Source organism: Sorghum bicolor, chromosome 5 (genome assembly GCF_000003195.3).
Source record: "Sorghum bicolor cultivar BTx623 chromosome 5, Sorghum_bicolor_NCBIv3, whole genome shotgun sequence".
In the NCBI taxonomy this organism is placed as follows: Eukaryota; Viridiplantae; Streptophyta; class Magnoliopsida; order Poales; family Poaceae; genus Sorghum; species Sorghum bicolor.
The window spans coordinates 66,281,221-66,353,309 of record NC_012874.2 but is presented as its reverse complement, the minus strand read 5'-3'; the positions used below and the strand labels follow the sequence as shown (position 1 = coordinate 66,353,309).

General features: G+C 42.5%; 3 protein-coding genes, 1 long non-coding RNA gene and 1 pseudogene across 4 annotated transcripts in view; 2 read left to right on the top strand and 3 right to left on the bottom strand.

The window, feature by feature from the left end:
* Nucleotides 1–394, bottom strand: part of LOC8074376 (basic blue protein) — a 1,147-nt gene extending 753 nt beyond the window's left edge. The window contains exon 1 of the mRNA XM_002449775.2: nucleotides 49–394. Within this exon, the coding sequence (XP_002449820.1) occupies nucleotides 49–223 (175 nt within the window). The 5' untranslated portion in view covers nucleotides 224–394. The remainder of the gene's footprint in view (nucleotides 1–48) is intronic.
* On the top strand, nucleotides 6,609–8,451 carry LOC110435832. The gene is made up of 2 exons (XR_002453685.1): nucleotides 6,609–6,981; nucleotides 8,134–8,451. It is a non-coding gene; the product is annotated as an uncharacterized LOC110435832 (long non-coding RNA).
* LOC8066699 lies at nucleotides 40,545–45,278 on the top strand (annotated as a pseudogene).
* Nucleotides 59,877–60,862, bottom strand: LOC8066698 (agamous-like MADS-box protein AGL80). Its single transcript, XM_021462148.1, has one exon. It carries the CDS (start codon nucleotides 60,860–60,862, stop codon nucleotides 60,044–60,046), a length of 819 nt encoding a protein of 272 aa, XP_021317823.1. The 3' UTR covers nucleotides 59,877–60,043.
* LOC8074374 (agamous-like MADS-box protein AGL80) lies at nucleotides 65,732–66,737 on the bottom strand. The gene has a single exon (XM_021462219.1). It carries the CDS (start codon nucleotides 66,735–66,737, stop codon nucleotides 65,970–65,972), a length of 768 nt encoding a protein of 255 aa, XP_021317894.1. The 3' UTR covers nucleotides 65,732–65,969.

Sequence of the window (72,089 nt, the reverse complement as noted above, 5' to 3'; positions counted from 1 at the left end):
CATATATTATGCAGATAAGTACTTAGAGATAGAGACAGAGAGTAGTACCAAGCGTGTCACCAGCTGCGAAAGTCTTTCCACCAGACCAGCTGTCGTATGACACGGAGAAACCCCAGCCCTTGGAATCTCCAACAACATGGGTTTCAGCAGACACAAGCGCTGAGCAGACAAGAAGACTGAAGCCAAGAGCCACAAGGACAGCACTGCACATGCCTCTTCCCATGGCTTAGTTATGTGATTAGGACCTTAAACACTTGTTGCAACTACAGGGTATAGAGAAGTGTTCTAGCTGTCTAGTTTGGTTTGCTGTGTGCTTCCCAAGCTTAGCACACTATCCCTATTTATACAGGTTTCTTGCAAGCTGTTACATCTCCCTTTTGTCTTTTTTAAATAGGGACTACACTCTCCCTCCTATTGAAACTAGTTATCACATTTCACTTTGTATGGACCTGTCTCCTAAAATATTCTTTATTGTAGTAGCACTAATCTCTTGGCCTTCAAATTTATTATATTTAGCAACTATTTTTTTATAGAAATCAACAAATAAGACTTCCATATTTTCAAACTAATTAATTTAATTTTTATTGTTATTTGTAGCTTTTAAGGTCTGACAACGCATTTGTCCTAAAAACAACATTTGTTAATGACCGGGCAGAGTATATAGTGAGAATGTACACACTTAACACTTTTCAGTTCCTTAACTAGTAGATTGTACGTTAAATATCATGTTCCACTAAACTTGTGGTGGTGTATGAGTAAGGCAGCATGAACAGGCTTATAAAAAGCTTAATACACCATATCGTGTTGTTGTTTAATACCCCAATTGCACTTACTTTAGTCCTAGCTTAATACACCATATCGTGTTGTTGTTTAATACTCCATCCGTCCCTGAAAGCTTCAATTCCTAGAATCCGTGCTAGTCAAACTTGTTTAATTTTGACTAACTTTATAGAAAAGAGCATCAATATGTATAACATAAAATGAGTATCTTATGAAAATATATTCAATGATAAATCTAATGATATTAATTTGGTACTATAAATCTTAGTGTTTTTTTCTATAAATTTGGTCAAAGTTTTAAAAATTTGACTTAAGACAACTCTAGAAATTGCAGCTTTCAGGGACGGAGGGAGTACCCCAATTGCATTTACTTTAGTCCTAGAGAATTAAATTCTGCCACGTTTTCCCAGTCTCCCCACTAAAACTTCACAATGTAGAAGTATTCAATTCAACAAATTTTATATGCCGGCAATACACAAAACTACTAAGAAAGTACATAGTAGTCTGCCATTTTGCTGAAAATAAATCTGCACCAAGGACGCTTCACCTATGAATATTATCGGCACTTCAGAGCCTGTTCATACTCAGTTGTGCATTAGTTAGGTACATAGGTATAGTACTTTATTAGTGGAGTGCATGCTTTATATATCGATACCACTATAGCAGTATATACTAATCGGTGATGAATGATGACACTACAGTCGCATACAAAAGTATACAAGGATAAGACCAAACCATATATATACAGATACACGTTATCGAGCTCTAAAAGCGCACTAGGGAATTTAACCTTCTTATGTTTTACCAAATCCGAAATTTATTGGCCTTATCAACATTTAATTTCCATAGGGGCCAATTTGGAAGGAAGGGGGAGGCACACTAAGAGATGGAAGACCCTCCATGAAGAACTAAATGGTTATTCAAATTATTTCTCCATGGATTTCCTACCCTGGAAAAAGTCAAGGATCCAAGAGGATTTGAGTTTCCAAATTAGCCCAAGAAGTAGTTGTGCCATACCATCAAAGTCAGGTTGTTAGAGCATCTCCAATAATTTCTAAAAAAACAATTGGTACAATCAATGAGTTTTTCAAGTTGGCTAAAATAAGTAGAAAGCATATTTGTTGGGTTCCTCCTACCAATGTTTGCACCAATGTTTAAGAAAAATTCTCGCTTTGTTGTAGCTAGTAGATGATGAGAAAGTTAAATCTTCATGCTCCCACACAAGCAACCACATGGGTAGTCTTGAGATGTGTGCTATTTTTTACTCCACCTTATAATATGAAATAGTAAATCTCATGTGGCGTGAGGCCCACGTACCAAGCATATGTGATGAGAATAGCATGGCCTTATTCTATCACCATCCAAGGCTTTATTCAGTTTTTGAAGGGTCTGGTTTATGTTGAGTTCCTGTACACACCATATTTTAAATATCTCATCTACTACTTTCTGTGCTGTAGTTAGTTTTGTGTTTCTCATCTACTAGTTCTGAGGGAAATGTACACAATTTCTGTAAATATACACTGGTTTACCCATTATCTCATCATTAAGGCACACAGTTGGGTTCTTGGCTCCCTCTGCCTCTGTGGTCTAACATTTGAGCTAGGATTTTCATCATTAAGGCACGATTTTATAATGCATCAGCTTAGCAGCGACAGGTAGGAGCCTCCAACAGCACTGGGTCTGTCCTTTAATAAAGCAAAGAAATGCAGCAAGACCTGAATTGCTAGTTTAAATAACATATTCAAGACAAAGTAGAGATAAAGTTTTGAAAGTTTAGGTGTTATGAATTAAAATATCTATTCAATTTTTTTTGTGAAAAATAGACCAATGGATATTTCTATTCATAGATTCGTTCTCGCTTTCTTTTCATACATTCACTGGAGGACACACATCAGTGTAGGTGGAGGGGTGGTGTAGCGAGGTGGAGGGGGCACGCAATGTGGTGGAGTTACTACATATGTGGTGCGCCGGGGAGTAGATGGACGATGGCGCTATTGTGTGGCTTGGGAGAAAGAGAAGTGAAGCAAAAAGTGGTAGATGAGTGAGTGGCACGAGATGTTGCGATAAAAAGCGGTTAATTTCATGAAATACGAGATATATACAAAGGCCTATAAAGGTTTGGCATACATTCTGAAACAACATCCAATGGCCTTATAAGTAGGAGCATCAACCCTTATTAATGGCAGAATTTTCGTGTCTCAGAAGATGATGGGCAACGCCGAACATGTCAAGGCCATTTGCACCGCATCACCCCATAACTGCCACCAACCACTAGGCACCGTACTCCCCCACAACACATGACGTTACTAGATGTTCTCTTGGGTGTCCTAGCACTCCATGGCCCTATTTGGTTCCCTAGCTCCCCCTTATTCAGGCTCCATAGAGCCAACTTGGGCCTGTTTGGTTGGATAAACAGACAGGTCCTAGTTAGCTACCCATGGGCACTTAGCCAGGCTTGCTAGAAATGGAGGGGGTGTGCATTTCTGCCTTGCCAGGCTTGAGCCAGCGCACCCCTCACCTCCGTGCTCGCATCTCCCTCCACCACCACCAAGCTCATGTGCTGCTTGCACTACCATGGAATCCGTGCGTCGTTCGCTGGTCCACTGTCACGCCGCACCTCTTCCTTGTATTGCAAGCAGACGCTGGATCAGGAGCACACAGATGAATACTCTATCAAGAAATGCATTAGTGTCATCAACACCATGGAAGAACTCATCGGCAAAGAAAAAGGTGAAACTTTTGATGTTTTCAAAGATGCATATAACATGTAAATTTCTGTGAATGCAGAACCAGCAGCACATCTAATATGGATAAGAAAAAAAGGTTAGTTTTGTGTTTTGAGTTTAGTCTTTGAATTTGGTGACTTGGTGATATGGTAGCATCTAAATTCCATGCTTCTGTCCACAGATATGGTGTGTCATTAGTGTTCATGTGCACCAAGACTATCACATTACTTGGTGAGTTATTTCTCGATACTATATGTATGCGGCTTTCTAGGATCAATATGGTAGAATGTATACGGTAGTTTGTGTGCATATATGTGTACGTGTTGATAGGAGCAGTAGTTTAGTGGCACCTATTGTCAGTATTTTTCAGAGAGTTTAGAGTATTTTGTTTATAGATAAAGAGTTGTGCCAGGTCATTGAATCTCGGCTATTATAGTTCTGAACACATAGCAGAACAGAATCTCCCATGGATATGCAAGGGTAATGATATCATATTCTCTGAAATTTGCCGGATTCATCTCTAGTTACTGTATAGAGTCTCATGAAGAAAATTCAGCACTTACAGGATATGATCTAGCAGTTGATATAGAAAATTGGCTTGTTATCCACTTACAATTCGTGTCAATAGAATGAAAGAAGAAGGTTATCCAACATGGTCCTGCATGATAAGTTGTTTTATATCCAGACTTGTAATTTGTATTTTTTCTGATCTTTTTGGATGATTTTTTTGTTGTTGTTGTTGTTTGGAGATGATTTTTTGGTCCATTTTTCATTTTTTCTAATGTTTTTTTATTTTAGAGATAAATTTTAGATTGGTCATGATCTTTTTATATCAGATTTTAATTCGAATGTTAGAGATGAATGAATCATGGATAGCAAGTCTATTGTCAATCTATGTGCTTCTGTATGTATATAAATTTTGCTTGACGCTCGGCAACCCACCATGTATATTCATCCAAATTAGCTCAATCGGGGTTCAAACGTTGGCATGGAGTGAATCGGGTTACCACTTTGGTAAACATGGCCTTAGTTAAGCATCCCGGCGCCACCATGGCCGTCCACACGGCGGTGGCTGTGTCGGGTGCATATACACCTAAAGAGTTTGCAGTAGCCATTGGAGAAGCTGCAATTCATTTGCAAGCAGATGGTCACACACATCTTGTCGGACCAGCACCTGATCTCTGTCTGAAATTCGCAGTCTCCTGTTGCGCCTGCAATAACCACAAGAGATCGAGTGATTTATTTGGAGAGTTCGAAGCATTTGTTCATCACCCCTAGCTCACTTTGTTCATTTCCCAATTCAATATATAGTGTACTAATATCTACGGTTGTGCTAAACTCATCAGTTGTACATACAGCTGGGAACTCACGGTATGACGCCATGATCAAGGCCAAGGTGACGAAGGCAGCGACCAGATGTTTCTTGTTCGTGGACATGGTGGTTATATGCAGAGTGCCAGCGTATACACCAAGGGAGATAATGTGTCAGCTAGGTATTTATAGCCATTCATGTCCCAAAAATGCCATTAGTAGATAGCTAGAGAGATACCCCTAGTCTAGAGATAGAGAAGTAGGGATAGAGATATGGAGAAAGACATGGTTTTAGGAGTTACTCCTAGTAATGATTTGCCCTCTAATTAATGGTGGTAAATCACTGTAGCAGAAATCTATGCCCCTTTATATTAAACTAATTTGGTGAGAAGTCATTGTAGGAGCTATACACCCCTTTAAATATGGGGAAGAAAATCATTGAAGGGCGTATCTCTATATGTAATCCATGGGTTGTAACATTTTTTTAGCTATCTGGTTATATTGCATCCTTTGCGATTTTGACATTTAATTTGTTATAGAGTTATGCTTATAAACTGGCTATTTGGCCATCCATTCACTAGTACACGGACCGTGCATGTAAGCATGACTCATTATGCAACATCTTAATTTGGTGAGCCAATGGAGCAAGAAAAATACTCCATCTATTCCAAACTATGAGATGTTATAGCTAGCTTTTCTACATACATAATTTTTATTATTTAGATAGACATAACCTCTAGATGTATAGTAAACACAATAGATCTAGAAAAACCAGCAGGATCGACTTATTATTATTTTGCAATGAAGAGAGTATTTTTTTTGTTTGTCTCGCACAGTTCATTTCAAAAAGCTGTCAGAATTATTACTCCATTGTATTTACTCAATTATAAGTATGAGAGATTGTAATAGTTCATATTTATACCATTATATTAAATAGAAAAAAGTTAACAATTTATGCTTTTATACATTTTTTTACCATATGCAGTAAAATATTTTTAGACAGCAATTTGATTCTCTTTATGTATATCACTTTTACATCAATGTTTTTGGTTTTCTGCAACTTTTGGCATTAGTCTCCTATCACTACATATATAAAAATTGAATTCCTGTGAAGTTTACCACTAGCATAGAAACAGTTCCTAATGGTGGTATATTTCGATCTTCACTAGTGGCAATTTCAACCGCCACTGTGAAAATCTAGTACGAATAGTGAATTTTACTAGAACCAGCTTGAGAAACATCAGTACCATATATCTTCATTGGCAGCAACCTTAATCAACTGCTAGTATAAATCAATTTATACTATTCACACCGCCAAGAAGACTACTACACGTTCCTTTGTGGTTCTGTTTATGATCCTCAAGTTAATTTAACTTTGTGTAGTGTATTGAAGTGAATAATTGGAGAAGTGATTTCAATCTTTACTCTTATCTCTATCTCTATCTCTATCTCTATCTCTATATTCTTTTTTCTTATCTTCTCTATTTCTAATACTTCATTAATCAACTTTAGAGAGCATAATGGTCCCCATTCTACTTCACAAGGAAGAGGTGAGCGAATTGAAGTTAAGCAAGCAACCAAACATGATATAGACAAGCTAGGCTTCACTAGTACAGGTAAACCAAATACCAACATCTTGCATTGTGGGAGCCCGGCTAGAGATATCCTGGCCTAGTTGGCTAGCTAGGCCAGGTCTTAAACATGAACCAAACACAACCATATGTGTCCCTGGGAGAGAGAGAGAGAGAATGGCGACGTGTCCAACTTTCTCAACACAACGGCATGATCAACTTCTCGATGGCTGTTAGTCGCCATGATGGGCATGTGTCCCTCGCCAACGAGGCTACAATCTTCTAGCTTAGGCTGTTCTCCAATGACCTCAAGATGCTGAACTTTTTTGCTGCCAAGGACATCAACACCGATGACATGACCACTCTCTCTAGAGCACACACCATCAGCCAAGCCTGCTGAGAGTTCATCTCAAACTGCTCGGACATGAACTACAGCCTCAGCAAAGATCTCAAGGACAAATACAAGTGTGGTATAACAACACAAAGTTAGTGCAGGACTACAAAACCCTGACATCTTGGAGAACTCTATATGTCTCGTCCCTCTCCAGCTCCATCTCTTGAACAACTACGAGGTCCCACCATCCACCGTCGTGGTGAGTCTCCATGTATGTTCAACTTCTTTGGCTGTCTGTTCTCTTTAGGTCTCTATCTATTTTCGCAGAAACAAGGCAACAATATTTATGTGCTGCTCCAATGTTTCTATGTCTGATACTTAATTTATTAGTTTAAATCCTTGTATGATCTGAAGCTACTAGCATGCGTGTTCAGATAGCTTTTTGTTTTGTCTAGCCTGTTCAGATACCTTTCAACTTGACAATTTTCACGGAATTGATTGATCAGAATGATCCCGGAACTTGGTAATTAGTATTGCTGCAATAGAGCCAAGCTAACCAACCCTAGTTAAAATTTTAACTAATAAATCTCTGATTCGCTAGCTTGCATAATGCAGACACTGAGTCATTAGTGCCTAATCATTGGCTGGAGAATGCATAAGGGGTCCTTTTCCCCTCTTTTTATTTTGGAAATTGGGTTTAAGTCTGAGAATTTGGGTTCCATAGTGTTGTGTTCTCATCATTCCAGGTTCATTTTTAGATGTCTGAATGCTGTGAGAATGAATTTCAGATCTGATGGATGCTACTACTAGTACTATAGGTTGCATGCTGTCTTTTTTTGAATTTATCTTGCGAAAAAATTCTACCTGTGATGTATATTGGTCCCCATTTACTGCTCTGAAATTGTTGTTGTTCTCTGAAATTGCACTCTTTTAATTATTTGATAAGGTTAAATGCCATTTTATGGTCCTCATATGGGTACTCAAATGGTCTTCTTTCTATTTGTATGCTGTATATTCCTGATTGGAACTGAGATGGTCTTGTTTCTAGTGAACAGAATACTTACGGCTGATTAGTGAGTCATGGTCTATTCCCACTAATTTTCATCTATGACTGTGACTATGTGCAGATTTCTGTTAGAGAATCTTCACGGACTTGCACTGTGTTTCTACTTAACAAGAAAGTCCGTTCTTTATGCAACATACTCTTTCAGAAAACTGTTTTTTCTTTACAGATTATATTTGATTTTTTCTATGCCTATTAGTACAATATCAGTATGTTCTTTAACTGGCATTAGCATGATAATTTGAACCTCTTCTGTTTCAAGATAACTTTCACCATCATTGTAATTTAAATTACCTTAGCCATGTTCTTAGCCTATTCTGTAACTTCATTCATTTTGTGGTAATGTAGGAATATAAGTTTGGCCCTGAGAAGGCTAGCACTTTGAACACATAAGCTGTAATGAAGTTTGGATCCAAATGGGATACAACAGATATTTGAGAGGCTGTGAAGATGACAGCATAAATTGCAGCCATGAAGAGGATGACAACATAAGCATCTATATATGTGCTATATATGTTGAATGGCTAGGATTGTGAGCCAATACTGTCTTTTAGTGTAATGGTTGGACACCTGGATGAAGTTGGAATATATTGGGATTGGAATCAGAAGCATATATCCATGTATTGGAATTTATTGTATTTGTGTAATGGATAGACATTTGGACCATATGTGTGCATTTTGAATTTGAATTGAGATGCTCACATTGGGTAATTTTCATGGTGGTTTATACTCTCACGAAATAACTTGTTTTCATGGTGGTGTTCTCTCACGAAATACTATATTCTTTGTGTTTGTGATACTCTCATGAAATCAATGTCATGAGGGTGACTCACGAAATCCATTTCATGATGGTGACTCTCACGAAATTAGTTCATGAAGGTGACCTCTCACGAAATACCACAAAAAGCCGTCATGAAAACACCGATGCAAACCTAGCAACAATGTTACTCTCATGAGGGTGGCCGTCATGAAAATAATCCGTGGCAGTGAACTCTCATGAAAATTTGATTTTTCTGTGTCTATTATTGTGAGAGTTCATGCGTGATGGTGTACCCTCACACATTATTTTCATGAGAGTAAAACAATATTTTGTGACATGTTTTGCACTCTCACAAAATTTCTGGATTCTGGGAGTGCTTGATGCCACAGAGTGTGATGAGTTCACCAGCCTTTTTAGTCAAAGGCCTGGTAGCGTCTCTTTTATGTTGCACGCCGAGTAGCATTGTTGGAGATCCACCGGAGACTCAAATTTTTGTGCGCCATAGCTCCTAGCAATTATCGAGCTTGCTAGCTACTAAAATCTGCAAACAAAGTGGAAATGGCTGCTCTTGTGTTGATACGAAATGAGGAGACGAGTGGTGTTTGTATATATAGATCAAGGAGGAGCTTAGAGCAACTTATAGCGGTGCTTAGTCTTACCACCATATTATGATTAGCATTTACTCACTATAGTAATGTGGTGTATGTAACTAAGCATATTTTGCTTCATAAATACCTAGAACACAAGAGAAACATTTCATGCATACATCATGAGCATTGTGATAGGCTAGGTGACGATAAATTTCCTAATCATTCCAATATATTTTAGCTAGCATTAATTATTGCATAAATATAGCAATGATTTATTTTAGTGGTGATAAATTTCATAATCATACCATTTTATTTTAGCTAGCATTAGCTGTAACATAAATATAGCAATTATTCTTGAATAGATAGCTTAGCACATTTTGGACTAAATAAATGCATCACTCACAAGGAAAACATTCCATGCATACATCATGAGAATCGTGTGATAGGGTATATGGTGCTCAAATATTGGTTAATTACTACTATATAAATAACTTTGCATGACATTGTAAGGCTCACTCCTTGGAGGAGGAGGCTTGACTTCAAAACAACTATAGGATGGTACGGTATGAAATGTATCAATTCGATCAAAGATCGGATCATTATTTCAAAGCTCTATAGTTCGTGTGTTTCAAGCTGTAGGAGGAAAGTAGTTCAAGATATATTGTTTAAATTTGTTGGTAGTGAGTGCTTGTTATATAGCAGCTCCATTTGTTTTCCATGGTTAGAAATATACGATGTCAGCACAACAAGCCATAAAATTAGACTGATAGAAACTGACTTATTGTAGATAGTTTATTATGGTCGTAAGTGATTGTATAACAACTAAAAAACCATTGTTAAAACTTTTTGACACATAACTTTTAGACTTAAACTTGCTATCACTTCAGTCTAGCCTACCTTGCTCAAGAAGTTCCATATGATGAAAAACTTAGTGACAAAGTGATGTACTATTAGTTTCCTATCACTATAAATTAGTGAAAAAAATTATTGTCATAAGTTCTATGAGGAAAAATTCAGAACATAAAGAAGGATGATTTAAGTAAAAAGATAGGTGATGAAGCAATTTTTGTCACCGAAGCATCTCAAATCCTATATCATGACAAACATTATATGATCTATTGAAAATACACGTAGTCATAGAATGTCAAATTTGTTGTAGTCTAACTCTTTCATCTAGAGTCCAATTGAGGTGTATGTGTATCATATGATAGAAACATTATTCAATATTCTTTTAAACAAGGGTAGATACACCCATCGGCAAGCTAGGGCGGCCACATCAAGTTAGCAAGGTCTCGAGAACACCCTCCGTCTCCATGATCGGTGAAGTACTTGTGCAAGCACAGATCACAACTAGAGGAACAACTAGGTGGTGACTTAAGAGGTTTGGGAGGATGGAAGAAACGACATTGCATCTTGTTGTTTGCATGGTCACAACCATCACTCCAAGCCAGGCCAAAGCCCACACTCATAGGCCAAGCCACAACCGATCCTTTCCTCATCTCAATCAATAGCACTTCAATCATCTACCACTCATCTACCTCTGTCCATCTCTCATATTCTCATTGTGTGAAATCAAAACCCTAACAAAGGTGAAGCTAGTTGATGGTGGCCCTATGATCACTTCTGACTCCTCTTCTCATCTGAGGTTGGATCGACAACTGGCCGATAAGTAGAGTTCCGCATGGTGCAGCCATGCCTATATCCTCATGGACCAAAGTTTTTGGCATGTGGCCCAAATGCTAGTTATAGGGAGAGGCAACCCAACAACTAGTAGGAAAAGGCAAGAGCAGCGCCTTCTTGCTACATGATTAACACTATACTAGTGGTATGTCTATTCTTGTTATATTCATAAATGCTCGCTGTATGATAACTTCACTGTAGACCATTAATTAATCTTTAGAAAATTCTAACACCAAAAGTGGCAAACAAATAAAACTGCAAATACACAACTGTTAATGTAGCTTTTACTCGCGAGTATTACAAGGTATACATTTCCATGGGGAACATAAAGTCAACTAACAAAGAGTCAGGTTCATCCCAGAATGACTCAAGGGTATATGTGATAGGTTGGGTAGAGATGATTTCTATGGTTATGATAACTAGAAAAAAGTTAGGTAGATAAAAAAGGTTGTTCACGCCGGGATGACTAGATGAAGCTTAGCACCAGAAAGAGGTGAGTAGGGCACCTAACATCCTAATGGTGATCCTATGATTTTTAAAACTTGCTCGAGAATGGTGGAATATAGAGATCAGATAAGGTTGTCACCACCTACTAGCTACCACAAACAATCCTTGGGGAAAGTCACGCACATAGTTAAGCGCCTAGACACCACGTCTACACTAGAACTTACCACTCTAACCTTACGCAATGAAGTTCCCATAGCTAGGCTAGACAATATAATAAAAAGGAGCACTGAACCAATGAACAACTTAAGTCTCCTAAAGTTACCGAAACTAGAGATCAACTACCATAGATATCCTAGATGCTTAATTAGAGACAATCCCACATCTACCTAGGTATAGCTTGGAGAAGGTGCTGACAAGCCCTAGCACTGCTCCACACTCCCCTCATTCTCTCTCTCTATTTCTATACTACAACTAATGTAGGGCTTTGCCTAAGTGTAGAATGTGCAACTTTTCCTTGGTGTCTTGAGATTGAGGGGGTACCAATGAATCTAGGTGCTTAAATCTTGGCTCCCTTGGATCAAACCAATCTTGAATGGATGTTGGACATGTGCGGATGTTTGCTTCTTTGCATGGATGTGAAAGTGTGATATAGTGGATGTACCTAGGAGGTCAATCGACACCCTTTCACACCCCACTTCCCCCTAGGCCGTTTCCTTCCTCTAGAAGCTAGGCCCACTCATCATGTTGGGGTTTTGGGTGATGTGGAGATATTGTCACATTAAGTTTTTCACTATGGTGGGTCTATCAATCATTGTGTGTTGAATATCTCTTGTATAGGGAAAGCACAAGCTCCATCCAAGGCCTAGAAATGATTAGGGGGTGTGTTTCCAATCTTCTCACTAGAGGTGGACCCCTGTGGCCCCACATTGGAGGTTGGTTGACCCCCTATGTGGGCTGACCAGCCTATGTTTTCTCTCACATTTCCCATATGGTCAAATAGAGTGCATGTACATATGGAACCAAGTTATTTGTATAAAATATGTTCATGCTTTGCTTGGTTCCTATCATTTGTGAGACATTGACATGTCCCCCACACGTAGCTCCTTACTTGTCCTTGAGTGAAGGTTAGAAACAAAGTAAACATGGACATAGTTATTTAAGATATGAAGCTAGCATAAGGTTCATTCCAATACATTTGATATACCTGCAGGATATGTGGATTGGGTAATATATATCCTTCAGTAGTTGAGAAGTGAAATGGCTCTGAAACAAAGTCACCTTTCCAAGTAACTTGGAACATTTTTTTTGAAAATTAAAGCATAGCTCACATATACTCCTCAAATGCTACTGTGCAAACATTTAATGGTGTATATTCCTTACCACGACATATCATTGTATTGTGTTCTTTTTCTCCCTTTTGTATATGTGGAGCTCAGATAAGAAAGATGTGATTGCACACTTGAATTACATATATTGTAGAGTGAAAGCTTAGATCCGAGCATGAATAAGTTCGTCTGCATGGAACATGATGATAAACTTTATTATACTCCTTAACAAGCATGATCTCTCTCTCTCTCTCTCTCTACTTATGTGTACTTTGAGACATTTTTACTTTTCTTGTCAATAAATGAGCCTTCTGTTGATGCAAAACAGATCTGCAAACACAAAGGGCTAATACCCGATTCAAACGTTAAGGCGTGCCAGCCGATTTGACCTTGCTATCGGCAAAGGTGATAACTCGAATACTTTAGTCCTGACAACAGCGATGCGCCCGGATGTCACGGCTAAGAGGTACTCACGCGGAACTTGAGAACACGCCGAGCTTAAGTCGACGAATTCCTAAGAACTCGTAACAAAAGGAAAAAAGTATGATGAAGTCGTCGAAAAGTAGATGCTGGAATATGAGTAAAAACGTGTGTTTGATTGATTGATTGATTTCTCATTACAAGGCCCTAGGGTCTATATTTATACCCTGCTCAAAGAGCTACAACCAGACACGATTAGAATTCGAATTCCAAATTACACGGAATCCGTATACAAAACGATGTAAATAATTAAGGAAATAACAAAACTATCCCTCGTGACAAACCGAAACTCCTCCACATAACGACCGGCAGCTTCCGGACTCCCTCTTTGCATCATCGGCAGACCCTTTGCCATAGTCATCGGCAGACTTTCTTATCTAGCCATCGGCACAATATTACTGCCTGTGGACTTAGTCACGTTCAACTTCTCCCTCATCGGCAACCATCCTCATCGGCAACCCACTTTGTAAACATCGTACTGCCACCTTATCCTGCCATCCTAGACACGTGCCCAAAAATGGTGTCAACACATGCCCCCCAGTTTCGGAGTATAAAACTATTAATGCTCCGAAATTCTCTGCAGTAATGATGCCTTTTCCCGCAATTAATGCTCCTAATCTGGTAACCGACAACCTCAATCTGAACAACTCTGATCCTATTCCTCCGCAGATTCCTCGAAATCCCCAACTTCCTAAACGGGCATTTTTCTCAGCCGTACATCGGCAACAATACCGTTACAAAGATCTGCCGATGTTCTGACTAGGATATTCGCACAAACGGTTACTTCCCCTCTATCCGCCCATCGGCAATATGACCGTTATAGAATATTGCCGATGGACCGACCAGGAGATCTCGCACAGTAAAATATCTTCAGATAATGACCGCTTCCCGTCAAATCACCTGCACAATTCCTGGATTACCGTGCGAACAGTTACCATATCCACCTGAGTACCCTCGGATTTCTCGGATGCGGCAAAGAGATAAGTCGGATTTGCCCTTGCCCATTTTGTCCTATAAATAGTTCCTTCTTGGGTACTCCTTCCCCATCACACCATTCTACTACCCAACTTTACTTTGCCAGCGGCGGCGCCACCAAAAACTCCCAAGGTCTCCGACAAGTACCCCTCTTCATCAACTCCGGCGCCTTCAAACGCTTCCTTCGCAGCAAGATGGCCGTCGGTTTCGTCGTCCCTGAGGTCAAATCTCCACCCCGTCTTCTGTATTTTTCTTCATATCCCTGTTCACTCGCAATTCATTTTACTGAATATCTTCCTTTTCTTTCCTCTTTGTATTTCTTTTTACGCCCAAAATCACTAGGAATTGTCCAACAAAATTGTCATCCCCACCGATCAACCACACCTTCAATGCCTCAGCCCTCTAGGGGACCCAGATCCAACTGACCTTATCAACACAGAAACCAACAGGATCCCCTTCAGAGCCGAAAATTTTTCCTTAGATCTGTGGAAAGACACCTTCCGCTCTTGGCCCAGCCCAACTGTAGGGTGGAAAGACTGGTTCTTGAGGGTCAGCAACTCTAATGAAGTTCAGTGGGGTGAAAGGAAGCTAGCCCAATGCATTAGATTGTCCATTGCCGATATGCATAGGAACGAGTCACTGCTGATAGTTGCATCCTACTTTTGGTCAGACACCCTCAATGCTTTTGCCTTTGGCCACGGCCCTGCTTCTCCTACTCTTGCCGATGTAGCCATGCTTACTGGTCTAGATATATCTTCTGCCGATAGCACCCACATTTTTGATACTGCCCCTAGTGCCAAAGTGGAGACTCGCGCTATCGGCGGTTGGTCGGGGTACATTCAGAAGTACCGTGGGAAAGGATCTGTCACCATAAAGGAACAAACCACCTTTCTGAATATGTGGCTGGACAAGTTTGTATTCTGTGGTTGATCGGCAGGACCGACTTCTGTCTACCTATCGGCAGCAGAAAGACTGGCTAACGGTGGTCGATTCCCTCTCGGCCGATACTTGCTTGGCGCTGCTTACCACCTTCTCCATCAAGTAGCCCAGAAACTTCTGCTCGGCCAATCCATTGGCAACTTGGGAGGCCCCTGGTGGTTTGTCAACATGTGGCTCAATCTGCATCTGCACAAGCGTCTCAACTTCAACCTGTTCACACAGCGTTTCCCAAGAGATATAGCTGAAAACCATGTATTGGGTGAAGAGGAATCGGCAACACGCGCCCCCTTGAACTTTGGCGAAGCTGTCATAGTTCTGCCTGGTTCAGGGGGTAATCCAGATCAGATCGGCCGATTCTTCCAGACTCTGTATGAGGGTTTGGCCAGAGACGAACGACCATGGTTGGCTTATGATGACCCAGATAGCATGCTCCCTCTGACCTTCAATCCATTTGATGAAGCTCTCGACAGGGACAATGAGGCGATGATGGCAATTGTGACTCCCAGAATCATTCCAGTGAATTTCTTTGGTAGCACAAAAACCTCCCCTCAGACTTACGAATTTTACAATCCATCGGCATTAGCTCGCCAGTTAGCTTTCGGCCAGTTGCCGATTGCACTTCCTTATGCCGATGTGATAAAACCCAGAGAAACTATCAACAACCTTCTTGAGTGGACTCGAGTAGCCCAACTACCACCAAACGCCGATACAGATGTAGATCTGTCAGAATGGGTTCCGGCTGCTTTTATCACTCAGGCATACAAGTTATGGTGGGCAGAATGGAAAGAGCATCTATTCTGCAGATCGGCACTTTCATACCGCGGCATGATTGACTCCGAATACGAAGTTCCCGATGACACTGTAAGTAACTCAAACCAATGTTTCATTTTCTCAATATTACTTCCATCGGCAGCTTACCCTTGTATTCCTTTTGCAGGTTGACAATATCCCTCCATTGGTTAGCAGGAGTGGCAGGCCGATCGACTTGTTTCCATCAGGCCCGATTTCCTCAATCGGCCACAATGCTCCCACTCTAGCTTCCATCGTGCATCGGGGTGTACGCCTCAGGAAAGTCACCACCAGAAGAACCCAGACATCACCAACGGTAGCTGCTCCCACTCTGGCGCGGGCTTTCAAGGCAATTTGTCAAATCTTTTCCTTTATGCTGACTATCTTTATATCGGCTATATTTATGCTTATAAATTCTTGTTCATTATTGCAGCAAACCGGCGTATCGGCGAAAGCCAGGCGTGAGAGTGCCGATGCCCCCCAGTCTAGCCAACCAAAGAGAAAGGGCACCACGGGTGCTAAGACTGGAACAAAGCGCCAGAAGGTAGCAACTCCCCCTCCTCCTCCGGTATCTCCAATTTCGGTGGAGTCTTCTCCTTCTTCTCCCGAAGCCCAGCCACAGCAAGCACCATCTCTCCCACCTATGCAGGAAGCACCACAGATAGAAGAACCCCAGCAGGAAGGATCTCAAACAGAAGATACATCAGCTGACATGGGTGAACAAACAACTGGCCCGGTGGGTCCAGTTATACCATCGGCAGTTCTCCCGATTCAGACAACCGTTGTTCCTCCTCCAGGTAACATACTTTAACAATATTGCTACCGATGAACTTATTCTCATTTAGTCTCGTAACTCCTTTTGTCTTCTTTCAGTTGATATCGTTCCATCGGCAATCTCAGCCGATCAACCTGTAGTTCCATCGGCATCTTTGGCCGATCAGCCTGCAGCTCCGTCAGCACTTCTCAGTCAAAGACAAGAGATCGCCTTGAAGCAAGTAAGTCACCGTTTACCGTTAGCACTATTTGCCGATTCTCTGAATATGAGCTAATTTTGCTTTCCCTCCCAGGAACAAGATTCTCCCGATAGCCTGTTCTCCTTCGCCATCGATCTCTCTGAAGAAGAAGGTGAAGAAGCAAGCTCTTCTCAGACAGTCGGCATCACATCGGCAGAGATCAGGGTCAGGCTGGAAGAATTGGCAGCTCTCCTTCACCAGGACACAGCGCAATTGGTTGATGATTCCGACCCTACCAAGACCCTGTTCAGAACTCTCAGAGGCCAAATCCCAGCCGATGTTGAAGAAATCCTGTTCCAAGCCGCTCATCTGGAGAGTCGCCAGCTGCAGTACCAGAGAGCTTCTCGGCGTCTTGCCGATAGAGCCGCTCAGACTCAACTCTCCGATGAAATGAGGAAAGAGAAGCTTTTGATCGATGAGAAGCACAAGAACATCGGTATCCTGAGATCTTCTGGAGACGCGCTGAAGCAGAAGATATCCGATCTATCGGCAAGAAAAGAATCCCTGTTGGCGGAGCTCAAGGAAGTAGAGAACGCTCTGTCCCAAGCCCAACAGGAAGAGAGCCAATTGCCAGAGACCATCAGGCTTCTTGAGCACGAGCGAAATGCTCATGGTCGCAAGGCACTTCAACTGAAGAAGAAGCTGAAGCCGATAGAAGGTTCTGCCGATGATGACATCAAGGAGATAGAAGCAGCCAACCAAATTCGGCTACGCGCTATATCGGCAATCCAGACGCTGCTTAACACATAGAGTTTCCATCGGCATTATATCTGCGCTTTCCTGCTTCCTCAGCTTTTAGTCTAGCCGATAGGACTGTTATCGGCACCTAAACTTTTGAAACACCAAGTCTTGTCCCCAAACATTTGGATCCAGCCGATAGGAGTGTTATCGGCACCTAAAATTCTATGCATCGACCCATATACTGGGGTAGTACTTCTTTAAATATTTGCTGTTTAATGCTCTGGGAAATTCAATTCCTTCGAGGGTTTCTAGAATGTAGGCATTACCAGGATCCGATCGACTTATCCGATAAGGACCCTCCCAATTAGGAGACCACTTTCCAAACTTCGAACTTTTGGTCCCAATTGGTAAAATTAATTTCCATACCAAATCCCCATCGGCAAACTCTTTAGCCTTCACTTTCTTATCATACCATATAGCAACTCTCTTCTTATTTTCTTCTATACTCATTAAAGCTTTTAACCGATGCCCTGCTAGATCGTCCAATTCATCGGTCATCAAAGTGGCATAACCATCGGCAGTTAATTGATCTTGAAAAGATAATCGCCTAGATCCAGCCTTAATTTCCCAAGGCAACACCGCATCATGTCCATACACCAATTGATAGGGTGATACTTTGGTCGATCCATGACAAGCCATCCGATAAGACCACAATGCTTCATTTAATAATGTATGCCACCGCTTAGGATTTTCTTCAATCTTTCGTTTAATAAGCTTGATAATTCCTTTGTTAGACGCTTCGGCCTGCCCATTGGCTTGAGCATAATAAGGAGAAGAATTCAACACTTTAATTCCCATACCGATTGCGAATTCATCGAACTCCCCCGATGTGAACATGGTGCCCTGATCGGTAGTAATCGTTTGGGGAATCCCAAATCGGTAAATAATATGCTCCTTCACAAAATCAATCATATTGGCCGATGTGACTTTCTTCAAAGGAATAGCTTCAACCCACTTAGTGAAATAATCAGTGGCAACTAGAATGAACTTATGCCCTTTGCTAGATGGTGGATAAATCTGGCCGATCAGATCGATGGCCCATCCCCGGAACGGCCAAGGCTTTATTATAGGATTCATAGCCGATGCGGGTGCTCTCTGGATATTACCAAACTTTTGACAACCTTGACATCCCTTGAAATATTTAAAACAATCCTCAAGTATGGTTGGCCAAAAATATCCATTCCTTCGAATCATCCACTTCATCTTAAAAGCTGACTGATGCGCTCCACACACTCCTTCATGGATTTCCCCCATCAAACTTCTAGCTTCATCATCACCCAAGCATCGGAGAAGAATTCCGTCGATAGTTCGATAATACAATTCATTTTCAAGGAGCACATACTTGGTTGCTTGAAATCGAACCCGTCTTTCAACTTTTTTGGATGGATCTTTTAGATAATCAATAATTTCTTTCCTCCAATCACCGGCACCGACTGCCGATATTGCATTAATCATTGGCTGATATCCCGAGGCATGCTGAGCTAACCGATTAGCGTCTTCATTATGCAATCGGGGAACATGCTCCAATCGGAAATCCTTGAATTCCTTTAACAGTTGCATACTTCTCTCGAAATAAGTTATGAGAACTTCACTTCGGCATTCATAGCTTCCGGCCAATTGATTTATAACCAACATAGAATCCCCGAATATTTCAACAGCATCAGCACGAACTTCTCTTAACAACTCCAATCCCTTGATCAGAGCCTGATACTCAGCCTGATTATTTGTTGATGTGGCAACAATCGGCAAGGAAAACTCATACTTCCTCCCCTTAGAGGAAACTAATACAATGCCGATTCCTGCCCCCCGGTCACAGGTAGATCCATCAAAGAAGAGCGTCCAGGGTACAATTTCCAAGGTTTCCACTATACCGCAATGCTGAGTCACAAAATCGGCCATAATCTGCCCTTTGACTGCCTTAGCCGATTCGTAACGCAAATCGAACTCCGACAGCGCTAAAATCCATTTACCGATCCTACCACTCATAATCGGCATAGATAGCATGTATCGGACCACGTCATCTTTGCAAACAACAGTGCATTCGGCCGATAACAGGTAATGTCTCAGCTTGATACATGAAAAATATAAGCATAAGCATAGTTTCTCAATGGCCGAATACCTGGTTTCAGCATCAATCAACCTCCTACTCAAATAATAAATTACCCTTTCTTTCCCTTCAAATTCTTGAACTAAAGCTGAACCGATAACCGATCCATCGGTAGATAAATACAATCTGAAGGGCTTCCCTTGTTGAGGTGGAACTAGAACTGGAGGATTTACTAGATACTTCTTGATTTCATCCTGAGCCAACTGCTGTTCTTCTCCCCAAATAAACTCTTGATCGGCTTTCAATTTAAGAAGAGGACTGAAAGCACGAATCTTACCAGACAAATTCGATATAAATCTCCTGATAAAATTTACCTTGCCGATCAAGGATTGGAGCTCGGTTTTGTTGGTAGGGGCCACTATTTTATTGATGGCATCAATGGATCTTCGACTAATTTCAATACCCCTCTGATGTACCATGAAACCAAGAAACTGCCCTGCCGATACACCAAATGCACACTTGTTGGGATTCATCTTCAATCCATGCTTCCTCGTGCACTCTAACACTTTTTGTAAATCGGCAAGATGCTTTGAGAAATCTCCAGACTTAACCACCACATCATCAATATAAATCTCCACGAGCTTGCCGATGAACTCATGAAATATAAAATTCATAGCCCTTTGATAAGTAGCACCAGCATTCTTCAACCCAAAAGTCATGACTATCCATTCAAATAGCTCAACATGACCAGGACACCTGAATGCGGTTTTTGGAATATCCTCCTCCGCCATGAATATTTGATTGTAACCTGCATTACCATCCATGAAGCTGATGACCTGATGACCAGCCGCAGCATCAACCAGTAGATCGGCGACAGGCATTGGGTATCCATCCATCGGCGTAGCTTTATTGAGATTCCCGAAATCAATGCACACCCGAAGCTTCCCGTTCTTCTTGTAAACCGGAACAACATTGGAAATCCACTCGGCATACCGACACTGCCGAATAAACTTAGCTTCAATAAGTTTGGTGATTTCGGCCTTAATATCAGGTAGAATGTTAGGATTACATCGGCGGGCTGGTTGCTGATGTGGCCGAAATCCAGACTTGATGGGTAACCGATGTTCAACAATTGATCGGTCTAAACCAGGCATCTCGGTATAATCCCAAGCAAAGCAATCTTTATATTCCTTTAACAAACTAGTCAATTGTTGCTTACACTCAGGATCTAATTTAGCACTAATAAAAGTAGGCCTAGGCTTATCACCACTACCTATATCTACTTCTACCAAATCATCGGCCGATGTGAATCCCTGGCCTAATTTTCCATCATCGGCGAATCTATCCATTAAAAACCGTCGTCAGAACCGACTGCTTGGATCGGTGGAATCTCATAATCGGCAACTTTGAGAAAATCTTTCTCCCAAACTTCTCCTGAAATGCACCTGGTCCTTTCGTAAGTATCCGCTTCTGCCGATGCGATAACATAAGAAGAATCTCCTGGGACAATCTCAATCTTGTCACCTACCCACTGAACCAAGCATTGATGCATTGTAGATGGGATACAACAATTGGCATGAATCCAATCTCTTCCCAATAATAAGTTGTAAGCACCTTTTCCGCTGATCACGAAAAAAGTTGTCGGCAAGGTTTTGCTGCCGATGGTCAACTCTACACATATCGCCCCCTTGACTGGAGACACGTTTTCCTTCAAAGTCTTTGAGCATCATATCGGTCTTGGTCAAATCTTGATCCCCTTTCCCAAGCTTCCGATATACTGCATACGGCATAATATTAATAGCAGCTCCACCATCAACTAGGATCTTGGTCATTGGCTGCCCATCAACCCTTCCTTTGAGGAACAGAGCTTTAAGATGCTGCCTCTCGTCATCGGCAGGTTTCTCAAAGATAGCCGTCATCGGATCCAGAGCCAACTGAGCTATCTGATCAGAAAATTCCAACTCATCATCACTGGCTGGTGCAAGAAACTCCATCGGCAACATGAAGACCATGTTGACGCCTGCCGATGGACCTTCCCTCTTAGTGTCTGACGGCTGCCGACTTCCAGAGTTCTCTCCCTTGTTTAGCTCCTCTTGCCTTTCACGTTGCAATCTCCTTTTCTATGTCTTGGTTAATCCTCCAGGGCACCATGGAGGAAGTGGCCTTTGCCTTGCCGTCGGGCGTCGGTTCTCCCTTGACTCCATACGATGAGTGTTAGCATCCCTGCAAAATATGAATTCATCAGGAACCCGCGCATCAGCCATTTCCTCGAGCTCTTCTTGGTTCCTGGGAAAATACTGGACACGGTCACTAAGTCTGTCGTGCCCACTAAATCTGCCCCCCAGCCGGTCATGAACTGACACCCTTCCTCTGATTGGCCCATTAAATCGCCGTTCATCATCATGATAATGCCGATCGGTCCTATCGTACCGATCATAACCGTTGCACTCAGGGCAGTCTCTGACAGTAGGAAGCTTGATATTTTCCTCCCAACAATGGATGAAGAATGGACAATTCCAATGATCCCTGTGCCGATTCCACTCCTATCAGCGTCTTTCTTCTTCCCGTCGATAATCTTCCTGCTGGCGCCGATACCGATCTTCCCGTTGTTGCCAATTTTCTCGAGGCCTTCTATGAGTTATGACGATACCAGATCGAGGAGGCCTTCCTGAGCTAGTTCCTTCCTGGACCAAGCCCTTACTTCTTGCATCGGCAGTAGTAACTTGATGCTGAGGATCTACCGATGCACTCTTTTCAGCTGTCTCCGATGTTAAGACCTTAGCCTTCCCCTTAGTATCCAACATGTTTGTCGGGAAAGGATGTTGGTCTATCTTCATCGGCTTCTGGGCTTTGGAACTGTCAAACTTGATTCTCCCTGACTCTATAGCCGATTGCAGCTGCTGTCTGAATACTTTGCACTCGTTGGTGTCATGGGAAGTTGCATTATGCCACTTGCAATATCTCATCCTCTTCAACTCTTCTGCCGATGGGATCACATGGTTAGGTGACAGTTTGATCTGACCTTCCTGAAGTAGAAAGTCAAATATCCTATCAGCCTTAGCGGTGTCAAAAGCAAACTTCTCTGGTTCCTTCTGCCCAAAAGGACAAGACATCGGCTTCTTGTTTTTTACCCACTCTGCCAAGCCGATTACTGGTTCTTCATCAGAATCTGAGCTTGTTGCTTCATCGACAAATGACACTTTCTTATTCCATGCTCTTTTAGGCTCGAAAGGCTTGATGTCTTGATCAGAAATCCTCTGCACCAAATGACTTAAACTTTCGAACTCCTGAGAGGCATACTTATCCCTGATATGTGGCAACAAACCCTGGAAAGCCAAATCAGCTAGCTGCCGATCATCCAGAACCAAGCTATAGCATTTATTCTTGACCTCTCGTATCCTCTGCACAAAACCCTCAACCGACTCATCATTACGTTGCCTCAACTTGACCAAGTCGGTGATCTTCTTCTCATGAACCCCCGAAAAGAAGTATTTGTGGAATTGTTTCTCTAGATCGGCCCAAGTAATTACTGAGTTGGGAGGTAATGATATGAACCAAGTAAAGGCCGATCCAGACAATGATGATGAAAATAGACGAACCCTCAATTCGTCCCTGTTACCAGCCTCTCCACATTGAATGATGAACCTGTTGACATGCTCCATGGTTGACGTGTCGTCCTGCCCGGAAAACTTTGTAAAATCCGGTACCTTGTACCGATGTGGAAGCGGGATCAAATCATACGCGGGAGGATACGGTGTCCGATAAGAGTAAGTGTTGACTTTGGGTTTTATCCCAAATTGTTCCCTCATTACTTCAGCAATCTTATCGGCCCAATATGCATCGGCATCTTGCCGATGAGGCGGCTGCGGATCTGGCACTTGGTGGCGAACCTCCACGTGTCTGTTCGGGACGTGATCTGCACGGAACATTGGATTGATCACCTGTCCTCCAATCTGCGGACCACCAAACTGCTGTCCACCGAGTTGCTGTCCCCCGAGTTGCTGTCCAAAATTCATTGGCTGGTTGGGAATCCCCTGACCTTGGAACCCGGGATAGACCTGCCCTTGCTGGAACCCTATAGTCTGGTAACTCTGCTGGGGCGATTGTGGAAAGGCTTGCTGTCCAAGCCATCCATTATTAGCGTTCATCGGCATAGGTGCTGCCGATGATTGGTAATTGGGTACCGTCATTGAATTGACATACCCCGACTGGGCCATAGACCTCTGTTGCATCAGCATTGACTCTGCCGATGCGTTGGGCATCTGTAACATTGAATCTTGAGGATTTCCAGTGTGAGGCCTTGCAGTAGTAGTTGTGGTATACCGAGGACTCTGGTTCACCGGCGCATTGGGAGGTGCCGATGTCATAGGAGTTTTGCCCCTCATGTCAGTTATTTGTGATGTTCCCGGTGTCAACTCTGGAGGCATACCGTAACCCCACCAGTTGGGAGGAAGAGTCAACCCTGACATTGCCGATGCCAACATATCTGTTGTCAGTTTATGCTGCCCAACTGAAATTTGTGGGTTGGTTGTCATCGGCATAGATAGTGCACCAGTAGTCCCCGATGTACTTGGAGGGACGGCAGATTGTGCACTTGCAGTCGTCAAAGCAGCCGATGGAGCCGTAACCTCTGGTGCCGTTGGCTGATGATGGGAGGGGCCCACATAATCTGGTGGGATTTGTCCTTCCTTGAAAGTTCTTGCCACGGCATTGAAAACCGTATTAGACAGTACACCAGCTTGGTTAATCAACGCTCGATTGATGGCATTGTCAACCATATCTTGAAGGTTGCCAGGATTGGCGTCAAAGGTAACCTGCCGTGGTGCCGGCAGTGCATCTTTCTGGACCACTTCGCCGCTCCTGTTTATGCTGAAAGACCTCAGGCATTGCTGCTTGAACTCTTCCATGGCTTGGGCAATAGCTTGCTTCTGCTCATCCTTGAGGTTGGCCTCCGTCACGGGGATGACGTTCTCTTGATCGAGGTCAGAGATCGACATGTTGATCTTGATCTTGAATCTGGTCCCACTGGGCGTGCCAAAAGATGTGTTGATGCAAAACTGATCTGCAAACACAAAGGGCTAATACCCGATTCAAACGTTAAGGCTTGCCAGCCGATTTGACCTTGCTATCGGCAAAGGTGATAACTCGAATACTTTAGTCCTGACAACAGCGATGCGCCCGGATGTCACGGCTAAGAGGTACTCACGCGGAACTTGAGAACACGCCGAGCTTAAGTCGACGAATTCCTAAGAACTCGTAACAAAAGGAAAAAAGTATGACGAAGTCGTCGAAAAGTAGATGCTGGAATATGAGTAAAAACGTGTGTTTGATTGATTGATTGATTTCTCATTACAAGGCCCTAGGGTCTATATTTATACCCTGCTCAAAGAGCTACAACCAGACATGATTAGAATTCGAATTCCAAATTACACGGAATCCGTATACAAAATGATGTAAATAATTAAGGAAATAACAAAACTATCCCTCGTGACAAACCGAAACTCCTCCACATAACGACCGGCAGCTTCCGGACTCCCTCTTTGCATCATCGGCAGACCCTTTGCCATAGTCATCGGCAGACTTTCTTATCTAGCCATCGACACAATATTACTGCCTGTGGACTTAGTCACGTTCAACTTCTCCCTCATCGGCAACCATCCTCATCGGCAACCCACTTTGTAAACATCGTACTGCCACCTTATCCTGCCATCCTAGACACGTGCCCAAAAACGGTGTCAACACCTTCATGTTCTCATAATTTTCATTTTTCTATACTTGGACCTTCATGTATCCATTTTTCTTTTTATTTTTTCAATACCTTTGCATAGCCCATATTTCTTTTGCAAGAACATTAGAGAGAGATCACATCTTAGAAACATTGTAGTATTTATTTGGTGGACATGAAAGGCATGTTTTTGCTTACTTCTACTGTAGGAGCATAACATATTTTTGGTGGTGTGTATGTGATCTTTGATCTTGGGAGCATGATAAATTTCTCAATGAGGGTCAAAAATACTTGACCAAACTCAAAGCAATAACAAGCAGTGTATGTGTAGAAGCTTTTAGCATGTATGATTACATATATGGCTTTGGTAAGAATTTTTCTCACTATTGAGGAGTATGTGAAGCTATTGGTTTTGACATTTTTCAAACAAAAAAAGAAAATCTCCAATTATGTTAAATAGAAAAGGTTGGATTTCCATGAGGAATATATACTAGCCTTCTATAACAAAAGGTTATATACATGTCACTTCTCAAAATTTTACTTCCAGTTTAGACTTGATTCCTATTAATTTTGCTGGTTTAAATACATCAAAGCAGAACACATGTACATAGTAGTGAAGGGGAAGAGAAAACCGAGGTCCAGAATCAAAGTGCAGCCAAACAACCGGCAAAGGGGGGTCACCCAGGCACGAAGCCAGCGGTGGGGCTAGGGGGGCTCCAGCCCCCCCTACCGCTGCTGGCCTAGTAAAATTTCTAGTGTTTTTCTTCTAATTTTAGACATAAATTTATAAAGTAGGGTGGGCTGAGAACTTTATTTTTTAGATATATTTTGTGAATTTCATTATTGGTCTATATTTTTAATCTAAGACTACTTTAAACTAATATATTTTTTTATTACGAGGGATAATAGTAGAGCTAAGTCGATGTAGAATTTTTGTTCAGCCCCCCCTAAATTTTTTTCTGGCTTCGTCCCTGGGGTCACCCAACTATATGGTGGGGTCGGTTGACCCAACCTGGAATCTTCTGTCTCTTAGATGTTGTGTGCTGGCGTCTTTTTCTATGTACAACACCTTTAGTGGTACCTCCTTGCGTTTGTGCAGTTTGAGGGGTCACTGACTCCCACAGTTCATCAAAATCATCTCTAGATTTTATTCATAAACAACATAGGTGAAAACACAGACACCCTACTGGTGGGAGATACCAGTGAGTCCAACATTATTGAATTTGAAACTAAATTAGGCACATTACAACTTAGGATTGGGAAATAAAAGCAACAAACTGACCTAAGTGCCTAATTTATTGTGATGCCCATGAGGAATTCATGGTGATGGTGGAAAAAAAGAATGTCCTTCCACATGGCATTTGCGAGATGCCTAACCTTTGTGTTGGTGCTATCTTCTAAATATAAGCACACTATCCTCCCTTCTGCTACCCTCTCCTCTAGTCACCTATTGTTTTCCCTTAGTTTTGGCAACTAAAACTTTTCAATCATAATATTGGAGAATCGTCATCATCATTGCTACTCTCAAATTGTACTAGCAGTTCATTGATGGAAGGTGGCTTGTTGTGCCGTTGGAGCCACCTGAACCTGTAGACTTGATGGACCACTACTACAAAAACATCATCCAACTAGTTCGAAACCCCCCTTCACCGGTTGTTTTGGCCCTCAGTTCGTATTACCAATGAAGATGATGAAGATTTCCAAAAATCCTAAAATTGGGCCAAAGCAAAGAAAAAAAAATCTTTTAAGCCTAAAAAGGTCCCCCACTAGCCCATGGCATGGTCACAAGTCACATGATATTTCACATGAAAATATGGTATGCAAGTGATTCAAACCTACAAATGACACAATTTTTTGCACAAAAATATGTCATGCAAGTGGGATCGATCCAAAGATGACATTGGGCCTCACATGTAACTTCTCTAACTACTGCACCTGAAAGTCACTCGCATAGAGTATATCCATTCCCCCCATATTCACTTTTTACGATTTCCAAATGAATATTTGACCCTAAACAAATTCAGATGAAGAATTCTTCATGTATAAAGTATTGCAGCACACGATCTTGTGTATTGGCTGGATTGGTGGTTGTTTTGTAATGCCTAAGAGTCCAAATGGCTAAGATCCACTCTGCACGCTGAGTGAACCACACCTACCACCATCCTACTTATGCTTTCGTCCTCACTTTTCATAAAAGTATTATCTCAGGGTTAGTCGGATGGACTCTAGAAGCCTTATATGTTGATGTAACCCACCTTAAACAACCAAGGTGAGATTAAACCCTCCACAACATCTCATTAACATGCAAATAGGCCACTATGGGACAAATTCAAAATGGGTCCAATGTCACATGTTTCTAGTGTGTAGTCCGACAAACTAGTGTATTACGCACTAGAGATGTTGCCAGGTATAATGACCACAACTTCTACGAACTTTCGATGATACTTGTTTAAAGGCAAGTAATTGGGGATTTTGACGCTACCAAAGAGATGATATTAGGTGCTTTCTTCAGAAGGAGTTGGCTGATGGCGAGTCTCTTCAATGCAAGGGGCACCCTCAAATATAAAGATTGCAATGTCGAGTGGGAGCACGAGGGGAACAACCCATGGGTTGGGCAACCCCTAGGGTGGTAGCTCGACCCCCACTCCTCGGCCCTCTAGGCATCCTCTCCGATGGTATTATAGCAAGAGCTGTTGCATCGAGGATGTCCACCATAGTGGCCACTTGGTTGATGCTTTTGGTGAGTTGGAGGGCTTGTTTGTTGGTGGAAGGACCTCCTTTGAGGAAGTTCTAGGTCATTGAGTTGGGGCCACGGTGGTGGTGTTGGGATGTGGACTTCCGTAGCTAGGACTACAGTGGTGGAGGGAGGAGGAAGAAGGGGAGAAGTATTAAATAGATGAGAGGGGTTTCCCATTGTGCAATGTTTACAAGCCTATTCTACCTCAGGGGATGGATGAGGAAGAGGAGAGGAGCATGCTGGAAGAAAATCGCAATGTTTAGGAGAAATGGCTTGGCCACCCTATGGCATATAAATGCACAAAATACCTTGATTGGTACTTGCGTGCACTTTCTATGAACATAAGTGTGATGAGTGCAAAATTCTTGAGAACACATTGTGAGGCCCTCTGGGAACAATTGCCTTCAACCTAGACGATGTGTGGACCATGTTTTAGCTAGGTGAGCTCGAAACCGATCTCATTTGTGAGTGGTGCCTGTAAATGCCTCTACATTTGGCAGAATTGTAATCTTTACTTGTTTATATATTGACCCTCGCTGTTATTTGTAGAATGCGACATTAGGAAGAAAACTTGGCTAGAAAATTCATCATAGATACCTAGAACCTCAAAGAATTGCACAAATAAACTTTAGTTACCCCCCAAAAAGTGGAAACTGAATGACAGAGAAAGTTTTAGGGAAAACCATGGAAGAGAAAGAGAGAATCCGTAGCAAAATAGTTGGATATATTGAAGGTTGTCATGTACATTATATGAGCTTGGAAGGGTATGGAAGACAGAGGTCTCATAGTTTGCCCCTTCAACTTTGATAAGTTCGATTCTATCATATGTTCCTTACCATATTTTCTAAATATTCTTTTTGATACACTACATATAACTTATGCATTTGTATGCTTCAACTAATGCAGTAATCACTAGATTTGGATATTTTGTTGATATCAAGGAAGGCATGGTTTAGGTATTGGACCCACTAGACAAGGAGGTGGACTCATATTTGCCAATTTTGCAAAATTTGGACAAATTTTATGTCAAAATTCAGACAAACACAATATCAGACAACTTGCATGTAATCGATAATCCATTTGGGATAACCTAGAGAATCTATCCAAATGTGTCTGGCAGTGCACTAGCTGTTGTTGGTCTTCCACAAGCTGAATAACTAAGAACTACTTACTCCAAATAAATACTAAGAAAAATTTGAGCTTATGGTATACTACAAATATGACGACACAATTAAGTTCACTGCCCAACTACACAGTGTATGCATGCAATCACGTTGGGAAACTGGGACGACACTAGAGAACCAGAGATTGGTTGCTGTAGTGGCGAATCTAGCCGAAAACATTGTTGTGGTCATCGGGGTCAACTTCACTATGTGATATAAATTTTTGTAAGTCCAAACAGTAATTTATAAAGGATTTTACAAATTTCGTCAGGTTCAGCGGAGCTCGATGAACCTCCCTAGATTCGCCGCTGGGTTGCTGCGTACATGGATTAAGCTGTCTACATGTATTCGCATGACACATAGATATGGAGCGGGGAAAAAAGACAGGGATGCAGTAGTGATTAAGGCACATACCATTGGTGTGATGCTGGTCAGGCCGAGGACGTCATGTGCCCAGACATCAGATCAGGGACGATTGACAACACACACACCAACTCAAGGGCCAGGAAGGGCCGGGGATGCCTGATCGGCCACATGGCCACACTGTGCGCCCAGCTACGTACCAGGGTAGGGACACCATGCACACTGGCCGAAGGGGTGCTGCCCACCGAGCCGCCGAGGTAGGGATGCCACACACACCAGCCCAGCCACGCCGCGCACACCGGCCTGGCCATCAGGCAGTGATGCCACGCACACCAGCCAAAGGGGCGTGTCCACTGTCTTGGCCATGCTGCACGCCTAACCTTCACACTACAGGATTCAGGCGCTTTGTTGGGAGCCGAAAACACCCGGCAAAGGCTACTTTGCACTCGGCAAAGCCTTTGCCAGGTGTAGCACTCGGCAAAGAGCCGTCAACAAAGATTTCTTTGCTGGAAGCTTTTTATCGGGCACCCGACAAAGACTTTGCCAAGAGCAAACCCGGGCCCCGACAAAACAAGTGGTCGTCATGGCACCGGCTTCGTCAGCCCTTGCTTTGCCGGGCGCCATGTCAGAGGCACCCAACAAAGTTTTTTTAATTTTTTTTCCAAATTTTCTTTTGCTGAGTGCTTGACGGGGAGGCTCCCAACAAAGATTTTTTTATTTTTTTAATAGTCTCTTTGTCGGGTGCCCTGGCCCTGGCACCTGCCAAAGCTGGGAATTTTGAAGATGAGGAATTCCTAGCTTTGCCAAGTGCCAGGCCAGGGCACCCGGCAAAGCCTCTAATTATTTATTTATTTATACTATAACTACAAACACAATATATCACATATTTATATCACAAACACAATATAGCACACCCATCTCATCACAAACTCAATCCCACATAAATATATCACGTCACCAATACAATATCTCACATACACGACATCGCAAACATAATAGGTCCAATATCCATCGTCACAAGTCGATAGTTGTTCACAGTGCATCACATGTCCATCAAGCGATGAAAAAGAGAAACAAACTAGAGGGGTGTGTGTGTGTGGGGGGGGGGACTGAGTGCGTGATGAAGGAAAAGCGTCGTCGCCTGCGTGCGCCTGAGATAGGTTATTCGAAACCGCCGACGGAGGCTACATAAAGGATGTCAAAGTGGTCAATTTGGCCTTATAGGTCATGAAAGGATATGAAAGCACTAGTCGACGCAATTTGGTTTCATACTCATAGGACTAGCTAGAAGTGGTGGCGGTGGAGTGAACTACGGCACCGTTGACTTGCCCAAAGCTCTACAGGAACGCTGTAATCTCCACCAGCTGCTTTGCTTGTCTTTCCCGCTCGGCCTGCTCAGCCTCTCATTCCCGCTCAGCATGCTCGGTCCTCGCCGCCAGGTCCCGCAGCTCTTGAGCCGTCCTCTCGTTCTTGGCCAGCAACATTTCAACCCATCTATTTTAGTGATGCCAAGGCATCTAAGTTATGTAAAGACCAATGTACAAAGAGTTTAAAGAGACAAACCTAGAGTGCATCAACCCGCTGCTGTGAAGGGGACGACCGTTGGCGTATGGTTGGGCCTCTGCTCGAGGTCTCTGCTCGGATCTGGGAGAGGGTGGGAACAAAGCTGGACTTGAGGGTGCCATCACCAAGCCAGTACTGCCCATGCTTCTTGCCTTGTCCAATCCTCATAACCATCAACTCATCAATGTCATTGGTGCTTGGATCCCACTCTGCCCCATGGACTGACCTATCCTCTGATGCGTAGGAACTGATGCGGATATGGGTTCTTGGGTTGCTGTATGACTCGGGCGGGTCATCTAGGCTGATGGTGGCATCAGAAGTCGCATTTCCCTTGCGGGCCAGTCCATATGCCATAAACGTGGACAAAGGCTAGCCACCATGCGACACCGTCTGCGAGAAAGACAACAAGATGATTAGAAGAAACATGCAGAATGGAGCGTCAAAATACTAAGAATGAATTCATGTACCGATGCTTGCTTGTATGCGGCGAAGCTGCGGCTGCCTTGATGGTGTGTGGGGCCTGTCGCCTGCAAAGCCTGCTCCCAATAGGCTTCGTGTTCGTGGATATAATCCTATGTGAACCACCTTTCCAGAATCATATCTAGCACTCCCGATACGACTCGCACCACAATGGAATCATCTACGTGTCATAAAGAATTTGAGATATAAGATGACCAATTAGAGCTACTTAATCTCAAAATGAATCAGTATTATTCTACTTCATTTACCTCAAGGAACTGTTCTCGGGTCAGAGGCATTTGTCTTACCTGTGTCTTGGTGATTTTCTGACCAAGCCACGTGGCGTAGTACTTCATGATGCAAGTGACGCGCTCCTTGTAGTGCATGTCGGAGATGCGTTTCTTGGCACTTTTCACCAAGTTTTTCTTTGCCATCTCCTCCCGTCCCTCTTCACACCTGAAAAAGTCTGCAAATAGACACAATGTCACTACTACAAAATTTCCTAATCCCACCTGTGGATGTGTAGATGAGGTTAGTTTCCATGCTCTGCGCCTATCCGAGATGGAATTTTGACACCACATGTGGAGATGTTTGGGTTTTAGGCATCCAACGTCACAACTTGCTCAAAAATTTCTAAAATTTTTACCTCGAGCTCCACATGCATAACAAGACACATCACAAGTTTCATAATTTTTGGACTTTGTTGGATTTTATATAATTTAAATACACTTTCCTTGTGAGTACATCCTCATGTTACGACAACATGCTGCGTGAAATTTCATGCGACTTCCTAGATACGACGTCGACATACCCTAAATATCATGAATACCATTTTTTGAATGACCAAATTCTATTATTTCCTGTACCTGTAGTTCAAATTTGGAATAGTAAAAAAAAATTCAATGAAACAAAAAATTAAGGAAATATAGTTTAAAAACTAAAAAATGTCCCAAATTCTAAAACAGTGTATCAAGGCCCCACAAAAAAAAATGGGGCAAAAAAAAAACAAATTTGCCGGGAGCCACCCTGGGCACCTCGCAAAGACGCCTTTGCCGGGTGCTAGGTTAGGGGGCACCCGACAAAGATTTTTTTTTAAAAAATAAAAAATCTTTGCCAAGTGTCTAATGGCGCAACTCTCGGCAAAGGCTGATGGCAGGTGGCCACCACCACGTCAACCATCTTTGCCGATGGCCTAAATTTGCCAGGGGCAGGCACTCGGCAAAGGACATTTTTTGTCGACGGATAGACTTTGCCGCGAGCGTGGTCCTCAGCAAAGGACATTTTTTGTCAACTGCTAGACTTTGCCGGGAGCGTGGTCCTCGGCAAAGCCTGATTTGCTAGGTGCAATGCTTTGCCGGGTGCCTCTGGGTCTGGCCCTTGGCAAAGTAGTCCTTTGCCGAGTGCCCGATAAAAAGCTCCCGGCAAAGCATTTTGCACCTAGCAAATCATCTGCTTCCTGTAGTGAGATCAGGCGGGGTCACCGACCTGACTGCACCGCACAAGCTCAGCGACAGTCATACCCTAGATAGTCACCGCCGCTATATGTAGGGTGAGAAGCTGGCCAGAACAAAAAATTCTCGTCATTTCACATGGAATTATTTTTTTTGTTTTTTGCTTTAATCCGACCAAACTTAACACCGTGGCAAAACAGGGGTAAATGGAGGCTTCAATCCAAAATTGCAAGGGCAAAAACACAAAGTTAAAAAAACAAGGTTAAAATCACCATTGACGTCTAGAGTTTGGGTAGAAATACCAAATTCTCTTGAATTTAATACAAAAAACATGCTAAATCAATGAAATGCGACAAGAAATGTACCAGGACTATATATTGTGGATATTATGTCTAAGGGTGGATGAAGGTTACTGAGCGATATTCGAGATGCCCAAAACTGTAAGTAACTAATTGGTCGTTATCTCGCCATGTAATAAGTTGGCAGCACAAGCACATTATTGTTCTTCGAAAAATTCATTCTAAACTATGTTTTTTTTTGCCGATGCATAATGGTTTGGGTCTTAACGCTACGGAACCTACATGATGAAAATCTCATACAGATCATCGGGGAGCTATGCCAGTTATATTGGACGAAGTTAACACAAGAATAGTGAGTACCATGACCAATAGTCCGCGATAAGACGTTAAGCTGATTGCATGGTTTAAACTTGTTAAAAAATGTGCATTTGATTTAACATTATCTGAAAACATTGATGTAAAGTTTGCTCCTCATTTGAATGTTTGTACATGTACATGTGTATATGTGTTCATATATGTTGATGACATAATGTGCAATATATGTATAATAATGTTATTGATTTTTCGAAATTGGTGCATGTTAGTTAATGTATATACATACATGTGAAATGGGTGTATATACACACACAAACAATTTTCATGTGTAATTATTATTTGAAATCTGAATTTTGAATACTGGTGCGAAAGATTTGTAGAGGCAATTGTAAAACACAGCCGACTTCAGAAATTAAAGAGTTATGTTTGAGAACAGTGGATCATTATAATGGTGAGTTTTCCATGTTTATGAGAGGAAAAATCAATTCTTTGCTTGGATGCAAAACATAAATTCTGTAGAGTTTTGAAACACTGATTGATGCATCGCCCTTATAGCATACTACTTTTGACGTTAGGCTGCATCCTGCGGGAGTGAGCCTTCCTGAACATGATGATTAAATGCTATCTAGATATTACCTGTGGTTCTTTAGCAGCAATTAAATGATATTTGAGCACTATCTAGCATATCACACAATCCTCATGGTGTATGTGTGGAATGTTTTCTTGTGATCGAATGCATTTAAGAAGTAAGAAATATGTTTCGATAGTTATTTAGGGATCAGTTTTATATTTGTATAGTCATAAATGCTTTCCACAATATGATGTCATGATAAGGAAAATTATAATTGATGTAATTAAACACAATTTGACCATTGTCTAACCTATCACACAATGCTCATGACGTATATGGACTGTTTTCTTGTGATTGATGCATTAATTTATGAAGGAAAAATGTTTAGCTATAAGTAGGAAATATATATATACACACTTTATTTTGGCAGTGAGTTAATGCTTTCCATAAATCATGGTATGGTTAAGTCATTCCTCGCCTCTATAAGTTGCTCCAGACTCCTCCTTGATACATATACAAACTGCTCATCTCCCCATTTCATTTCAACACCAAAGCAACCATTTCCTTTTGTTTATATAATCCTCCTAGTAGTTGCTGAGCTAGGATATTGCTAGGGTGCTATGGCACGCAAGAAGGTGAATCTCCAGTGGATCTCCAACGACTCTACTCGGCGTGCGACGTATAAGCGATGCTCCGAGAGCCTGGAGAAAAAGGCTAGTGAGCTCACCACACTTTGTGGCATCAAGTTGTGTGTAGTGGTGTATGGCCAGGGCGAGGCTCAGCCAAAGGTGTGGCCCTCAAATGAAGAGGCCAAGGATCTCCTCATGAAATTCAACAGAAGGCTAGATGTTAGTAGCCTCAAGAAGACAAAGAACCAAGAGGAGTTTCTCCAGAGTCGCTCCTTGAAGCTCCATGAGCAGGTAAGCAAGTTGGACCTTGAAAATCGTGAGCATGAGACCTTGGACCTCCTCCATGATAGCATGGTTGGAGGACGCCCAGGCTTCATTGGCACTGACAAAGGTGAGCTCCTTAGCCTTAAGGATATGGTGGATATGAAGATGAGAAAAATCGAAGCACGGCTCCAGCAACTTGCGGTCGGGGAGGAAGTCCTCCCACAACCATTGCCACAGGACTCTTACAATCTGGGTGCTTGTTCAAGGCTCCCATCAGCAAAGTAGGGAAACTCATCCCATAGTGCATGGCCAGATCTTATATGTTTTCATTGCATTTTGCAAGTTGCTCTTAAGGGTCCTATCTTAGAGTCGGTCCTTGCATCCCTATGTCTTATGCTTAGTGGCAGAAGTTATCTTTCATGTTTTTTTTTTCATCGAGCAATATGTATGCATGGATCCATGTATCCCTTTCCATTATTTAAATTAATGATTTTAGTGGATTTTAAGGGATGTTATATATACCATGATACCGAGCATGTATGAAGTATGAGAGATGTTTTGTGTTTGATGCATGGACTACCTGGCACTTGCTGTAGTGGCTGGTAGTGGTAGCAGCCTCAGGACTGAGATAAAGATGAGTGAGACATAAGACACCAATTATGTCATGTGTTTCAAAGCTTCCAACTAAGAATGCTGCAACAATGGGCTAACCGTGTGATGGCGTTGGAGCCCAGGCGTGCACCTAGGGTCCCGGGGCCCTGGGTCAGCCACTGGCTGGCAGTGACTTTGTTTCTGTTGAGGGTGGTGATGGATATAGGTGGTAATCCTTTTGCTTGAGGCATCGTTGTGGCCACTGCTTTTCGTCATCCCGTGTCTTGCCTAGGTGTGGATCTCCTAGGTGAAAACCCTACACCATACCATTCAATCGTTCCAAGACATCCTTCGATGTCGTTTCCTCCTTGGAGGTATCCATTGGGAGGGACCATCGAAATTTCCCACAAGTGTCATCTCTCGGCGGTGTTTTGAGTGTGCACATGGATGTTCTAGTTTGTTCGGGCTTTGTTGGAAGAATCTCAACTATGGCTCACAATGATCTGGTAAGCCGTGTCAGTTATCATTGGTGATTGCTGGTTAAGTGCTACTACTTGATGGTTTGGTTGGCGGATGGCAGAGGACAGTTAGTGGACTTCGATGACATGTGAGAAATGCTTTAGATTCATTGTTCAGCAGCTTGTTTTGCAAGAGGACGATAGTGTTTTTGTGGACTTTGACAATACCACTTCATGGTCTTGAGAATAGGTGGAACCACCGCATCCAGCTTTCTCTGTAGGTGGGTAGTAGATTGATGTGTGGTTTGATCGAGTTGTATGCGTGCTCAGTCTGAGATTCTAAATTTGCTCAGAGCCTAGTCGATCACATTCTTTATAGACTGCAACTTTTTGTATTGCCACATAATATATTTGGGGCATGTTACACTGTCAGTCTGATACAACATTTGCAGTCTTTCCTATGTGCCATAGCCCATTTGTTCAACGAGGCTGAAACGTGAGTCTACAAGATAGCTTCATATGCCATGGTAGCTTTGTGAAATTATTATCAGTTATCACAGGTTACCATTTCTTTATTTCCCAGAACAAGTTCCATGAGCAGGTAAGCAAGTTGGACCTTGAAAATCGTGAGCATGTGACCTTGGACCTCCTCCATGATAGCATGGTTGGAGGACGCCCAGGCTTCGTTGGCACTGACAAAGGCGAGCTCCTTAGCCTTAAGGATATGGTGGATATGAAGATGAGAAAAATCGAAGCACGGCTCCAGCAACTTGCGGTCGGGGAGGAAGTCCTCCCACAGCCATTGCCACAGGACTCTTACAATCTGGGTGCTTGTTCAAGGCTCCCATCAGCAAAGTAGGGAAACTCATCCCATAGTGCATTGCCAGTTCTTATATGTTTTCATTGCATTTTGCAAGTTGCTCATAAGGGTCCTATCTTAGAGTCAGTCGTTGCATCCCTATGTCTTATGCTTAGTGGCAGAAGTTATCTTTCATGTTTTTTTCATCGAGCAATATGTATGCATGGATCCATGTATCCCTTTCCATTATTTAAATTAATGATTTTAGTGGATTTTAATGGATGTTATATATACCATGATACCGAGCATGTATGAAGTATGAGAGACGTTTTGTGTGTGATTCATGGACTACCTGGCACTTGCTGTAGTGGCTGGTAGTGGTAGCAGCCCCAGGACTGAGATGAAGATGAGTGAGACATAAGACACCATTTATGTCCATTGGCGGACTCAAGACTGGGGGGGGGGGGTGGCTGCAGCCCCCCTCTTGGGCTCAAAAAAATTTTAACAAAATTTCTTTTTAGTAAAAGACTTCATGTATTTGATATTTTTTCTATGTTTATTCTATAAATTTTTGCTTTTGAGCACTTTAAATTAATATTGAATTATCAAATATTTATTAATATACTGGATTGAGCGAGCAAAAAAAAAAAAATAGGTATGTTATTTAGCCCCCCTCTTGGTCCGATTCTGGGTCCGCCACTGTTTATGTCATGTGTTTCAAAGCTTCCGACTAAGAATGCTGCAACAAAGGGCTAACCGCGTGCTGGCGTCGGAGCCCAGGCATGCACCTAGGGTCCCGGGGCCCTGGGTCAGCCACTGGCTGGCAGTGACTTTGTTTCTGTTGACGGTGGTGATGGATATAGGTGGCAGTCGTTTTGCTTGAGGCATCGTTGTGGCCACTGCTTTTCTTCATCCCGTGTCCTGCCTAGGTGTGGATCTCCTAGGTGAAAACCCTACACCATACCATTCAATCGTTCCATGTCATCCTTCGATGTCGTTTCCTCCTTGGAGGTATCCATTGGGAGGGACCATCGAAATTTCCTCAAGTGTCATCTCTCGGTGGTGTTTTGAGTGTGCACATGGATGTTCTAGTTTGTTCGGGCTTTGTTGGAAGAATCTCAACTATGGCTCACAATGATCTGGTAAGCCGTGTCAGTTATCATTGGTGATTGCTGGTTAAGTGCTACTACTTGATGGTTTGGTTGGAGGATGGCAGAGGACAGTTAGTGGACTTCGATGACATGTGAGAAATGCTTTAGATTCATTGTTCAGCAGCTTGTTTTGCAAGAGGACGATAGTGTTTTTGTGGACTTTGACAATACCACTTCATGGTCTTGAGAATATGTGGAACCACATCCAGCTTTCTCTGTAGGTGGATAGTAGATTAATGTGTGGTTTTATCTAGTTGTATGCATGCTCAGTCTGAGATTCTAAATTTGCTCAGAGCCTAGTCGATCACATTCTTTATAGACTGCAACTTCATGATGCAAGTGACGCGCTCCTTGTAGTGCATGTCGGAGAGGCGTTTCTTGGCACTTTTCACCAAGTTCTTCTTTGCCATCTCCTCCCGTACCTCTTCACACCAGAAAAAGTCTGCAAACAGACACAATGTCACTACTACAAAATTTTTTGTGGGAGGCGAGCAAAATAGCTTTTACAAGCTGGTTTTTTCAACCGCCTTGAAAGGAAGGTCACTACAAATCGGCAGTTTACCAAGGCGGTCCAGATGCCCATCGCTGTTAATAAAACAAAAAAAATAAAAAACAACGAGCCCACCCATGAGCCCATCTAGGGCCCTAGTCGAGCCCATCACCGCTGCCCACTATTGCCTGCGCAGCTGACGGGGCGCCGCCGCGCACATGCACGAAGAAGGGTGGAGAAGCTCGGAGGAGGCCCGCTGCCACCGGATCGCAGCCAGAGCAGGCCACAGATCCACCGTCCTGGCCAGCGGATCTGACTTTTGGCCACAGGATCTGGCCTTCTCGCCGCAGTGGACGTGTCGCCCGTCGACATGGTGGGACGACCGATGCTGCTGGCCTCCACCAAATCTACCCGTGTCTATGGAGGAGCCTCCCATGCCCGTGCTTGTGGAGTGAGAGAGAGTCAGATCGAGGGAGAAGGAGTGTTAGAGAGGCCTGCCTGTGCTGTGGAGGATCACTAGGAAGGGAGGGGATTAGAGTCGGAGGCGTCACGCGTGTGTGGGGGTGTGGGAGCGGACATCGAGGTTAGGTGGGCGTCAGGCATGTGGGGAGCGGCGGCTGAGGGAGTGGCTGGGTTAGGAGTTAGGTTAGGGTTTCGGGGCTGGGCGTTGGGGTCGGGCGTGTGTATATGTATAGTCGATGCATATCAGGCCGATATGGGTTGCTGTTGGGCCTTCATTTACCGAGGCAGGTTTTAATACATAACCGCCTCTAAAAATAAACTATTTTTAGAGGCGATTTTCTTAAGATGACCGCCACGGCAAACATATTTTGTGAGGCGGTTTTTGTGACCGCCTCGGTTAATAAAAACTAACTGCCCCAGTTAATCTGAGGCATTTACTGAGGCGGTCCGAAGTACTGCCAACCACCGAAAATAATTTCAAAATGCCTTGCAAAAGATTTTTTGTAGTAGTGTGTATTAATTCATCATGTCAAAAGAAAAGTCAAATGAATGCGATGTATTGATTAAAGTTGTGCGAACGAGATTTACACACAACTCTCTCCTAACCCGCTCCTGCTTGTCTCAATAATCTACATTAGGAGCAGATTTGTAGTGGTCCCATGTTTTGGCTGGCCCCATAGTCCCTTTATGCGTGACAATGTCAGGGTAATAGTGCCTACACACAAGCCCCAAGATGTGGTTGGGGTTGCGTGAGTCACCAGGCGACACAACCACCTAGTGCATACACAAGTCACTAAGAAACATTATTAGTTTATGTGACAATTTTCAATAGGTTATATGAAGTAGCGGTGATTAAATCTAAAGATAGTTACCTGTCCCCCTAGGGTCAAATCACTAGGCGTAGGGGAGGAAATGGAGGCCTAGGGAGTAGGGAGTTTTGAGGGACCTCGCAAGTAGGGCTTGGCCACAGCAGAGGCAGTGGAACTCCCTCCAGCCTTGTTGACCTCTAGTGCCTCTCCCTTGTCGTCCATTGCCCCAACCTGCTTGTCCCCCAAGGAGTCCGTGGTACGTCATACCTCCTCCGACACAGGGCGCGGCCTGACTAGAGGAGGCTGGCCGCTCCCGCTGCCGCTACCGCTGCTCCTGAGCCTTTACCTCCTCTCATCTAACAAGTTCTCTCCGGCATCCTCACGTGCCCTCTGCTCGAGTTTACATTCCTTGGCCCGCTGCCACCCGCCATCTTTGTTCAATCACCAGCAATTAAAAAGAAACTAACAAGACATATTATTATATGTATTAGAAATAGATGTATTGAAAAGAAAGAAACAAGAAATGATTACAAAATAACATAGTATTACATGTATTACAAGTAATCGTCATTATTGGGATTATCTGGATCATATGTGTCGTCATCACTATCAAAATTGAAAAAATCAACAAGATGGTCCAAAGGTTCAATGTTGCCTTCATTGTCATCATCTAAATGTATTCGCTTAAGCATTTCTATTCCTTGGCATTTTGCACCTCATCTCATTCTTCCTCGTCATCAACCCTTTCATTGTCTACTTCTATTCCGATCGCCTCTTTTAAGTCTATCACCAACCTCCCTTGTAGCCCATCTTCTTGATAGAACTCTCCATCATAAGTGTTTGGGTTAAAGTTGTAATCTTCATTGTTTGGGACATGACATCTACCATGTGGCAATAGCTGGTGCACAATAGACCAACCCTGAAGAGCCTTGTTGCCATGTCATTTATTTCACAATTTCCTCAGTCATGAATAGCCTTTGAATCCTCAGCATGAAGGGAAGGTGCCGTAGGACCTAGGCGGGTATCTTAAGCTGGCTCTTTTGGCCACCACTGTCACTAGACTCTACCTCTAGGAACCTCGAGGCTTTACACTTTGGACAATACTTTGCCTCCTTAAGTTCTTCCCAAAATAGGACACACCTGTTCGGACAAGCATGTATTTGCTCATACGTCATCTTTAGTGCTTTAAGAAGCTTGTGCGCCTCGTACTTGGTCATAGGCAACACATGGTTTTTTAGAAGCAAGGTGCCAACCACAGCCAACACCTTATCAAATCCTTCTCAACTCCAGTTCAACTCAGACTTCAACCCCATCAAGCGACTTATAGCATCTACCTGGGAGACCTCATAATGAGCGTGAAGGGATTTCTGTGCCGAGTCCATCATGTACTTGAATGCATCTACGGCTGCCTGCATCTCTGTCTCCTCACGTCCATCAGAAAACTATGCTTAGTGAGCATCATCTACCATATCTGCTACCCCGACATCAGCATCGAAAGCCTCAAAGTGTTGTCTCACCACCTCCTCTCTCATACGATCAGTTTCACCATGGTGGACCCACTGGGTGTAGTTTGGCGTAAACCATTCTTGTGTAGATGTGTACCCATGAGTTCCTTATCTAGCATTCTCCTATTACCACACTTGCTTTAGGGACACAAAGCCATTTTTGGGAATTTGGTGGCCTTTTCTGAATGCACGATTCAAGAAACAATCGGTCTTCTACATCCATTCGTAGCTGGCATCGCCCTGACTTGTTCAGCCCGTGTACATCCACTGATGGTCCTCCATCCTCTAGCATATATATCATCACCATAGGTGACCATCAATTGCATCTACGCGGTGTCCTTACTCTCTAATAGGTGCAGATAGGTCCTAATCCCACCTGCGGATGTGTAGATGAGGTTAGTTTCCATGCTCTGCGCCTATCCGAGATGGAATTTCGACACCACATGTGGAGATATTTGGGTTTTAGGCATCCAACATCACAACTTGCTCGAAAATTTCTAAATTTTTTACCTCGAGCTCCACATGCATAACAAGACACATCGACAAGTTTTGTAATTTTCGGACATTGTTGGATTTTATATAATTTAAATACACTTTCCTCGTGAGTACATCCTCATGTTACGACAACATGCTGCGTGAAATTTCATGCGACTTCCTAGATACGACGTCGACATACCCTAAATATCATGAATACCATTTTTTGAATGACCAAATTCTATTATTTCCAGTACTTGTAGTTCAAATTTGGAATAGTCACAAAAAATTCAATGAAACAAAAAAATTAAGGAAATATAGTTTAAAAACTAAAAATGTCCCAAATTCTGAAATAGGGTATCAAGGCCCCACAAAAAAATGGGGCAAAAGAAACGAATTTGTCGGGAGCCACTCTGGGCACCTGGCAAAGACGCCTTTGCCGGGTGCCAGGTTAGGGGGCACCCGACAAAGATTTATTTAAAAAAATAAAAAAAATCTTTGCCAAGTGTCTAATGGCGCGGCTCTCGGCAAAGGCTGATGGCAGGTGGCCACCACCACGTCAACCACCTTTGCCGATGGCCTAAATTTGCCAGGGGCAGGCACTCGGCAATGGACATTTTTTGTCGATGGGTAGACTTTGCCGCGAGCGTGGTCCTCGGCAAAGGACATTTTTTGTCAACTGCTGGACTTTGCCGGGAGCGTGGTCCTCGGCAAAGGCTGATTTGCTGGGTGCAATGCTTTGCTGGGTGCCTCTGGGTCTGGCCCTTGGCAAAGAAGTCCTTTGCCGAGTGCCTGATAAACAGCTCCCGGCAAAGCATTTTGCACCTAGCAAATCATCCGTTTCCTGTAGTGAGATCAGGCGGGGTCACCGACCTGACTGCACCGCACAAGCTCAGCGACAGTCATACCCTAGATAGTCACCGCCGCTATATGTAGGGTGAGAAGCTGGCCAGAACAAAACATTCTCGTCATTTCACGTGGAATTATTTTCTTTTTAGTTTTTTGCTTTAATCCGTCCAAACTTAACACCGTGGCAAAACAAGGGTAAATGGAGGCTTCAATCCAAAATTGCGAGGGCAAAAACACAAAGTTAAAAAAACAAGGTTAAAATCACCATTGACGTCTAGAGTTTGGGTAGAAATACCAAATTCTCTTGAATTTAATACAAAAAACATGCTAAATCAAAGAAATGCGACAAGAAATGTACCGGGACTATATATTGTGGATATTATGTCTAAGGGTGGATGAAGGTTACTGAGCGATATTCGAGATGCCCAAAACTGTAAGTAACTAATTGGTCGTCTTCTCGCCATGTAATAAGTTGCAGCACAAGCACATTATTGTTCTTCGAAAAATTCATTCTAAACTATGTTTTTTTTGCCGATGCATAATGGCTTGGGTCTTAACGCTATGGAACCTACATGATGAAAATCTCATACAGATCATCGGGGACCTATGCCAGTTTATATTGGACGAAGTTAACACAAGAATAGTGAGTACCATGACCAATAGTCCGCGATAAGACGTCAATCTGATTGCATGGTTTAAACTTGTTAAAAAAATGTGGATTTGATTTAACATTATCTGAAAATATTGATGTAAAGTTTGCTCCCCATTTGAATGTCTGTACATGTACATGTGTATATGTGTTCATATATGTTGATAACATAATGTGCAATATATGTATAATAATGTTATATATTTTTCGAAATTGGTGCATGTTAGTTAATGTATATACATACATGTGAAATGGGTGTATATACACACACAAACAATTTTAATGTGTAATTATTACTTGAAATCTGAATTTTGAATACTGGTGCGAAAGATTTGTAGAGGCAATTGTAAAACACAGCCGACTTTAGAAATTAAAGAGTTATGTTTGAGAACAATGGATCATTATAATGGTGAGCTTTCCATGTTTATGAGAGGAAAAATCAATTCTTTGCTTGGATGCAAAACATACATTCTGTAGAGTTTTGAAACACTGATTGATGCATCGCCCTTCGTAGCATACTACTTTTGACGTCAGGCTGCATCCTGCGGGAGTGAGCCTTACTGAACATCATGATTAGATGCTATCAGGATATTACCTGTGGTTCTTTAGCAGCAATTAAATGATATTTGAGCACTATGTAGCATATCACACAATCCTCATGGTGTATGTGTGGAATTTTTCTTGTGATCGAATGCATTTAAGAAGTAAGAAATATGTTTCGAAAGGATCAGTTTTATATTTGTATAGTCATAAATGCTTTCCATAATATGATGTTATGATAAGGAAAGTTATAATTGATGTAATTAAACACAATTTGACCATTGTCTAACCTATCACACAATGCTCATGATGTATATGGACTGTTTTCTTGTGATTGATGCATTAATTTGTGAAGGAAAAATTTTTAGCTATAAGTAGGAAATATATATATATACACACTTTATTTTGGCAGTGAGTTAATGCTTTCCATAAATCATGGTATGGTTAAGTCATTCCTCACCTCTATAAGTTGCTCCAGACTCCTCCTTGAAACATATACAAACTGCTCATCTCCCCATTTCATTTCAATACCAAAGCAACCATTTCCTTTTGTTTATATAATCCTACTAGTAGTTGCTGAGCTAGGATATTGCTAGGGTGCTATGGCACACAAGAAGGTGAATCTTTAGTGGATCTCCAACGACGCTACTCGGCGTGCGACGTATAAGAGATGCTCCAAGAGCCTGGAGAAAAAGGCTAGTGAGCTCACCACACTCTGTGGCATCAAGTTGTGTGTAGTGGTGTATGGCCAGGGCGAGGCTCAGCCAAAGGTGTGGCCCTCAAATGAAGAGGCGAAGGATCTCCTCATGAAATTCAACAGAAGGCTAGATGTTAGTAGCCTCAAGAAGACAAAGAACCAAGAGGAGTTTCTCCAGAGTCGCTCCTTGAAGCTCCATGAGCAGGTAAGCAAGTTGGACCTTGAAAATCGTGAGCATGTGACCTTGGACGTCCTCCACGATAGCATGGTTGGAGGACGCCCAGGCCTCGTTGGTAGTAACAAAGGCGAGCTCCTTAGCCTTAGGGATATGGTGGATATGAAGATGAGAAAAATCGAAGCACGGCTCCAGCAACTTGCGGTCGGGGAGGAAGTCCTCCCACAGCCATTGCCACAGGACTCTTACAATCTGGGTGCTTGTTCAATGCTCCCATCAGCAAAGTAGGGAAACTCATCCCATAGTGCATGGCCAGATCTTATGTGTTTTCATTGCATTTTGCAAGTTGCTCTTAAGGGTCCTATCTTAGAGTCAGTCATTGCATCCCTATGTCTTATGCTTAGTGGCAGAAGTTATCTTTCATGTTTTTTTCATCGAGCAATATGTATGCATGGATCCATGTATCCCTTTCCATTATTTAAATTAATGATTTTAGTGGATTTTAATGGATGTTATATATACCATGATACCGAGCATGTATGAAGTATGAGAGACGTTTTGTGTGTGATGCATGGACTACCTGGCACTTGCTGTAGTGGCTGGTAGTGGTAGCAGCCCCAGGACCGAGATGAAGATGAGTGAGACATAAGACACCAATTATGTCATGTGTTTCAAAGCTTCCAACTAAGAATGCTGCAACAAAGGGCTAACCGCGTGCTGGCGTCGGAGCCCAGGCGTGCACCTAGGGTCCCGGGGCCCTGGGTCAGCCACGTGCTGGCAGTGACTTTGTTTCTGTTGAGGGTGGTGATGGATATAGGTGGTAGTCCTTTTGCTTGAGGCATCATTGTGGCCACTGCTTTTCTTCATCCCGTGTCCTGCCTAGGTGTGGATCTCCTGGGTGAAAACCCTACACCATACCATTCAATCGTTCCATGACTTCCTTCAATGTCGTTTCCTCCTTGGAGGTATCCATTGGGAGGGACCATCGAAATTTCCCACAAGTGTCATCTCTCGGCGGTGTTTTGAGTGTGCACATGGATGTTCTAGTTTGTTCGGGCTTTGTTGGAAGAATCTCAACTAAGGCTCACAATGATCTGGTAAGCCGTGTCAGTTATCATTCATGATTGCTGGTTAAGTGCTACTACTTGATGGTTTGGTTGGAGGATGGCAGAGGACAGTTAGTGGACTTCAATGACATGTGAGAAATGCTTTAGATTCATTGTTCAGCAGCTTGTTTTGCAAGAGGACGATAGTGTTTTTGTGGACTTTGACAATACCACTTCATGGTCTTGAGAATAGGTGGAACCACATCCAACTTTCTCTGTAGGTGGGTAGTAGATTGATGTGTGGTTTGATCGAGTTGTATGCGTGCTCAGTCTGAGATTCTAAATTTGCTCAGAGCCTAGTCGATCACATTCTTTATAGACTGCAACTTCATGATGCAAGTGACGCGCTCCTTGTAGTGCATGTCGGAGAGGCGTTTCTTGGCACTTTTCACCAAGTTCTTCTTTGCCATCTCCTCCCGTCCCTCTTCACACCTGAAAAAGTCTGCAAACAGACACAATGTCACTACTACAAAATTTTTTGTGGGAGGCGAGCAAAATAGCTTTTACAAGCTGGTTTTTTCAACCGCCTTGAAAGGAAGGTCACTACAAATCGGCAGTTTACCAAGGCGGTCCAGATGCCCATCGCTGTTAATAAAACAAAAAAATAAAAAACAACGAGCCCACCCATGAGCCCATCTAGGGCCCTAGTCGAGCCCATCACCGCTGCCCACTATTGCCTGCGCAGCTGACGGGGCGCCGCCGCGCACATGCACGAAGAAGGGTGGAGAAGCTCGGAGGAGGCCCGCTGCCACCGGATCGCAGCCAGAGCAGGCCACAGATCCACCGTCCTGGCCAGCGGATCCGACTTTTGGCCACAGGATCTGGCCTTCTCGCCGCAGTGGACGTGTCGCCCGTCGACATGGTGGGACGACCGATGCTGCCGGCCTCCACCAAATCTACCCGTGTCTATGGAGGAGCCTCCCATGCCCGTGCTTGTGGAGTGAGAGAGAGTCAGATCGAGGGAGAAGGAGTGTTAGAGAGGCCTGCCTGTGCTGTGGAGGATCACTAGGAAGGGAGGGGATTAGAGTCGGAGGCGTCACGCGTGTGTGGGGGTGTGGGAGCGGACATCGAGCTTAGGTGGGCGTCAGGCATGTGGGGAGCGGCGGCTGAGGGAGTGGCTGGGTTAGGAGTTAGGTTAGGGTTTGGGGGCTGGGCGTTGGGGTCGGGCGTGTGTATATGTATAGTCGATGCATATCAGGCCGATATGGGTTGCTGTTGGGCCTTCATTTACCGAGGCAGGTTTTAATACATAACCGCCTCTAAAAATAAACTATTTTTAGAGGCGATTTTCTTAAGATGACCGCCACGGTAAACATATTTTGTGAGGCGGTTTTTGTGACCGCCTCGGTTAACCCAGTTAATCTGAGGCATTTACTGAGGCGGTCCGAAGTACTGCCAACCACCGAAAATAATTTCAAAATGCCTTGCAAAAGATTTTTTGTAGTAGTGTGTATCAATTCATCATGTCAAAAGAAAAGTCAAATGAATGCGATGTATTGATTAAAGTTGTGCGAACGAGATTTACACACAACTCTCTCCTAACCCGCTCCTGCTTGTCTCAATAATCTACATTAGGAGCAGATTTGTAGTGGTCCCATGTTTTGGCTGGCCCCATAGTCCCTTTATGCGTGACAATGTCAGGGTAATAGTGCCTACACACAAGCCCCAAGATGTGGTTGGGGTTGCGTGAGTCACCAGGCGACACAACCACCTAGTGCATACACAAGTCACTAAGAAACATTATTAGTTTATGTGACAATTTTCAATAGGTTATATGAAGTAGCGGTGATTAAATCTAAAGATAGTTACCTGTCCCCCTAGGGTCAAATCACTAGGCGTAGGGGAGGAAATGGAGGCCTAGGGAGTAGGGAGTTTTGAGGGACCTCGCAAGTAGGGCTTGGCCACAGCAGAGGCAGTGGAACTCCCTCCAGCCTTGTTGACCTCTAGTGCCTCTCCCTTGTCGTCCATTGCCCCAACCTGCTTGTCCCCCAAGGAGTCCGTGGTACGTCATACCTCCTCCGACACAGGGCGCGGCCTGACTAGAGGAGGCTGGCCGCTCCCGCTGCCGCTACCGCTGCTCCTGAGCCTTTACCTCCTCTCATCTAACAAGTTCTCTCCGGCATCCTCACGTGCCCTCTGCTCGAGTTTACATTCCTTGGCCCGCTGCCACCCGCCATCTTTGTTCAATCACCAGCAATTAAAAAGAAACTAACAAGACATATTATTATATGTATTAGAAATAGATGTATTGAAAAGAAAGAAACAAGAAATGATTACAAAATAACATAGTATTACATGTATTACAAGTAATCGTCATTATTGGGATTATCTAGATCATATGTGTCGTCATCACTATCAAAATTGAAAAAATCAACAAGATGGTCCAAAGGTTCAATGTTGCCTTCATTGTCATCATCTAAATGTATTCGCTTAAGCATTTCTATTCCTTGGCATTTTGCACCTCATCTCATTCTTCCTCGTCATCAACCCTTTCATTGTCTACTTCTATTCCGATCGCCTCTTTTAAGTCTATCACCAACCTCCCTTGTAGCCCATCTTCTTGATAGAACTCTCCATCATAAGTGTTTGGGTTAAAGTTGTAATCTTCATTGTTTGGGACATGACATCTACCATGTGGCAATAGCTGGTGCACAATAGACCAACCCTGAAGAGCCTTGTTGCCATGTCATTTATTTCACAATTTCCTCAGTCATGAATAGCCTTTGAATCCTCAGCATGAACGGAAGGTGCCGTAGGACCTAGGCGGGTATCTTAAGCTGGCTCTTTTGGCCACCACTGTCACTAGACTCTACCTCTAGGAACCTCGAGGCTTTACACTTTGGACAATACTTTGCCTCCTTAAGTTCTTCCCAAAATAGGACACACCTGTTCGGACAAGCATGTATTTGCTCATACGTCATCTTTAGTGCTTTAAGAAGCTTGTGCGCCTCGTACTTGGTCATAGGCAACACATGGTTTTTTAGAAGCAAGGTGCCAACCACAGCCAACACCTTATCAAATCCTTCTCAACTCCAGTTCAACTCAGACTTCAACCCCATCAAGCGACTTATAGCATCTACCTGGGAGACCTCATAATGAGCGTGAAGGGATTTCTGTGCCGAGTCCATCATGTACTTGAATGCATCTACGGCTGCCTGCATCTCTGTCTCCTCACGTCCATCAGAAAACTATGCTTAGTGAGCATCATCTACCATATCTGCTACCCCGACATCAGCATCGAAAGCCTCAAAGTGTTGTCTCACCACCTCCTCTCTCATACGATCAGTTTCACCATGGTGGACCCACTGGGTGTAGTTTGGCGTAAACCATTCTTGTGTAGATGTGTACCCATGAGTTCCTTATCTAGCATTCTCCTATTACCACACTTGCTTTAGGGACACAAAGCCATTTTTGGGAATTTGGTGGCCTTTTCTGAATGCACGATTCAAGAAACAATCGGTCTTCTACATCCATTCGTAGCTGGCATCGCCCTGACTTGTTCAGCCCGTGTACATCCACTGATGGTCCTCCATCCTCTAGCATATATATCATCACCATAGGTGACCATCAATTGCATCTACGCGGTGTCCTTACTCTCTAATAGGTGCAGATAGGTCCTAATCCCACCTGCGGATGTGTAGATGAGGTTAGTTTCCATGCTCTGCGCCTATCCGAGATGGAATTTCGACACCACATGTGGAGATATTTGGGTTTTAGGCATCCAACATCACAACTTGCTCGAAAATTTCTAAATTTTTTACCTCGAGCTCCACATGCATAACAAGACACATCGACAAGTTTTGTAATTTTCGGACATTGTTGGATTTTATATAATTTAAATACACTTTCCTCGTGAGTACATCCTCATGTTACGACAACATGCTGCGTGAAATTTCATGCGACTTCCTAGATACGACGTCGACATACCCTAAATATCATGAATACCATTTTTTGAATGACCAAATTCTATTATTTCCAGTACTTGTAGTTCAAATTTGGAATAGTCACAAAAAATTCAATGAAACAAAAAAATTAAGGAAATATAGTTTAAAAACTAAAAATGTCCCAAATTCTGAAATAGGGTATCAAGGCCCCACAAAAAAATGGGGCAAAAGAAACGAATTTGTCGGGAGCCACTCTGGGCACCTGGCAAAGACGCCTTTGCCGGGTGCCAGGTTAGGGGGCACCCGACAAAGATTTATTTAAAAAAATAAAAAAAATCTTTGCCAAGTGTCTAATGGCGCGGCTCTCGGCAAAGGCTGATGGCAGGTGGCCACCACCACGTCAACCACCTTTGCCGATGGCCTAAATTTGCCAGGGGCAGGCACTCGGCAATGGACATTTTTTGTCGATGGGTAGACTTTGCCGCGAGCGTGGTCCTCGGCAAAGGACATTTTTTGTCAACTGCTGGACTTTGCCGGGAGCGTGGTCCTCGGCAAAGGCTGATTTGCTGGGTGCAATGCTTTGCTGGGTGCCTCTGGGTCTGGCCCTTGGCAAAGAAGTCCTTTGCCGAGTGCCTGATAAACAGCTCCCGGCAAAGCATTTTGCACCTAGCAAATCATCCGTTTCCTGTAGTGAGATCAGGCGGGGTCACCGACCTGACTGCACCGCACAAGCTCAGCGACAGTCATACCCTAGATAGTCACCGCCGCTATATGTAGGGTGAGAAGCTGGCCAGAACAAAACATTCTCGTCATTTCACGTGGAATTATTTTCTTTTTAGTTTTTTGCTTTAATCCGTCCAAACTTAACACCGTGGCAAAACAAGGGTAAATGGAGGCTTCAATCCAAAATTGCGAGGGCAAAAACACAAAGTTAAAAAAACAAGGTTAAAATCACCATTGACGTCTAGAGTTTGGGTAGAAATACCAAATTCTCTTGAATTTAATACAAAAAACATGCTAAATCAAAGAAATGCGACAAGAAATGTACCGGGACTATATATTGTGGATATTATGTCTAAGGGTGGATGAAGGTTACTGAGCGATATTCGAGATGCCCAAAACTGTAAGTAACTAATTGGTCGTCTTCTCGCCATGTAATAAGTTGCAGCACAAGCACATTATTGTTCTTCGAAAAATTCATTCTAAACTATGTTTTTTTTGCCGATGCATAATGGCTTGGGTCTTAACGCTATGGAACCTACATGATGAAAATCTCATACAGATCATCGGGGACCTATGCCAGTTTATATTGGACGAAGTTAACACAAGAATAGTGAGTACCATGACCAATAGTCCGCGATAAGACGTCAATCTGATTGCATGGTTTAAACTTGTTAAAAAAATGTGCATTTGATTTAACATTATCTGAAAATATTGATGTAAAGTTTGCTCCTCATTTGAATGTTTGTACATGTACATGTTTATATGTGTTCATATATGTTGATAACATAATGTGCAATATATGTATAATAATGTTATATATTTTTCGAAATTGGTGCATGTTAGTTAATGTATATACATACATGTGAAATGGTTGTATATACACACACATACAATTTTAATGTGTAATTATTACTTGAAATCTGAATTTTGAATACTGGTGCGAAAGATTTGTAGAGGCAATTGTAAAACACAGCCGACTTTAGAAATTAAAGAGTTATGTTTGAGAACAATGGATCATTATAATGGTGAGCTTTCCATGTTTATGAGAGGAAAAATCAATTCTTTGCTTGGATGCAAAACATACATTCTGTAGAGTTTTGAAACACTGATTGATGCATCGCCCTTCGTAGCATACTACTTTTGACGTCAGGCTGCATCCTGCGGGAGTGAGCCTTACTGAACATCATGATTAGATGCTATCAGGATATTACCTGTGGTTCTTTAGCAGCAATTAAATGATATTTGAGCACTATGTAGCATATCACACAATCCTCATGGTGTATGTGTGGAATTTTTCTTGTGATCGAATGCATTTAAGAAGTAAGAAATATGTTTCGAAAGGATCAGTTTTATATTTGTATAGTCATAAATGCTTTCCATAATATGATGTTATGATAAGGAAAGTTATAATTGATGTAATTAAACACAATTTGACCATTGTCTAACCTATCACACAATGCTCATGACGTATATGGACTGTTTTCTTGTGATTGATGCATTAATTTGTGAAGGAAAAATTTTTAGCTATAAGTAGGAAATATATATATATACACACTTTATTTTGGCAGTGAGTTAATGCTTTCCATAAATCATGGTATGGTTAAGTCATTCCTCACCTCTATAAGTTGCTCCAGACTCCTCCTTGAAACATATACAAACTGCTCATCTCCCCATTTCATTTCAATACCAAAGCAACCATTTCCTTTTGTTTATATAATCCTACTAGTAGTTGCTGAGCTAGGATATTGCTAGGGTGCTATGGCACACAAGAAGGTGAATCTTCAGTGGATCTCCAACGACGCTACTCGGCGTGCGACGTATAAGAGATGCTCCAAGAGCCTGGAGAAAAAGGCTAGTGAGCTCACCACACTCTGTGGCATCAAGTTGTGTGTAGTGGTGTATGGCCAGGGCGAGGCTCAGCCAAAGGTGTGGCCCTCAAATGAAGAGGCGAAGGATCTCCTCATGAAATTCAACAGAAGGCTAGATGTTAGTTGCCTCAAGAAGACAAAGAACCAAGAGGAGTTTCTCCAGAGTCGCTCCTTGAAGCTCCATGAGCAGGTAAGCAAGTTGGACCTTGAAAATCGTGAGCATGAGACCTTGGACCTCCTCCACGATAGCATGGTTGGAGGACGCCCAGGCCTCGTTGGCAGTAACAAAGGCGAGCTCCTTAGCCTTAGGGATATGGTGGATATGAAGATGAGAAAAATCGAAGCACGGCTCCAGCAACTTGCGGTCGGGGAGGAAGTCCTCCCACAGCCATTGCCACAGGACTCTTACAATCTGGGTGCTTGTTCAATGCTCCCATCAGCAAAGTAGGGAAACTCATTCCATAGTGCATGGCCAGATCTTATGTGTTTTCATTGCATTTTGCAAGTTGCTCTTAAGGGTCCTATCTTAGAGTCAGTCATTGCATCCCTATGTCTTATGCTTAGTGGCAGAAGTTATCTTTCATGTTTTTTTCATCGAGCAATATGTATGCATGGATCCATGTATCCCTTTCCATTATTTAAATTAATGATTTTAGTGGATTTTAATGGATGTTATATATACCATGATACCGAGCATGTATGAAGTATGAGAGACGTTTTGTGTGTGATGCATGGACTACCTGGCACTTGCCGTAGTGGCTGGTAGTGGTAGCAGCCCCAGGACCGAGATGAAGATGAGTGAGACATAAGACACCAATTATGTCATGTGTTTCAAAGCTTCCAACTAAGAATGCTGCAACAAAGGGCTAACCGCGTGCTGGCGTCGGAGCCCAGGCGTGCACCTAGGGTCCCGGGGCCCTGGGTCAGCCACGTGCTGGCAGTGACTTTGTTTCTGTTGAGGGTGGTGATGGATATAGGTGGTAGTCCTTTTGGTTGAGGCATCATTGTGGCCACTGCTTTTCTTCATCCCGTGTCCTGCCTTGGTGTGGATCTCCTGGGTGAAAACCCTACACCATACCATTCAATCGTTCCATGACTTCCTTCAATGTCGTTTCCTCCTTGGAGGTATCCATTGGGAGGGACCATCAAAATTTCCCACAAGTGTCATCTCTCGGCGGTGTTTTGAGTGTGCACATGGATGTTCTAGTTTGTTCGGGCTTTGTTGGAAGAATCTCAACTAAGGCTCACAATGATCTGGTAAGCCGTGTCAGTTATCATTCATGATTGCTGGTTAAGTGCTACTACTTGATGGTTTGGTTGGAGGATGACAGAGGACAGTTAGTGGACTTCAATGACATGTGAGAAATGCTTTAGATTCATTGTTCAGCAGCTTGTTTTGCAAGAGGACGATAGTGTTTTTGTGGACTTTGACAATACCACTTCATGGTCTTGAGAATAGGTGGAACCACATCCAACTTTCTCTGTAGGTGGGTAGTAGATTGATGTGTGGTTTGATCGAGTTGTATGCGTGCTCAGTCTGAGATTCTAAATTTGCTCAGAGCCTAGTCGATCACATTCTTTATAGACTGCAACTTTTTGTATTGCCACATAATATATTTGGGGCATGTTACACTGTCAGTCTGATACAACATTTGCAGTCTTTCCTGTGTGCCATAGCCCATTTGTTCAACGAGGCTGACACGTGAGTCTACAAGATAGCTTCATATGCCATGGTAGCTTTGTGAAATTATTATCAGTTATCACAGGTTACCATTTCTTTATTTCCCAGAACTTTTTTTCTTACTCTTAATGGTGGGATTCCCTTGTACAAATCAGAGATGAAATTTGCAGAACTACTGGGATTTGCTATAGTCACTAGTAGAGAAATGACTTTCGGTTCACACCTTTAGTTTCGGTTGTGTTGGGGTTCGGGACAAAAGCCTCTTTTAGTCCTGAGTCTAAATTTTACAGGCACCAAAGACCCTTTTAACCCGGTTGATATCACCAACTGGGACTAAAATCAACCCTTTAGTCTTGGTTGGTCTTACCAACATTTAATAAACAACTGTGACTAAAGGGTGACCTTTTACTTCTAGTTGGAATCACCTACCCGGACTAAAGGTCTCCCACCCGAGACTAAAGATCTCCTATGGGTGCGACATTATCACATGTGGTGTATAGTTGAGTTGGTATGGAAGCTACGCGCGAGGCAAGAGGTCAGGATTAAAACCCAACTATCTACTAGTGAGTACATCTAAATAACTGTGAACCATCGATCTAGAGAGTTATTATCACAAATTACTTCCGATAAGGTAATAGAAAAAATATATATTTATTTTGAGAAATAGAAAAAAGCAATATATTAGGCTGTGGTTGGAAGCCCGGTTTTGGGTCTAAAGACTTGTAAATTACAGACATGTAAATTTTTCTAACCCAACTCCCAGTTACATGTTTGGATGACCGGTGACCATCCTAATTTTACATTTGGATTGGGCTAAAACTGGCATAAAGGAAAAAACAACAATTATCGGGCCTCGCTCTCCTCGCCCCTGCAGCCCCACTCCCAACATGTGGGTCTGGCTAGGCACAGTCGCTGCAGGGCGCAGCCCCTGGGCGGCGAAGGATCTACTGCTAGCTTCCACACAGTTTGCACGCAACTGTTTCAATCTCCACTGTCACCCCCATGGCTGCATCTAGGATTTGGTTGGGGAATAGTCAATGGCCCTCTTCCGCCTGAAGTTCTGCGTAGCTCTGAGAAGAAGGGAGACAAGGAGGGCGAGAGGCGCTGGAGGACCTCTTCACCAGGGAGCTACAACGGCGTAGCAGCGTAGGATGGCGCAGGTTCCGTGATGACTATGAGCTGGACACTGCTAGCAACTGGAAGCAGAAACTTTCCATCCAAGCACCATTTCACAGGTGTGAAACAAACCAATGGTATTATTGTGCACAAACAATTACAAATGGAAGCCTTTTACAGATGTAAAAAATCACAAAGTAGTCAAGATATTTATTAATTAGATCTTATTCGCATGCACACATGCATGCTGTGCGCGCGGGACATGTATATTTCCTAGATCTATATCAACATCTTAAGGGTGAGATTCTTCCCTTGTACAAATCAGAGATAAAATTTGTAGAACTACTGGGCTTTGCTATAGTCACTAGTAGAGAAATGACTTTCGGTTCGCACCTTTAGTCTCGGTTGTGTTGGGGTTCGGGACTAAAGGCTCTTTTAGTCCCGGGTCTAAATTTTACGGGCACCAAAGTCCCTTTTAACCTAGTTGATATCACCAGGACTAAAATCCACCCTTCAGTCCTAGTTGTACCAACCTGGTCTAAACAACTGGGACCAAAGAATAACCTTTTACTTCTGGTTGGAATCACCTACCGGAGTAAAGGTCTTCCACCCGAGACTAAAGATCTCCTATGGGTGAATTCAAAAGGAGAGCGCCCATGACATTGTCACATGTGGTGTATATTTGACTTGGTAAGGAAGCTACAAGGCAAGTGGTCAAGATTAGAACCCACCTTCCTACTAGTGGGTACATCCAAATAACTATTGACCATCAATCTAGAGAGTTATTCTCACAAATTACCTCCTATGAGGTAATAGAAAAAATATATATTTATTTTGAGAAATACAAAAAAAGCAACATATTAGGCTGTAAATTATAGACATGTAAAACTTTTCTAACCCAACTCCCATTTACTTGTTTGGATGACCGGTGACCACACTAATTTTACATTTGGATTGGGCCAAAAGTGGCATAAAGGAGAAAACTACAATTATCGGGCCTCGCTCTCGTCGCCCCTGCAGCCTCATTTCCTAGCATGTGGGTGTGGCTAAGCACAGCCACTGCAGGGCGCAGCCCCTCGTGGGCATGGTCAGGCATGGAACGTGCCACGCAGTGTGGCCTGGTACGGCCACCGCCATCAGCCGCGACCTCCTCGTAGGCGCATGCACAGCCGCCGGCGCCAGGGCCCGGGGATGGGCGGCGAAGGCTCTACTGCTAGCTTCCACACAGCTTGCACGCAACTGTTTGAATCTCCACCGTCGCCCCCATGGCTGCATCTAGGATTTGGATGGGGAATAGTCAGTGGCTCTCTTCCACCTGAAGTTCTTTGTAGTGCCGACTAGAAGGGAGACAAGGAGGACGAGAGGCGCTGGAGGGCCTCTTCACCAGGGAGCTACAACGGCGTAGCAGCGTATAGGATGGCGCAGGGTCCGTGATGCCTATGAGCTGGACATGGAAGCAGAAACTTTCCATCCGCGCACCATTTCACAGGTGTGAAAAAAAACCAATGGTATTATTGTGCACAAACAATTACAAATGGAAGCCTTTTACAAATGTAATAAATCACAAAGTAGCCAAGATATTTATTAATTAGATCTTATTCGCATGCACACATGCATGCTGCGTGCACGCGGGAAATGTATATTTCCTAGATTATATCAAGTTTTTTTTTATTCAAGGTTCTCTTTATTACTCATTTGTACCAGCTAAATCGCTAGTCACCACAATCTCAATCTCATGAGGTACACCCTCCCCATGTAGCCATATGCCCACTGGGAGAAATACAACCGTGAGCAGCGAAAGCATGTGCCACTCTATTACAAGCGCAATTACAAACATTGATATCCCAAGAAGGGAACTCCGTAGCTAACAAGAGTTTCATCTCAGTAATGATACCTCTGACCGCAGAGAGCCTGCAAAGTTTCACTTCCTTGCACTTGAAAAACAGATTGACCAACTCCAAAGCTGCCTTGGCGAGTGTATCCCATCCGAGCAGCTTCCTGCAAGCCCACCACGCAACCCAGGAGCTCTGCGTGGAATGTGTCCAGCAAGAAACCTTCTCAGCCTGCTCCTGCCTTGATAACGAGGTCTTGGTCATCTCTGATCACAAAGCCTCACCCGTCGTCCTACCTCTCTTTGCTAAACACTCCATCAGAGTTCAGTTTCAGGATACCTTCTGGCGGTTTCTTCCATCTAGGTCTATGGCTGTTATCCGACAATAGCATGCGAGCTGGTGTTTTCAGAAAATTTGCAGCGTAGACTTAATTGTACGCCTAAGTTGCACGGATACGGATACGTGTATCAGTATCGGAAGGATACGGATACGCGGATACGGCAATTTTCTAAACAACCCGATACGCGGATACATTTTACTATTTAGAATTTAAAATAGATAATAACACATATTAAAAAAATTAAAACTGATAACAATAAAACATTACAATCTAATTAACTACTTAAGTTCTATTACTACAACAGAGCAGATCTGAAGTCTCCTCATCAACTCTCAAATTCTCAAATATAGTCTCAAATTTAGGAAATTAATAAAAGGCAAACTCAGGCTCGCGTCAAGTTCCTACGTTAGCACTAGCAGACTAGCACTAGCACTTAGCGCTACGAATTTGGAGACTCGGACCACCGTCTGTTGCATACAAGCAATCAAGCAGTCGCGAACTTCAGAAATAGAATAGATTGAGAATGGGAAGAGGAAGAGGAAATGGGGAGCACAGAAATCAAGCAACAGTAAGTCACAAACTGAAGAATAAGGGAAGATCAAGAATGGGGAAGGGGTCACGGGAGTTTGCTGAAGCCTGGATCCATGTCGCAGGGGCGGAAACTTGTCGCTGGTGGCCGGCGAGTGCAGACGGAGGCTCGTCGTCGGCGAGCGGAGGCGGAGGCTTGTCGCCAGCGGCTGATGGCCGGTGAGCGGGGATGGGGCATCATCGTGTGTGTCAACTGCAGGCGGCGCAAGGTGCGGGCGTGCGGGCGTCGGAGGCTACGGCGTCGGGGCAGAGGGAGATAAGGAAGGTTCTTGTTGGGCTGGGCCGTATCAGCGAGGCAGATACGTATCGACACACGCATCCTTTATTTACAGAAATAGGAAAAAAAATGGATACTCAGGCGGTACGTATCGGCAACGTATCCATCGCGTATCCGTATCGGATACGTATCCGATACACGATACAAGGCCCTGGCCACGTATCCGTGTAACGTAGTTGTACGCTGACTGTCCAGAGAAAATACCATTCGGATCAAAATGTCACCCGATGACATCATACATCATTCCTGACTGTCCAGATGGACCAACACATGGTGATCACTATTTCCATGAGGAAGAGAAACCTGAGCAGATCTGTGAAACTTGTAGCAGATCTGGGTGAGCTGGTGGTAAAAGGGCAAAAGGGCAATCAACAAACAAATGCAGTACAGTTTCTTCAGTGCCATGTGCACAGTGGATGCAGCTGTTATCTGGGAGGAAAATATGCCTGCTGTCGCAACAAGTCACGAGTACTTAGATGATCTTTTAACACTAGACAAAAGAAAATTTTTCTTTTATTCTGGCATGAGGAATTCCAGAGCCATTAATATATAGGCTCGATGAATTGGACTGTGACCAATGAGCTGCCAATAAGCTTTACATGACGAAAAGATTGGGGAGCCCCAAAGATGACACCACTGATCTGCACTGTTTTGGATATCAATGCTGAAAATCAGATGCTGAACTTCCTGGAACTGTTCATAAGCCACTTCTGAAAGTGGGAGGTGAAAAGGTGAATACAGAGTCTCCGTACTATGGACATTATGGACAGTGAAAGCATTCTTAACAAAGGAGAATAAATCAGGGTAAACTTGACTTAAGAATAAATCAGAGAATAAATCCCAGAGATCAAGCCAAAAAAAGGTTTACCATCCGGAACAGCCATACCTTTGAAGGAATCTAACTGTTTTAAGACATCTCACCACTAGAAAGAACTTCTGACATTGCTATTGGGCATTGACAGTCTACCATCTGCACAACCTGCTCCATACCAATTTAACCAAAGGGATGTCCAAACCATTATAGAATTTATGTAAATGCTTGAGAAGCAGGCATTCATTGTGGGTCTAGATAAATGCCATTCTTTTCTTTATCCCCTAACATTCTAAATTATTTTGAGAGGTACAGATCACTTGTGTACTAAAAGTAGGTAGCTATATAACAGTTGGCAGCAAACCATAATTTTTTTTTGATTAATTAAAACCATGAAGAAATTAAAACATCCAACAGAACGTCTGTAACACAATCAGCAGAATGGAGGAAGTCAACTACCTATAAAAGATAGGACAGCATGCTGCTGCTGACTTTACTTACATGTACTATTATATAGCAGGATCTTCAGTTTTGTCACGTTACGACTTACTTACGAGTGTTAGCATTTGGTCGTTATATTCTGGCTTCAGTTCAGCATTGCAAATCCATCTTCAAGGCTGAGTTTGCTCTAGTTATTCTAACAGCAAATGGAAAATACCAACCCCAAATAGATCCATGACTGTTTTTATAATGCATTTTAATAAAGCACTGCAGGGACCGACCGTAACCCTCCAGTTTTTATCAAAAAAATAATGTTGCTACCTGTTTTTTCAGTTTGTAGAGGTGGTGTTATCCTGTAGAACTCATGGTAACAAAGCACCTTATCATTCATACAGAACATCTCATAGTATGTATATGTCCTGGATATATGCAAATAAAACAACAATACCACAAAATAGAACCACAAGTAACAATATCATTTGTCTCAACAATTGAGAGGGATACAGAGATGCATGCGTACATATTGGTAGACATGAAACAATTATGAAGACCAACTCAAACTATTCTGCCATGAAGCACTAGACATGGGATGCAATGGTGACCCTAGGACAAGACCCTTAAGAGTAACAGATGAAATGCAACAAAAAACATACAAGAGCTGGCCACGCACAGTTGGAAAATTTAGTTCCATGCACTACTGTGGCCACGGGCTGCATCATTTGGAATCCACTTCCGCTGGTGTCCCTGCTGCTGCCTACAAAGCCATCATAGAGTGCAGTGCCGAGCTCCCCATAGTTTGCCTCCAGCAGGCTTGCAAGCGGCCAATCCTTCTGCATCTGGTGTTCCTCTAGTGGCACCATGATTTGCATCTCATTGTAGGTGTAGGAAGAAGCTTGTGTCTGCGATGAGGATGAAACTGGTAGCATCACCTGAAATGGATCTGGGAGAGCTTCCTTTCCGCCGACAAGCTGCTCGATCCGTGCTTTGGCTTTGTTCATCTTCATCTCCACAATCTCCTTAAGGCTTAGGAGCTCGTCCTTGGTGGTGCCAACGAGGCCTGGACGATGTCCATCCAAGCTATCATGCAAGAGGACCAAGGTCTCACGCTCACGATTCTCTTGATCCAACTTGCTTGTCTCCTCATGGAGCTTGAACGTGCGTCTTTGGAGGAACTCCGCCTGGCTCTGTGTCTTCTTCAAGCTGTCGACATTTGGCATGTCCTTGAATTTCTTGAGGAGTTTTTTGGCCTCTTCATCGGAGGGCGACACATCCGGCTGAGCCTTGCTATCAGCATACACCACCACACACATGTTAGTGCCACAAAGTGTGGTGAGCTCACTAGCCTTTTTTACCAGGGACTGGTAGCGTCTCTTGTATGTGGCACGTCGAGTAGCATTGTTGGAGATCCACTGGAGATTCACCTTCTTGCGTACCATAGCACTAGCACCTAGTAATAACCTAGGTTTCAAGTGACTACAATTCTACAAATGAAATGTAATGGATGCTTTAGTGTTGAGGTGAAATGAGGAGAGGGGTGTGGGGTTTGTATATATAGATCCAGGATTGGCTTAGAGAAACATATATTTTTGATAAATAGCCTAGTCATACCACAATATTTTGGTTAGCATTTACTTACTACAAAAATATGGTCTACATATTTTGCTTCATAAATAATGCATAAACCCCAAGAAAAATATTTCATGCATACATCATGACCATTGTGTGATAGTTATATAGTAGTCACATTTTTGTTACTTACAATGGTGATAAGTTGCCTAATCATACCATGATATTATGGCTAGCATTAATTGTTACATAAATACAGTAATGATTCTTGAGTAGATAGCTAATCAATTTTTTACTTATTAAATGCATTGATCACATGGAAAACATTCCATGCATATGTACATCATGAGCATTGCGTGATGGGCATGACATCGTAGAAGGCTGAATTTTATGTGATAGGCTAGCCGTTGGTCAAATAGTGGTTAATTCCTGCTATAGAACAATAAGGAGTAACCTAATAGTGGGCCTGTTTGCATTGGCTAGTTCTATTTTTTTATCCAGCTAGAAGTAGAGCTAATAAATAGCTTGCAAATAATTAGCTAGTCCAAATTAACCCATCCAAACAGGCAGATAATTTAATCATAACATAGGATCGTTTGTTGTAGAATACCTCAAAACAAAGTATAGAACATTATGGGATGCGTGAATGAATTTGACTAGATCCGTGTTACACACGATCACATGACTCGATCTGTGTGTCTCTAAACTTTACAGTACATTTGTGTTTGGCAAGGAGGTATGTAGTTGAAGATAAATCTTTTGAATTTGTTAGTAGTGACTGTTAGTTATATATCAGCATGACAAGCCATAAAAATTAGACTAAAAGATTACCCAGCGCACTAATTCTAGACATCCATTATGGCTGGCAGTGATTGTATTGTGCAAAGTATGTGAAAGGTGTGTGAAAAATTAGTTTAAATGAAATTTTCTCAATTCTTAGCGAAGGAACCATGGTAGCCTAGCTTTTAATTAGTAGTGGTTTTTGTTGAATATTTCATAGGCAGAAGCACTATAGTGTGACAAATTACCATTGGACAACCCACCTTCGATGTTTATGTATAGAAATGCATGGCCAAAGGAGAGTGATGCGACATGCAAGGGAGCTCTAATGTTTATTTTCAATTAACAAAACATATTATTTAGGAAAATATGATAAGATTCGAGGTTTGTATTATGTTTACAATTAAGTTTCAGAATGGTTGGTATTGGTGTCAAATATGCTAATGTACCTATACCGTAAGCATGCACATGATGACTCTATAGTACTTTTTCCTAGGGATTATTTATATGTTGAATCCATATTGAACAAAGAAGTTAGAACAAAGGAGAATGCATTCCCACCTTGGAACAACTAGGAATGGATTCTACCAAGTATACATTGTAATCATGTGCGATGAGGTCCCAAAATGCACGGTGATGCTGGCTTTAGCGGCTGATCCTTTTGAATAGTTTTTCTAGCTTGCAAAAGCGAACTCATTTCTCTACTATATAGAAATGAATTTAGATTTTTGAATAAGGTGGAAAATATTAGGACAAGACTTGGCTTGATGGACTAGTTGTAAGCGTGAAGGGCAAGTTGGAGGCTTTGGATCGGAGTGATGGACTAGGCACATGGCAATGAAGCTTGAGCAAGACTTAGTGTCGATGGATGATGGCAGTGGTGAAAAGAAAGTGAGGTCAAGATTGATGAACTAACAAGTTCACATGATGATATGAAGTGGATCATATCATTTGTGATGTGGTTGGTGCATGTGTTGCATCAACAATGGAGGAAATGGAATGGAATGTGCAAGGCAAAGGTATAACCTATAGGGTATTTCATTTCATCGGTCATAAGTGTGTAGATAAGTTTACAACCGGTTTAGGATAGATGGTCATACTATCAAGAGGGTCAAGCTTGTTTGCATATCGGTCATCTAGTGCCACTCGAGTGATCTAACTTTGCATAGTTGCTAGGATCAAGTGGCATGGTGAAAAGAGAGCTAATCCTTTGATAAAATGTTTGTGTAAAGCTAACACACATGCACAAGATGGCACTTGGTGGTGTTAGCACATTTGCAATGGAGGTGTTGTAGTTGATTTGGATCAACTTGGAGAAAAAAAGGAGAAGAAAACAACAAGTTTGGGTTGTCTGAGGGGTTGGCAAATGCCAAACTTGGGGCCAATGCGCATCCCTTCCTAGGGGTGTCACCAACCTTTCTAGTGTGCACTAGACACCCCTAGGGCGGTGCACAGCCACCCCCTAGGCCGTGCAATGTCACCCCCTGTAATGTGCCCAAATCAGCACTACCACTCTTTCATATTTTGGGCATAACTCTTAGCTTTCAACTCAGATTTCGATGATCTAGGACTGTTCGGCAAGCTAATGAAATGCTCTACATGATTGAAATGGTGTTTTTTCATTTTGATCTGAAGGGGCACTGCCAAAGTCACAGGACTTTCTGGTTCCTGGCACCACCATATTTTTCCACAGAGGGAGAAAACTCGTTTTGGCCACAGAGGCACCGCCACCCCTAGAGTGGCGCACTACCACCCCTTGTCCAGTGCCCACTTGTCAAATGGCTAGTTTGAAATAGTCATTGCAATTCGACCACTAGGGCACCACCACCCCTTGTCCGGTGCCCGCACGCTGCTGTCCGGTGACTGTGCAGCAAGCTATTCCAAGGCTCCAACAGCTCTATTTGGCTTGAGGGCTATAAACAGCTCTATTCCAAGTTCTTTGTTTGAGAAGCCTCTAACTAACTTGTGCTTACGAGAAGTGCAAATCCATTGCAAGTGAGGGATTTCTAGTGTGTTGCACTGAGTGATTGTATTAAGTGGCACCAGGTGATCAAGTTGCAAGCCAATGGTACTTGTTACTCTTGCAGGTTGCCGCCTCCTACATAGCTTGGTGGTGTGGTCTCTATCAAAGCACGCAAGAAGCTTGTGCGTAGCTCCAAAGAAGTCATTGTGAGGGGTGATGTGCTTGCCCGTGGGAGCCATGAAGAGCAACCCTAGTAGAGCAAGATGCAAAGGGCGACAACTGGTCCAGCCGTGTGAAAGTGCTAGAGCTTGTGGTAAGCACTCCATGTGAGAGAGTATGACTTGTGGGTCACCACTAGCAAGAGGCCCAACAGTAACCTTGGATCCAATCACAATGGGGACTATCTTGGTGGCAACCATGTGAACGCCAGGATAAAAATCACCATGTCAACCTTGTTCATCCCGCTGGTTTGCAATTTTCCAAACAATCTTGTATTTACTTTTGATATATTGTGCTTGGGTAGTTGCTCTTGTAATTAGTTAGCTTGTGTAGCTTGCTAGTTAACTTCTTGCTTGCGTAGCATAGAAGTAGCTCCTAGGTGTAACTACTTTAATTTTATAGTAAATTAGTTGCCTTGCTTAGTTTGTGTAGCTAAGTAAATCGAGCTCTCTAATTTGGCTTGTGTAGCCTTGTTATTGAGCATTGCTGGACTGATAGATTTAATTCTATGTTTGGTTTGGTTAGCCAGTGCAATTAATTTTAGAAAGGAATATTCACCGCCCCTTAGGCCCGCCATCTTATACCCTACATCATCCTAGTAGTACACCACTCATATGATGTACTATGGCCAACCTTCATCCAAGATCATGCAAATATCACAACACACAATTAGTACATCACAAAGGTTCATTAGTTTACAAACCATGTTCCAAACTTAGTTCAAAACACATAAAGTACATACATCCATCCTAATCAATAACTTCAGAGTAGAAGAAGTCTTACAACAACATAGTTTTAAAATAACAATGTGTGGGAGTACCACATTCCACAGATTTATGAGGCATTGATCTCTCTCCCATTCTTGGTCCTCATTAGACTCAGTTGCGTAGAAGAAACCATACGCTGGGACAACATTACCTACAAAACTCTGCTGTAACACCCCAAAGTCCAAACGGCTCAAATCAACTCTGCATACTGAGCGAACCACACCTACTGAAGATTAGATGTTTCTCATTCTTCTTAAGATTTGTATGATTTATCTGTTTTGTCCACACATGCGTTTCTAAGGAGAGTTAACGTGAAGGCTCTGTTGGATACCTTAAATTAGTATTTTAAGAAAATAAACTAAACATTATATTTCAACATGTCTAATCCTGATCCCAAAACTTAGTCTAAAGCCATAGTTCGTAACCATGACCATCATCCCTATTCAGTAGTGCCCGGTCCTCAAATTAAAACTGGTAACCTTGTCGAATAGGTGAAACAAGAAAGTTCTTAGTGTTTGTTTCCTGTGACAGTTTGTTTCAGTTTTCGTCCTTATTCCTAGCACAATGTGTTGATGGAGGAATGGCTGAACACTTTTCTCTTCACCAAATGCTACGACTCGTAAGTCGTAATGTGACAAAACTGAAGAACCTGCTATATAATATATAGTACATGTAAATAAAGTCAGCAGCAGTAAGTTGTCCTAACTTTTATACGTAGTTTACTTCCTCCATTCTGCTGATTGTGTTACAGATGTTCTGTTGGACGTCACAGTTCATTTCTTCATGGTTTTAATTACTCACAAAAAAATTCTTCATGGTACGTTGACAATTGTTATATAGAATGTTAGTAGATAAAGAAAAGTATGACCTGTTTTTTCAGTTTCTACAGGTGGTGTTATCCTGTAGAACCTGTGGTAACAAAGCACCATATCATTCATACAAAACATCTCATAATTCGTAGATGCGTGATATGTATCCTGGATATATTCAAATAAAGCAACAGTACCACAAAATAGAACCACCAGTAATAATATCATTTATCAAAACAACTGAAAGGGATACAGGGATGCATGCATACATATTGCTAGACATGAAAAACATGAAGGCTAACTCAAACTATTCTGCCATGAAGCAAGACATGGGATGGGGTGATCCTAAGACAAGACCCCTAAGAGTAACAGATGAAATGCAACCAAAAACATATAAGAGCTGGCCTTGCACAATTGAAAAATTGAGTTCCATGTACTACTATGGCCTTGGGAGTCCTGAGGAAAAACCCAGATTGTAAGGCTGCATCATTGGGCACCCACTTCCACTGGGGTCCCTGCTGCTGCCTACAAAGCCATCATAGAGCGCAGAGCCGAGCTCCCCATAGTTTGGTGCCAGCTGGCTTGCAAGCGGCCAGTCCTGCTGCTGCAGGTGTTCCTCTAGTGGCGCCGTGATTTGCATCTTGTTGTAGGTGTAGGAAGAAGCTTGTGTCTGCAATGAGGATGAAACTGGTGGCATCACCTGGAATGGATCTGGGAGGGATCCCTGCCTACCGACAAGCTGTTGGATCCGTGCTTTAGCTTTGGTCATCTTGATCTCCACAATCTCCCCAAGGCTAATGAGCTCATCCTTGCTGGTGCCAACGAGGCCTGGACGACGTCCATCCAAGCGGTCATGCAAGAGGCCCAAGGTCTCACGCTCACGATTCTCTTGATCCAACTTGCTTGTCTGCTCATGGAGCTTGAACGTGCGACTTTGGAGGAACTCCGCCTGGCTCTGTGTCTTCTTCAAGCTGCCAAGATTTGGCATGTCCTTAAATTTCTTGAGGAGTTTCTTGGCCTCTTCATCGGAGGGCCACACCTCCGGCTGAGCCTTGCCATCACCATACACCACCACACACATGTTAGTGCCACAGAGTGTGGTGAGCTCACTAGCCTTTTTTGCAAGAGACTTGTAGCATCTCTTGTATGTTGCACGTCGAGTAGCATTGTTGGAGATCCACTGGAGATTCACCTTCTTGCGTGCCATAGCACTGGCACCTAGTAATAACCTAGCTTGCAAATTACTACAGTACAACTACTGAAATGTAATGGATGCTTTGGTGTTGAGGTGAAATGAGGACAGGGGTGGGGATGTATATATAGATCAAGGAGTGGCTTAGAGAAACTTATACTGGTGATAATCGCCTAGTCATACCACAATATTTTGGTTTGCATTTACTTACTACAAAAATATGGTGTACATATTTTGCTTCATAAAGAATGCATAGACCCCATGAAAAGCATTTCATCCATACATCATGAGCATTGTGTGATAGGTTAGGCAGCAGTCACATTTTTTGTTAATTACAATAGTGATAGGTTGCCTAATTATACTATGACATTATGGCTAGCATTATCGCCTAGTCATACCACAATATTTTGGTTAGCATTTACTTACTACAAAAATATGGTGTACATATTTTGCTTCATAAATAACGCATAGACCTCAAAAAAAGCATTTCATCCATACATCATGAGCATTATGTGATAGGTTAGACAGTAGTCACATTTTTTGTTAATTACAACATTGATAAGTTGCCTAATCATACCATGATATTATGGATAGAATTAATTGTTACATAAATATAGTAATCATTCGAGTAGATAGCTAATCATAGTTTTACTTATTAAATGCATCAAGCACAAGGAAAACATTCCATGCATATATACATCATGAGCAATGCGTGATGGGCTAACTAGACGTTGGTCAAATATTGGCAATTCCTGCTATACAATCTCTTTGGATCGGCTAGAGCTGATTTTTAGCCAGCTATAACTAGAGCTAACAAATAGCTGGCTAATAATTAGCTAGTCCAAATTAGCCCATACAAACAGTCACACAATATAATTATGACATAGTAGAATGAGGCCTGTGACTTCGAAACTAAGTATAGGACAGTATGGGAGGTGTGAATTTTATCACAGGACATCCATGTTTCGAAACATGATCAGATGATTCGATCTATGTGTTTCAAAACTCTACAGTACATTTATGTTTCTCAAGGAGGAAAGCAGTTTTTTTTACCAAAGATACTGTGGGGGAGAACCCCACAATGAACAATTTTCATCAAATTTAAACCAAAGGTCAGAGAGTTTCTCAACGAGGAAAGTAGTTGAAGATATATCTTTCTAATTTGTTAATAGTGACTGTTTGTTATTTAATAGGATGACATGCCATAAAGTTAGAATAAAAGATTACCCGACCCACTAATTGTAGACATCCGTTATGGCCCACGTGTGATTGCATTGTGCAACCTATGTGAAAGTTGTCTGAAAATTTTAGTTTAAACGAAATTTCTTCAGTGATGGCAGTCTAGCTTTTAGCAACAGTTTTTGTCAGATGTTTCAAAAGAATTTGTGTGACGAATTATCATTGGATGACCCACCTTCCATATTTATGTATAGCTACAGCCAAAGGAGACTGATCCAACATGGAAGGGAGTTCTAATGTTTATTTTCAATCAACCATATATAATAGTTAGGTAAAGTGGCATATGTCTAAGTTGTCTAGATTTGAGGTTTGTATTATGTTTACAACTAAGATTCTAAATAGCTGGTATTGGTGTCAAATATGCTAATTTACCTATACCATAAGCACACGATGACTCTAGTACATTTTCCTAGGGATTATTCCAATATTTAAATATTGAATCTATAGTGAACAGAGAAGTTAGAACAAAGGAAAATGTTTGCATAGTAGCCCTGAGACCATAGGTAAGGAAAGGACCAGCACATGGTGGAGATCGCCTATGTGAGAGTCGATCACAAGGATTGAATAGTTTAGTTGTGTTTTGTGGCACGTGTCATGCATTGGCAAATGTCGGCTCTATCAACTCTAGGAATTGTAGGAGAGGATCTGTTGTATGCAGAGATCATAACACAATTTATTGCGCAACACTAGTAGGAAAAATGCTACTGATTTCTTGTGCTACTAATATGCATATCTAAAATAGTTTCCCCCTCTATGGTGGCACCTGTCTTTCATGTCCACTTCATCACTCACCGCCTGAAATGACATACTACTCCGCAGATAATGGTTAAGACAACTTCCTCTCAAGAGGCACTGGCCTCCAAATTAACGGAGGCAGGCACAATAGGGTGCCGCCTCCATTAATTGTGTCCATGCCCCACAGCTGATCGCCTGCCTCGGTTAATGGTTAAGGCAGCAAGCTTAACACAACCACAGAATGATGCTTTGTTATTGAAGCAATTAGACAAGTTTTTTGAAAAGAAAGAGGTACAATGGGTCAAATTTGTCTAGCATCGACATTACCCTGATGGAGTGCCACACATGAGAAGAGAAAAAGGATCCTTCGTCTCCATCGATCATCTGTATAGAGGTATTGCCATGTGTATTGCACACAAGGGTGACACAATTAGCTTTTGGGATGACATCATTCTTTGAAACATTTTTTCAATGAAATATCTGTTAGAAATTTAGACATTTTAATGTTTGATTTAATCCAGAAAATTACACATAATATAGTGGTGGCATATATGTGCACGTATGCAATTTTATCGCTACTCAGATTAGAGATAAATATTGTAAATAGTACTGTAGACATACTGAAAATAAATGACAATCGTTTAGGATTGTATCCCCAGGAGGGACCAGTGACGAAGGCACCGGCGGCTCCATTCGCACTAGTCGACATAGTGCGTTGCGTGAAGTAGCGGACCACAGTCGATGCAGGTAGATGTTCGCGCAGTGCAGTCCCGCGAACGTCCACCAGGAAGAAGACGAAGTAGCCGATCTCCACCTGGAAGAAGACGAAGTAGTCGATCTCTTGACGCCACCAGGAAGAAGCCAATCTATTGCAATGCTTTATTTGATGGCTGCGAAATTAAGAGACAAATGCAAGAGGACCTAGAAAATGCAAAGATAGCGCTAAGAGAAGAAATGAAGGTAACACTAAGACAAGAAATGAGGCAAGAAATGCTTAATATGCTAGCGCTCCACAAACAAGGAACAATGAATCAGGTAATATTTGAAAATGATATGTCAATGTTTGTCCTTTATAATATTTGGAAATAATTTGTCAATGTTTGTCCTTTTAATAAACATGTGTTTAAGGTGCCTAATCTTTCACCTCAATATGTGTATGTGTAGACTACCCCAGAAAACAGAGATAAAATTGAAATTGCACCTACCATACAAGACACAAATGAGATTGGTGAAGATGCAAATGAAAATGAAGATGCTATAGAGCAGGTAATTACACTATTGTAGTATGCTCTATGAAATCTACATCTATGTACCTGAAACTGTACCTAAAATAGTGTACAATTTCATGTTTGCAGACTCAGCCACAAAGCGTTGTCACTATACAAAAAGATGCACCAGCAACTACTCGCTCTGCGAAAAATTCTACTACTGTCAATAGAAACCTCTTCAATGGAAACACTGCAAATGTGGCAGCCCCGAAGGCATATATCACTCAACAGGAGCTGATGAGTAGAACAATAAGTCAGAAAAGGAAGAAGGTAATGCATACTACATGGTGATCATGACTCTTTTATGGACAGACCCACAATTACTAGACATGGTAGTCCAAGTTTCCTTGATTTAAAAATATCCTACTTGTGCTTGTTATTTTTATAGATGTTGTTGTGATGCTCCTATTGAATTGCAATTCATATGACCTGCTACCTGAGCGATGTTTGTTGACTGGTATTTTTTTTCATGATATTTAGCTCTAGATGTTTTTAACAAAGTTTCTCACAATTTGATAAGTTTTCTAAAAAGTCTTGAACCATGATTTCTGGACATATGTAGTTCTAGTTATACTGTTTATAGTGCAAGTTCACAATTTGTCCAAATTTGGACAGAGATGCCTTCATTGCATTAGTTGACCATGTTAGCTATAGAATCATCTTAAGATGGAAATAAGAAAGTTATAGATAATTTAGTTAGCATTTCATAAATTCAAGAATCATGTTTGTTGGATGCCTATAACTCCAGTTATGCTTCTCTGAAGTTGTATCTCTTTTCTGTCTATAATTGTACCCTTGCTGTTTGGACTGCATGCACAGATTTGTTTATGCCATTAGTTTCATGATGAAAATGATGTTTTCTATATATATGATGAATACAAAAGTTACAGCTAACCTTCTGATCTAGCTTGTGTTCAATTTTCATGATCATAGGCCTGTTAGTTTAAGAGTTTTAGATTTTATAAGTTGACTGTCAGGTTTAGCATATGCCCTGAACAGATTTGAATGGTTTCCTTGTTTGGCATACTTTCATATGCTTTCCAGAATGTCTTATATCATCTCTAGTTATGCAACTCTGAAGTTGCCTGTCAGATTCTGTCCATGTTTTGGACTGAACTGTTGCCTTGTGTTTAAAACTATATCCTTGTTGAATCACCTAAACATGTTAATTATTTTGGTCAGCAGGGGGACAAGGATTCAGTGTGAGGATCAAGGATCATAATCAATCGAGGACATAGCTGGGGCGCTGTCATCTTGTGCTGCTTTGACTACCTCTAGTCGTACATATATGTTACCAAGTCTGTCATTGTTGCAAGTTATAAAAAGTTGTGAACCATTAATAATAGTGATCTGTACACTCGTTTATGTTTTTAGTTACTATTTCAATGGTTTGTCAACTTAATGAATTATTGTTTATAATTAATATATATGTGTGAGTGCAATCACTTTTTATGGTTTGTTGCTTGTACAAGTCGACATGCTTGGCAATATGATCTATAGTAACAAATTTATTTATGTGACAAAAAATACATCCCATTGACATGATAATCGTGGAAATAACGATTTCTCAAATCGAATAAAAATGCGTGACAACAGATACTATTGCCATGGCACCATGAGCGTGCCAATAATTTATTCTCTCGCCACGCATGAAATAGCATGGCAAATTATATTAGTGCCACGACCTAACAAATGTGGCAATAATGTAAGATCTGTCACAACCATTAAACATGCGTAGCAAATGGCGTACTTGCCACGACATGATGAACGTGGCAAAAACAATTTAGGCAACACAAAAATCAGCGTGGCAATACAAGTTATTGCAACAGCGTTGTTCGAGGCAAATATATATCTATTACTACGCTATCGGTCGTTGCATGAGCAATATATTGCAACGAGGGTGGACGTGGCAAGTGCTTATGTTGCCACGACGTAATGGTCGTGGCAAAAACACCTAAGGCAACAAAATTCTAGCATGACAATAAATAATATTGCAACGACAATGCTCGTGGCAAATATATCTATTGCTACGCTACTGATCGCTGAATGTACCACATCTTGCTACGAGGATGGGCATGGCAAACCATGACCATGAACGTTGCAGCATCATCCTATTGCAATGCTT

Coding starts and splice junctions, on each gene's coding strand:
- LOC8074374 (XM_021462219.1), bottom strand. CDS start 66,737: ATGGCACGCAAGAAGGTGAATCTCCAGTGGATCTCCAACAATGCTACT.
- LOC8066698 (XM_021462148.1), bottom strand. CDS start 60,862: ATGGTACGCAAGAAGGTGAATCTCCAGTGGATCTCCAACAATGCTACT.